Source organism: Platichthys flesus, chromosome 10 (assembly GCF_949316205.1).
Source record: "Platichthys flesus chromosome 10, fPlaFle2.1, whole genome shotgun sequence".
Classification (NCBI taxonomy): Eukaryota; Metazoa; Chordata; class Actinopteri; order Pleuronectiformes; family Pleuronectidae; genus Platichthys; species Platichthys flesus.
Genome location: NC_084954.1, coordinates 25,087,357 through 25,159,445, shown reverse-complemented (window position 1 = coordinate 25,159,445; position 72,089 = coordinate 25,087,357). Strand labels below are relative to the sequence as shown.

Genomic DNA, 72,089 nt, shown 5'->3' with positions numbered 1-72,089 from the left:
AAGAATAAATTAATAGTAAATAGAAAACAACAGAAACCTGGACATAAGGTACATTTCACGATTGGATTTTTGTAAATGATGGGCTAAAAATAGTGCTATGGTCTTTGAACTTCTTAAACACATCTGTGTCTCATGCTAACTGCATTCACCACTTCTCCGAAATACACACACACGCGCAGGCACTCACACTCACACCTCAGGGTAAAATAGAGTGGTCACATCATATTTTACCTCTGGAGGTGAATGTTTGCTATGTTTGTGTGTGTAGAAGTGTGTTACTAAAGCGTGTCCAGAGGTGACACTGATTCATCTTTACAGGTGAGTGTGGAGGATCAGGCTTGTCAAGTTAAACAAAGTGACCAGTCTTGTATCTCTCTCTCTCTCACACACACACGAAGAAACACACACACAAACGGTTTGTCTCTCTCTTACATTGTCTGTGGCTATTGACTTTAATAATTTGACTGCCACTAATGGCATATACACTTTTAAGTGGCGGCAGCAATGTACTGGTTCTTCTCACACCCACCAAGACATGCTCACTTCCCACAACAAATTTAGTTAGATTTGGTCACATCTACAGCCAACATATATAAATTCAAATAAATATCAAGTGTCCAGTTACCTCAATAGACAGACTTAATATAATATTTTCTGAGCGTTTTCAGGCATTGTTTCATTATAGAGCCGTGTATAATGCTTTTTGCCTGCTGTAGCTCTCTCTCTCCCTCCCGCTAACAAATACATTGACTTGTCTGTCACAGTCAGTATGGCCATCTACAGAACTGGGAGAAATCCCACCGTATCACTGGACCATCAAAACATCCAGAAAACGTTTAGTGTCATCGGCAGAGCGAACGCAGCATAACATCAGTATTTTCTGCTATACCTGCCCATGTTACAGCAGGCACAAAAAAGCTTATCATAACACCTACCCTCTCTGGGTACCTGTCATTCAGTTGCACATGTCAGAAAATGAGTAAAACAGTAAAAAATCAGTTCATGGTACATCATATGTAAACTGTTTCGTTCAGTTCATCGTTCACCTAAAAATATGAATGTGTTCAATGAACACCGACTGCATGTGTACTCACTGTCACATGTCTGTCACTATCAGACTGGCAAAATTATTACCGCCACTGTTTCAGGAGCAGGACAGAAGAACATTAAACCCAGTTGGCTGTTACCATGTTGGAGTACCCCTTTAGGAACCTCCATCACCACTGCCCCTTACTGCTGCACCACACCTTACCAGAATCATGCACCTGAATTTGTTTCTGTTATAAATGCATTTGATTGGAGAATCTCCTACTGCATTGTGCATGTGTTAAGGTAAACCTCTGGAGAAAGTCCAGTCCCAACTCTCCTGAGAACATCTGCCAAACCGTTACAGGTATAACAGGCCAAATGAACCCCCGCCCAGATTAAACCCGGGTATACTTTGGCCCGGGCCAGAGTATACCCCGGTGGATTAACTGGCCTAGGCCAAACTATAAGCCGGAGGTGTAAAACAGCTTAAGCCATACTATACCCCTCCAGGCCAGAGTACACCCCAGGAGATAAACTGTCCTAGGCAAAACTATACGTGGTGGATATGTGGTGGATTTGGCTCTTAGGTCAGGTAGGTATAGTAGTTGTACTGAGCTATCAAAGCATTTGAATCTTCAAAATCTAGACTTGATATTCTCTTATATTTTAATGATAATTTACACTGCATTAATTGCATTAATCCGTTAATGAAAACTAGACTTAAACTAAGGATAAAAATTTGTGACTAAAACTAACATGCATTTACGTTAGTATTGGTGTAGCGAGCTAGGCAGTTTAATCAGACCTGATTCAACTAATCAACATCTATCTTGGAATGGAAAAATGACATTTTACCTTACTGGCCATCAAAGAGCATGACAACTCTTTCATACATGCAAAGCAGCTCACAGAAATATATCCAAACTTGTGTGTTGCTCTGCGGATCAGTGCAACGCTACCAGTAACACTAGCTTCAGCCAAGAGTTTTCCTAAATAAAAACTGTTATTATAATTATTATATTAATTATTAGTTTGCTAGCTATGTTGTCAATTGTTTTGATTGTTTAGTGTGCACTTTGCATTTCGTCTTAGCTCTCATTCTTGTGATTAAAGGTGCAGTACTTTACAGTAGAACTGTTAGTTCTCACTAAAAGCCGACTGCCAAATATCCTGAAGGCCTGGCATGACAACCCAATTTCTGGTGGCCATTTTGGTAGAGATAAAACGTTAGCCAAAACCTCAGACCACTATTACTGGAGGGGGATGAAGAACGACGTTCACAAACATGTCAGAGCTTGTCCAAAATGTTTTGTCATGAATTTCAAAATCAGCAAGGAGGCTCCACCACTCAAAAGTATACCAGTGCCTGGAAAAGTATGGAGCTTAGTCGGGATTGATATGATCGGTCCCCTTCAGGAAACATCATAGGGAAACAAATATATAGTTGCTGCCTCAACACTACTGATATCATGGGGGTATAATCTGCCCTTTGGGGGATATTATGGCCTAGGCCAATTTATACCCCCGGAGTATAAAATGGCCTAGGCCAGGGGTAGGCAACCTTTACTATCGAAAGAGCCATTTCGCCCCCTCTTCCCCCAAATTAAATCTGTCTGGAGCCGCACAACATATTTGATAACACAGGTTATAAAGTTATATATATATATACATAGTGATACAATATATATAAAAACTATAGTTTGTTGCATTTATTAAATAATAGAACGACAATAAAAAAAAATGTTGACATTCAACTGCTATTTTTACCTATTACAAAATAGAAATACACCAAACTCGTATGAATTGGAGAACAAAATACACGTGTGGGCCTAGTTTGGATAAATTAAACACAGAACTCAGCTTTTTTTGCTCATCTCCAGCTTGGTACTTTTCAGCAGATGCTGTGTGCTTGCTCTGGAAATATCTTTCAACATTACATTTCTTATTGTTTGCCAATTCCTCGCCACATATCAAGCATACATGTAAGACAGCATCGGTGGCAGTGAAAGCAAATTAATCTGTCCACGCAGAATTAAACTCTATTTTCCTCCCAGACTTTTCTTTTCTGGGATTTATCCATGATTAGTTTACAGAGGCCGGGGGTCGGAACTATAGATTAGCGACCTGCAGGGAAGAGCTCCGGGACATAATAGGATGTGACGCACATTTTAGTTGCTGAAATATTAAAACAAAACGTGAGAGCAGGTCAGACTGGAGGCGGACACAGAAACCAAACCACCTGCAGCTTCTGCTCTGATCAAGAAGCTTAGGAGCTGATTTCTGATCAGCTGAGACCAGAGAAACTCGTTGTTTTCACTGTTTCCACTGTTGAGAAGCAGCCGGTCAGTCACTGAGAGGCTGCTCCACGTGAATGAGGTCCGATCTCACTTTGTCTCTCTGAGCGAGTGAGCGGGGCTCAGGGCGGGGGATGGAGCCCCAGCTCTGTGTGTTTGTCGGCTATCTGGGAGCGCGCACACATTCATCCGCTCCTGGTATTTCATGATGGCCTGATACGATGATTATTTAAAAAATGAGCGTGAACGCTACGTTCACTCACGTTCATCATATGAAAGAACTGATTCGTTAAGTTCACCTTTCGCGAAAAATATGCGCAGCATGCACTGTACAGGGAGCCACTGCAGAGGGGCTGAAGAGCCGCAGGTTGCCGACCGCTGGCCTAGGCCATAATATACCCGGAGTATAATCTAGCCTAGGTCCCTTTAACTCCGAGTATAGTCCGGACTGGGGGTTTACTATGGCCTGTTACACCGGCACAGAGACATACAATTCTAAATGTCAATTAAGTGTGTACAAAGTGAAGGTGTCTGAATACTTTCTTAAGCCACTGTAGATCAATGTGTGAATGATTACTTACACATACAGGAAAGACAGAGGACAAGGAGGAGGTGAGACGGAGAAAAATAGACACAGACACACACACACTAAGAGACAGACATGCAGAGAGAGAGAGAGAGAGAGAGAGAGAGAGAGAGAGAGAGAGAGAGAGAGAGAGAGAGAGAGAGAGAGAGAGAGAGAGAGAGAGAGAGAGAGAGAGAGAGAGAGAGAGAGAGAGAGAGAGAGAGAGAGAGAGAGAGAGAGAGAGAGAGAGAGAGAGAGATTTTGAGGAAGGTACATTCAGGTCAATTCAATTCAAAGCCAATGTGACAAGTTCATTTTCCAGCCCGGTCATCTAAGGAGGAGTAGGGACGCAGGGACAGAGTGAGGGGGCTGTGTAAGTGTGTATGTGTGCGTGCGTGCATGCATGCATGTCCGTACGTTAAGAAGGGAGATGTATCAAAGATGAGGGGACAGGACACACACACCTTGATGAGCCCTCCTCGCTCAGTCCCCATCTCAAGCCAAGTGCACGCACAGCTCTTTGTTTCTGTGTGTGTGTGTGTTATGAGAAAATCTCCTATCCTGACAGACAAAGTCAAACTCTGAGCGTCATTTTTAAATACTGTACCAAACAGAGTGACTGTTATAGTGCTGTCTATGGCATCTTATAATGCCTCAATGCTAATGAAATAATAATGTCATTGTCACTTTTTCTGTTCATTATTTCCCGAATGAACAGATTCATTGTGTGTTCTAGAAAATATCAGAAAACTGTGGCAAACAACCATTCAAACTTCCCAGAAAGCTATATTCATATGTTTTGTTTTTACGCAACAATAGAAAATCCAGAGACAACCACTAAGTCACAAACTGTAAAACAAAAATAAATATTCAACCCTTACAACTGAAAAGCTGCAACATAATTTACCAATATGAATGAAAAGCCTTTTTAAATAGTTGAGAATACATTTTTTTTAGGGAAGCTTATCAATTAAATTATTAATTGTTGCAGCTCTGGTAGTGACTATAAAACCTCATATAATACAGTAACTATATATTACACAGAATATGCTATTTCTATGTTTTCTATCTAGATATACAAGTATTCTGTCATTAGTATTAAATATTCTGTCCCTCTTGTTGAGGGCTAAGGGCAGAGGATGTCACACCTTGTTAAAGTCCTATTAGACAAATTGTGATTTGTGAATATGGGCTATCCAAATAAAAATTGGATTTGATTTGACTTAAATCACACATAAGATCTTGGCAACGTCTGGGCTTACTCCTGATGAGTCGGTGGATGGTGTCCTGAGGGATCTACTCCTAGACCTGGATCAGGGCGTCTACACACTCTGGCCACATGAGGCCGGGCATTGTCCTGCCCCACGATGAACCCAGGGCCCTCTGCAACAGAGTAAGGTCTGACAGTCAATCTTCCATCGTACCTAAAAGCAGTCAGGGTACCGTTGCCTATGACATGGAGGTCTGTGCGACCGTCAAAAGATATGCCTCCCCAGACCATCACTAACCCACTACCAAGCCGGTCATGCAGGACGATGTTACAGGCAACATAACGTTCATGACGGCATCTCCAGTAGCTTTCACGCCTGTCTCATGTGCTCATTGTGAACCTGCTCTCATCTGTGAATAGAACATGGTGCCAATGGGCGGACTTGCGATTTCTGGTGTTCTCTGGTGAATGCCAATCAATCTTCATGGTTCTGGGCTGTGAGCACCGGTCCAACTACATCAGGCTCTTGTGCCACCCTCATGGAGTCTGTTTCTGACAGTTTGGTCAGAAATATGCTCACCAGAAGCCTGCTGGAGGTACTTTTGTAGGGCTCTGGCAGTGCTCTTCCTGTTCCTCCTCACACAAAGGTGCAGATACCGGTCCTGCTGCTGAGTTGATGCCCTTCTAAGGCCCTGTCCAGCTCTCTTCATAAAATGGCTGGTCTCCTGTTATCTCCTTTATGCTCTTGAGACTGTGCTGGGAGACACAGCAAAACTTCTAGCGACAGCACATATAGATGTGTCATACTGGGGGAGTTTGACTATTCCCACCCACTACTAGAGACTGCATTGCATTTCTGACTGTTTTAAGTAATTTATCTTCTGACAAACATGACTTAGTATTAACATATCAACTAAATCTGTCTAAAAATAGCTGGAACTTACTTTTATGAAGCCAGCCACAGTTCCCTTTTTTTTATATCGGCCAAATAGCTGCACAGCACTTAACTGAGGCTATGTTGTCATAACAGATACACTCCCAGGATATAAGCAGGGAACTTCACCTTCAGCTTCTTTGACAGCCTATTAGCTTTATAACCACTTCATGACAACATTTCAGCTCATCATCCACACATATGACTATTCAGGTAAGCCTGGTTACTAATAGATTGCCATTCATACATAAACGGTAAAACTACGAATCACAGTAGCTGACTGATTGGTCAGTAGTGGTTTGAATAAAAGACTTCAGAATCAGAACAGTAAGAAAGCCAAGGGGGTTCCGACCATGAGTCTGAGTATTCATGTTTATCAGAGATGATTATCATCATGAATCAGAAGAGCATGAGTATAATAAAAGTATTTACAAAGGGGGATTTTTGGCAATCTGCACTGAGCTTGTTTCTCTGGCTCACTGACCATTTAAAACACAACACTCCCGCCTAGTGGAGTCTAACAAAACTGTACTGTACAGTAAGAAATAACAAATAACAAAAGCTACAACCAAAGCATTCAGCTATGGTTTGTCTTCTAAATAAATTAAGTATTTATATTTAACACAATGTTATGTAATATTATGGAATTCACTGAAATAGACAAATAATTAACCAAACACACACTCTTGAGCTTTTCAATAAACATTCAGTCTTCTGACTGTTCATCATATTACTGCTATGTAGCTACCAACAGAAGAAGAGGAAGACTGATTCCGTTTGACCATGCTACACTCTTATAATGGTAAATTTGCATATTTTCTGATCAGTATCCTTTTTATCTGTTATCTGGGCCTGTTGACAAGTATTTCATCATTTAGCACAATCTCTAAATCGTATTCCATGTTGGCATACTGAGACTACTGATGAACTCTGATGAAGTTTCAAATTTAATCTTTTCCCAAACTGATCTTATAATATAAATCAATGTCATATTAATATCACACTATGATAAAAGGAAGTTCAATTTTCAATCCTCAGTTCAATTTTGTACATTCTCTACCCTATAATAGCCTTCATTGTTGCTAAAAGGGATAGTTCACCGTAAAATAAAAATGCACTTATGATCTACTAACGACTGTGCTGATGGAGGGGTGGGTGAAATGTTTGAGTCCACAAACCATTTTTGGAGTTTCAGGGGTAAACAGCGTAGCAGCCAAATTCAAAACAATTCAAAAGTAACAGACAACAGAAAAAAAACATAAAATGCCACCATACCACTCCTACGGTGTCATCATACACCATGTTTTTAGCCACGCACGAATGCAGCTTGAGAGGACGACATCAGACAACATTAAGGCTAAAAACATGGTGTAAATGTCAGTGTTAATTTCGTTGACGAAAACGATGACGAAATATATTCGTTAACGACCCTTTTTCCATGACGAAGACGAGACGAAGACTTAACGAAAACGGATCTTTGAAAATAAAAACTATGAATAAATCTATTTTTAACTTTCGTTGACGAGACGAGACGAAAATGTTGGTGGTTGACTAAGTCACAATAAATTTTTTAACATCATCGTATCAGGCCGTCATAAAGTATCAGGAGCGGGCGAGTGAGTCTGTGTGTGTGTTTGTGTGTCTGTGCGCTCCCAGATAGCGCACCGGTCCCGAGGCTCCGCCCCCCGCCACGCTCACTCGCTCAGAGACACAAGATCAGAGCTAGTACACGTGAAGAAGCCTCTCAGTGACTGACTGCTTCTTAACTATGGAAACAGTGAAAACACAGAGTTTCTCTGGTCTCAGCTGATCAGAGATCAGCGCCGCAGCTTCTTGATCAGAGCAGAAGCTGCAGTTGGTTTCTACCGAGCTGCAGTTTCTGTGTTCGCCTCCAATCTGACCTGCTCTCACTTTTTGTTTTCACATTTAAAACTAAATATATATTTTTAAGCTATTAGGCTGCAGCTATATGTTTTTATAGAAAAGGAGTTTAATTTGGCTATTAAATGTGACTAAAACTAGACTAAAATGTAATTTGTTTTAGTCGACTAAAACTAAGAAGGATAAAAATGACTAAATGTAACTAAAACTAAAATGCATTTTCGTCAAAAGACTAAGACTAAATTAAAAATAGCTGCCAAAATTAACACTGGTAAATGTTGATGTTTCCAGTCAAATTTGAATGTCCAGACACTTGGACACATCTTAGCACATCTAATATTCACCTTTAGTTCACCTCGGTGAACTTAAGATGACCGGCGCGCGCCGGCTGAGGTGGGATCCCGGCCCCCCGGGGCTCCGGGCGCACCACCGGCCCGTCTCGCCCGCACCGTATAGTATAACAAAAGTGCTGCAAGTAGATGCACTGTATGAATGTGTTTGTGAATGGGTGAATGTGAAACTGTAGTGTAAAGCACTTTGAGTGGTCATCAAGACTAGAAAAGCGCTATATAAATACAAATACAAATCCATCCAGTTACTCACTGCATATACTGCTGATTAAATCTGAATCTCCCACGCATGTGACTATATAAAACTGGGCAAAACCTTGGCACCAGCTCGCATCTGTTTGTTTCAGGCTGCACAACACAATTTGGTGACAGAATATCTGTTCAGTAAGCATTCTGTAACATCACATTCTACCCCCAAAAGATTTTAAGGATTTATCAATTACAGTTTTTTCAAAGAGCGAGATTCTGCTTCAGATGACTTCTTTATGAGTTGAGTGATACATCAAATCAACACAGAAAATGCATGATGTAGTATATTTTTTTAAGATAGCCATATCACAATTATTCAACCCCTATATAATATTGTTGTTTTTAAAGCTGTCTGACAGTTATTATGGCCTAAAGTGGAGTTGAAACATAATTAAGCCTTTAGGAACTCTATAATGATCCTTAATTTGCTTCAACTGTGATGCATATATAAACCCCACACTTGAAGGTATTCAAGGTGAGTTGCAATAATGGGAAGTACAAAGGAGCTTCCACAAAAGCTGAGAGAGGAGATTATTTCATTAAACCTGAAGGGACTTCATAAGAAGATTTCCCAAAATGTATATTCCAAGAGACACCATCGGGAGCATTATAAGGAACTTTAAAAGTTATGGAGCAGCTTCAAACCTGCCTTGCCGTGGAAGAAAGCCCAACATTTCATCAAGGGTCCTCAGCATCTTTGTCAGAACAACTAAGAGAAACCCCTGTGTGACTGCAAGACACGTACAGGATAACCTGATAAAGCTGGTACAAGTATTTCAGTGGCAACTATAAGACGTGCACTGAATAAACAAGGACTTCATGGCTGGACCCCAAGACGCACTCAGCTCCACAAGGAAAATGAAAGGTCGACTAGAATATGTCAGGAGGAATTTGGATAAGACGACTGAGTTTTGGGTGACAGTTCTATGGACTGATGAAACCAAACTGGAACTATTTGGACATATCGACCAGCGGTATGTCTGGCGTGCAAAAGGCCAGGCTTATGACCATAAGAATACCATCCCCAAGGTCAAGCCTGATGTTGGGTCATTGATGATGTTGGGCGTTTTTTCTCTGGCAGGAACTGGCAATCTTGATCGTGTACCCGGCCTCATGGATTCTCAGAAATACCTGGCCATTTTAAAGAGGAATGTGATGCCTTCTGTTGACAAATTAAACCTTGGTGATCATTGGACTTTCCAGAAAGACAATGATCCAAAGCCCACCTCCAAGTCCACCAAAGCTTGGTTGAGAAAAAGAAAGGAACATCCTGGAGTGGCATTCACAGTCACCAGATATTCTGATTGCAAATGTATGTTCTGGCCCACCATCTACTAGCTGAGAAGAAAATGGACCCCTGCACTCGATCAAAATGGCAGAAAGCCTTAACATCTCCACTAGTCCCCCCTTTGGCAAAGCAGGTCCTGCATAGGTGCCTTATGATGCCACGATAACACTTTGTTTTGTTGAGTAAGATGTGGGCGAACTTGCGGTCAGTCACTTCTCTGACAGAGTCAAATGTCAGAGCATCATCGTTGAGTTCAATATTCTCCTCTAGGGTGAAAGCAAAAGAATGACACTGATGAGAAACCTGAGAGCTCAATCTGCAAATCAGATCAGATCATTCTTGCACAGGTACAGGCGAACCTTAGTCACCATGGCGACATGTTGCGTTCTCAACTGCAAATTATTCGCAAATTTGTATCTATTCTAAATGTCCATTCATTTATTTATTTTTCCATAATTTTTTTTCGTTCTAATGCTCTTATCAACATGGAAAAGTGGATTGGCTTGCATTATGCAAATGTTTTATTTTTATTCACATTTCAGGTAAACAAGGACTCAGCCTATAGTGCAGTTAAACCATGGCTTAATATTTTATTTTTTTCAAGTTTGCTCTGAACATAGCAGTCAGGCCTCTCAAACAGACAAGCAACAAAATAACAAACAAACAAAATACACGGGCAAGTGTCGGCCTACTTTGAAATAAATTAAACACAGAACTTTGAAGGGCTATTTGAGTCCTCCCCATATTTGTGGAAAAATGTATGAAATAAGAAGTACCCTATTTTGAAATGAATAAAAACATATAGCTGCCGCCTAATAGCTTAAAAATATGTTTTTTAGTTGGTGAAATATTAAAACAAAAAGCGAGAGCAGGTCATACTGGAGGCGAACACAGATAATGAAGCTCGGTAGAAACCAACTGCAGCTTCTGCTCTGATCTGATCAAGAAGCTGAGGTGCTGATCTCTGAGCATCTGAGACCAGAGAAACTAGTTATCAGGAACTGATCAGCACATGAAGTAACTAAGTGTTTGTTTGATTCGCTCCAGTGTTTATGAGGCTGCATTTAAACATCATGAAAATGAAATTTTGTGCTCAGTAGCACAAAATGATGAATTCGTTAAAAAGATGAACGGAAATCTTCAATGGATAGCTGTGTCCAAATCATTCCTTGATAGGCCAGTCACACACAGAGCTCTTCCACTACACAGCGCCTATAAAAAGACCACTGCTGCTGCGGCAGCAGCGCCACACGACACAATAATGTCGTTGTCACAGCCACTCTGTCCAATAGGATACTACTGTGTAACATCGTTATCTATGATCATATTTTGTCACCAACCACTGGCCGAGTCAGACTACACCCAGCCCGGCTTGAGTGAGTGCTCCTCTCCACAAAACAAGTGAGTGAGTGAGAGCCAGTAGGCTCACACAAGTTCCACTGGCCGAGTCACTGAAGAACTTGTTCTGAATAGTTCTCTTACTCTTGTGATCAATAACATTGATCTTAAGCTCAATTCAAGGCGGTTCTGAAAATAGATTTCCAATAAATGTAGCAACTTCTAATCCTAAATATCCATGTCAGGCTTAAAATACCAACGTTCTTGCCCACTTACAGCTTAAGTCCCGCCGGCCTCCAAGTACAGATACGGATACAGATATTTAGTTGGTTGAACAAATACAGATAAAGGTGTACTCGCTCATCCCTAATAGTGACTACAATTATGTACCAACTGTGTGTATGTGTGTGTATGTGGGTGTGAGTCTCCACTGACCTGGACCAGTTTATAGAAGTAGGCGTACTGCCGTGCAGTGTTTTTATACTGGCTCAGAATATCCTGCACGGCCTGTGTACCCAGCAGCAGCTCCACTTCGTCCTGCTGGTAGTAAAGTGGCGTGTCGTACTCCTGGGGAAGAGTGTGGATGTATGGCAGCCACTGGGAAGCCGTGTTGGCCCGCTCACAGAGCAGGTGGAGGGCCAGTGTCACATTGCCCATGGCCTGTAGGATGCGATCCTGGCTGTACAGAGGACCTGAGAACCAGAGAGTACAGTCAGATACAGGACAAATGTGGTCTGAGCAGCCTAAACAACCTTGGTGTTGTTGAGTTGTAGTGAGAAGTGAAGAAATGTTCAACTGTGGAGGAACAGAATACAGTAGCCACCCAAGACACTGATTTGCAGAACGACATCTAGATTAAAACCTGCTAGAATATTTTTCAATGTAATGAGAACCTATGTCACAATGGAAGATTTCTTTCAACCATTGTTGTAGTTGTTTGCAAAGATTTCCCAAGGGGGAATTATATATGTAGTTTTCTGAAGTGAAAATAAGTCAATCAAATCTCCTGAAAAATGAAGCTTCGTTCTTGTTTGTTTCATCTACCTAAAAAAAGAGACAAAAACTAGAAGCATTTTGAGAGAATATACTTCCCCCAAGGCTAACGCCCTATCTCTCCACATCAAAGTAGTGTTTACATTGTTAATCTAATCTTTAGCAGCCCTATTCTAATTTGTCCCACCAGTTTCATAATGATTTCATAATTTGTACACTTTTCATAATAACAGATGTCTAACTTGGTGTTGTACTCAGTTGTCTCACTGTATAGCTGTGTGGAGCACCTTTTGCAGCATTTTATTGTCTAAAAAGTTTGTACAACTGCTGTGGCATGCAACATACAAATCATGTCTCTCACTTGAGGTCTTCTCTTTCACTCTTTAATTTATGTATCTATCACTCTGGATCTGTTGCGTGTGAGCCGTTCTTTGTGCATGCTTATGTGCACATGCACGCACTACAGACATAGAAGGAAATAATTCTGTGGAAAAAGCTGCAAGGAAAAGACAAAGCCCATTTATTTGGATCCACTAAAAAAAGGTAACAGGTTCTTCCTTCCATCCCAGCCATCTATAAAATTTCAATCAAGTCTATAAACTGCCTAACAAACAAACAAACACTGATGAAAACATAACCTCCTTGGCAAAGATAAGACTTGTCTTATCTTTGCCAAGATAAGCCATTATTCTGCCATTAATAAAAAGGATGGCCAGACCTTTGCAGAACTGTATATGTAGCCTTCACTGGTATTATGTTATGCAACATTAGAGAAGATACTTAACATGTGGTAGTTTTTCGTTTCTCCTACAGTAAATCGATCACATTTGCTCTCAGAAGGATGCAGGTTCCTAACAAACACTTTTATTAAAAGTAATGAGCTCATCGTAAAAAGTTCTTACCTAGAACAGAGTTCTGGGCTGACTCTACTGTCATCAGCATCTTCCTTGGAATCCACAGGAACAGTTCCTCTGCCTGCACCATGCACATAAACACGAAATTCCAGGATCAGATATTTAGATGTAGGAATGGGAAGTAAATGGAACTCCTTAAACAACTATTTCCTAATACATGATCAGCTTGTGGCATCCGTGGACCAGACTAGAAATACTGATCAGCAGACCCTAGAAGCTCCTTTAAAAAAAAGAAAATTAAATTAAGCTTTCAGGGCTCACCTTGATGTCCATGGTGGCTCGCAGGCCGTAGCCCTCTGTGCCAAAGTTGGTCACAGTGAAGCAGTCACAGGAAGCTCCATTTTGCTCAGCCCAAGACATCAGTTCTGGGATGTAATCCTCTCTACTACCATCAAACACCACTGACATACCTGAAAACACATACAATGTGTAGATAATTCACTTAAACTTAAAAGACATGAAATAGTGAAACCATTTCTGTGTGTGTGTGTACATGTCCTCACCCTTCTGTTTCTTGCGGATCTTATCAACCAAGCCTCTAATTTGGGTGTACTCCTCCCACTCCTTACCAGCAGAGGGTGCTGCACTGCTACATTCTGGGAAAACACAGGGTAACCATAAACATTTTGGCTGAAGCATACACACACACTACGACCATGATACCATGTTAACCTGCAACTACATAAAAGCATAAGTGAACCACAGCAGCACAGAGAGCACATCAACAGGGACTGTGAAACCTAAAAACCGTGAAGTATAAAAGAGTCCTGGTTAAAGAAAACAACTGATGGACACTAAGGACATTAAATTGACTTTAATCCTAATTCAGGATTAAATCAGTAAAGAGTTCTGTTTCAGATAAACAGCAGAGTTGAGAGGTTCTGGAGCAGACTACAATCTTGTGTCTACTTTCTCTGACTAAATTCTCAGGTTTTCTGCATGTTTAGGTTCCATTTAAGACTGATTACACTACATGGAATTAATTGATTACATGTTTAACAACCATAGCACCAAAAGTATGAGAGCACAATAAATGACCAGCTAGGTTATTGGAAATATGAGTCCAGTGTCAGTGCTAATCCCAATGAGAATCTTTGTGCCTATGACATACTGGTCGTGTATGGAAGATTATATTTCTTCTCTTTTCCAGGGAAAGTGTCAGGGCCCAGGTCGGACAGAGGTTTTGTTGTGATACCACCTAAAATGGAGATAACTATGGAAACTATGGGATTATCATTTCTTGTTTGAGTAGGGTTGTGACCCTAAACATGGTTCCAAATTAGAATCGATACCAAAATGCCACGTACCAGGTACCAGTAAAAATCAGTTTATGAGTTCCTAAACTGCTGGGCGGCACTAAAGCACTAAGACTGGTCATCAAGACTAGAATTTATGAGGGCAATTCGGGTTCAGCATCTTGCCCAAGTACAAGCAGCCACCACTTTGTAAGTGAAAAATGCTTCTGCGGAATTATATATGTAGAGATTCTGTTCACTACCACACAGCACTATGGGGAGGAAAGCACTCAAATATTGTAAGCATGATTTTGATTGGAATTTGTGAGTGATGACATGTTTTCTTGTAGCCTAGAAACCTACAGATCTTGTTATTCAAAAAGAAAAATATTATATTTCCAGGAGTGATGTGGAATTAAACTATTCTCAAAAATCCATATGTTGTCCAAATCTCCAGCTCTCTTTAGAGGGAGTTAGTATTTAGACATGAGAAGGTGTGGGGACTGGGAGAGTGTCCGAAATGAAAGAAGGTGAAAACTGGGTGTTGAGGTTTAAAGTGAACGTACTTTGCAGCAGCTCAGAGATGAGATTCATCATCTCTTTCGGTGAAACCACAGCGCTGGCTCCTGAGCCCGACTTTTGAGTCTTCACTCGACTCTTCTTTCCCATGGTGCTGGATGGACAACTGGGTTGAGAAAAAACACCACTATTAATGTTAGCATAGCATCACACACTGACTTATTACCAATCATGTTTACTGTGTGAAGTTAATTCGTTAAAAAGGTCGTTGTTCTTGTGCAGCCAATACATTTCTCCACTTTGCTCTATGACAAAGCAGAGTCACACTTGACCTTTTCATTGCATTTCTGAGAAAGCCATCTTCATTGTTTTGATTTGTAATTTCAAGCACTGACTGCAGTATCTGAGAGGGCCCATTTGATGATGCTGAGAACACATGTAAAAGGACTTACTACTATCTGTTCTGGACAAATTAAAAAGATTTCATATTCATATTTATTATTGCCACATAAAAGTTTTTTTTGTACACGTTATATATATCATGACTGCCTATATTGAGTCTGGTTTTGCTAGAGGTTTTTTTTACAGTAAATAAGGGAGTTTTTTCTCTCCAAAGTGCTTGCTCATTGTGGGGACTGTTGGGTTTCTCTATAAATTTTAAGGTCTCGACATTCTATGTAAAATTGGTAGCCGAACATTGGTAGCGGCCGATATTCGCCTCGTTTACCGACAGCTGCACATCGGTAATAAACTTGACTTTCACCGATATCATTGGTATTTGTGGTTAAACCGCTGGGCACGTGCCGTGGCTGGGGGAGCAGTCGCCCCGTCGCCCTCCTCTCCACGCGTCAGTGGTGCGGGGGCTTTCTTTCTCTTGGACCGCGGGGTGGTGTCCCCCACCGGTGCGGATGGCGGGCCGTTGGAGGGGACCGGGTACGGCGGTCGGCGGCGGCGACTCTGGACGCGTGTCGGCCCTTCTTGCGGATCACCTCAGCAACGGCGCCCGCTGGGGGAACCCTCCGTTCGCGCGGGGGGGAGTCTCCGCCTAGCAGCTGACTTAAGGCCAAATTATACTCGTGTTGCACGGACGCACGCATGCACGCAAGACACGCAACACGCCCCTTTCGAGCCCTCTGGCGGCTTGCGTGCGTCCGCCAATTTTTCTAACTACACGACAAAATGACGCGAGCCTCACGCAGCCCGCAAGGCTTGTGATTGGTCTGCTTACTACATCCCGTCCGGAGTCTAGTTTCCGGTTTCATGCCCCACAATACGCGGAAATCACGGAAGATTTAGAAGAACGAATATGGAACAAATAGAAGAGCACTTGGCCGAAGAGATCCGAAAGTATGACCACTTGTATAACACGTCACTGACTGGCCGATTTGTCTGCCAGAAAGAGGCTACGAGGAGCCGCAGTGGCGATGTAAATAAACATTCGACGAAGAAGAAGACGTCTCTTCTTTGTGTGTTTTGTTTTCGAAAAAAAGTTACTCCGCCTAGTGTTCTGGCGATGAATTGCGTTGCAACACGCGCAACACGTTTAGGAAGCATAAACCAAAACGGATCCGTCGATGCAGCTGCGTGGCCTTCCGCGGTTGCAGTCGCAGGACTGTTGCAGTCGCAGGACTCGAAAGTATGACCACTTGTATAACCAGTCACTATAATTAGGCCTTAAAGGCCTAATGCCTTTAACGCAACACAGCAATTCATCGCCAGAACACTAGGCGGAGTAACTTTATTTTTCGAAAACAAAACACACAAAGAAGAGACGTCTTCTTCTTCGTCGAATTTGTATTTACATCGCCACTCCGGCTCCTCATAGCCTATTTCTGGCGGACCAATCGGCCAGTCAGTGACTGGTTATACAAGTGGTCATACTTTCGGATCTCTTCTGCCAAGTGCTCTTCTATTTGGTCCATATTCGTTCTTCTAAATCTTCCGTGATTTCCGCGTATTGTGGGGCATGAAACCGGAAACTAGACTCCGGACGGGATGTAGTAAGCCGACCAATCACAAGCCTTGCGGGCTGCGTGAGGCTCGCGTCGTTTTGTCGTATAGTTAGAAAAATTGGCGGACGCACGCAAGCCGCCAGAGGGCTCGAAAGGGGCGTGTTGCGTGTCTTGCGTGCATGCGTGTGTCCGTGCAACACGAGTATAATTTGGCCTTTAGAACTGGTGCGGACCAGGGGAATCCGACTGTTTAATTAAAACAAATCATCGCGAAGGCCCACGGTGGGTGTTGACGCGATGTGATTTCTGCCCAGTGCTCTGAATGTCAAAGTGAAGAAATTCAATGAAGCGCGAGTAAACGACGGGAGTAAATATTGGCACTCAAAACAGGTCACTCTGTTTTAGACAGGGTTAAAAGGACATTAAGACCCCAAGGAACCATATCAACTGTGATAAAATGGGTATAATATGTCGCCGTTAAATAAAGTTTAGGTAAAAATCAAAGACTGTTTCATAAATCTGATTCAATTTGTGCTCATTAAAAGATAAGAATAATAAAGGGCTGAAATATTTTTGAAATAGTGCTTTTTAATACATTAAGAAACTATATTACTATATTACTGTGTTAGGCCATAGAGTGTCATTTTGTGTCATTTTGGTTGGTGGTGTGCCCCAGGATTTTGCAAATGTAAAAAATGTGCCGCGGCTCAAAAAAGGTTGAAAATCACTTATATACATAATAACCCTTAGGGAAACAGAAAATTGACAGATGAAGAATTGCACTTCCATCTTTATGTTTTGTGTCAGAAACACTGAGTGTAGGAAAGGAAAGTTCTAGCCACAGCTCAGGATTTCAACTTCTGCTCAGGGAGTGATGTGACAACATGTATTAATATGACACTGTGCGCTGCTGGAGTTTAACTCATATTGTGGGCTCGAACATGATACAGCAGAAAGACAAGAATATATAGAATTCTTCACTGCCTAAAATTATCATCATTGTCTTTGATAACTTTTTATCTTTAGTTTCTTTGATTAATCTGTAAACTTCTTGATGAGAATAACAGATAAAAAAAACATTTAAAAAAGCTGGAGTTACAGCTTCGGTCACATCATGTGGATTGGTGTCCTGGTAGGTAATGTGACACAAGGGCACGCCTCCCAACCCTTAGGATGTTACAACTAACAGACAAGGAAAAGTAGCAAGAGACAGACACCAAAACCGGATTTTGCGATCTGCTAATCCAGATCATTGTCTCACTACCAGTCAGACATTCTGTTGTGACTGGTAAGTTACATCGTGAGTTCAATGATTTCCATACTTTCATATAGACACAAGTACCAACCAATGTGAACCAGTTTCATTTCCAACAGCTAATATGGATTACTCCTCACTGAACTGCTCACCCCATGTGCTCTACCTCCCTCTAACACGTAAACACATACACACGCACGACAGTTAACCAAACTAGAAGAAGTGGCTGAGTCCGTTTTTGGCAGCTAGGGTCTCTATCAATCTAACCTCACTTTACAACCATGTGCGCAAGACAGGTGTGTCTCCATTCCCTCTAACGACACACAGCTGCTCAGTGAAATTCAGTAGCAGTTGTAACTGTGGGCCAAAGCCAGTCATTAACAAGAACAGAACTTCAGACAGCAGCTTCCTCGTTCTGCTGCAACTGCTGATTCACATCACTTTAATCCACCACTCAGGACAAAACACCAAACTTCATGATGAGTGGAAAAATGCTTGATGAATTATATTCCTACCTTTACATAGGTATTTTGAACTGCTTTATGACCAATCACTCATTCATGATCATGACTGTTATCTGAGTCTATTATTCTGTATAACATATCTACTCCAGTGCAACTTTAATGAATAAACAATCTAAATCAAAAATGGAGCACATCAAAACTTGTGTCTCAGATTTCAAGTCAATCGCGACATTTCTAGAGTTGAGCCTTTTCAAATTTGGATTTGTGATCCTTAATTAGAGCGCCAGCATCCGGGTGATGGGTCTCATATTTCTAAGGAGGCACATGCACATCATTTCCTGGGCCAAGTTCCATGTTTCTATTATGGAAATTTGAACTGTGGTAGAACACAAACAATAAAACTAAATGTATAATATAATTATTACAATGACCAGAACAATCGTGTACAAGTTTTAGAACCAGCGTTAACAGGTCCTTTAGTTTTCCTGCAGAACCAGGTTACATTTAATGTGTGCCTGAGTTGAAATCCTTGGTTCTTTAGAGATATTTTGTATGCAAATTACATGGAGAATATCTACACTTAAAAATCCATACTTTCAATTAAATAATGTCTACTTAATCCTACCAAACCGACTCCAGATCAGCCATACACACATCTCAACAGGTTTTCCCACATCATCACCAACAGCTTGCAGTATGCTCTCAGCTCTGGATATTCGAATGGTTTTGCCTAAACTAAACCAGCAGACACTGGAGGGTTTCATCCTTTAGGAGCTACGATCTAAACGTTTCCATCAGAAATGGATGACCTGAGTCCAATAGAGTAAGCTGTGTGCGCTGTCAAACCCTGCAGGAAATAATATAGCTTTTTTATAAAAAGTTGGGCTACCCCACCCACTATGAAGCTCACGACAGTTAGCAGCGTGGCTGCTCTCTGGAGTTCTCTGTCATGTTAGACAGCTGGTGACAGAAATCACAGAACACTTTCTGACCAACCTTTACCAGGTTTGGTGAAGTGCCTAACAGGTATTGCTTTTCTGTTACCGTAGTAAGACATAAACACGGTTCTCCCCTCAACCCACTGCCCAACACCAGTTAGCCCCACGGGATGTGTCAGCCTCTCCCGCTAGGCCGGCAGCTAGCTTCCTTACGCCGAAGACCCGGGCCCATCAAAGCAGAGCCGCGAGCGGACCCAGGCTCGGTAACAACCGGAGCTCAATCATCAGCACCGAGGCACGTTAGCGAGCTAGCCGTTAGCTACTAATCTGTCCTGTAATAGAATCTGAGTTTCAGAAGGAGCTAATCTGCTGGTTAGCTAGTTAGCTATGTTCGCTACTGTAAAGCAGCCTGCACAGTATATACACGCAGTGACACAGAAGAAGAGTCGCTTAGTCAGAACTGAACCATAAACCCCAGTAGACATATTTCTCCAGTTCACTCGTACCTTTCCACTGACAGCAACGGTCCCTCTGTTCCTGCGCACAAACCAACCTTGACAAAGCCCCGCGTCTGATTGGTGGCATCTCCAGACAGAGCCCACCAAAGGCACTGGATTCTGTTTCGTTTTGATTGGTTGTAGTACAGAACGCTCAATGACCCCGACAGCTGATTGGTTAAAGCTGCTGCTAGAAGTACTTCCCCTTTTCATCACGCATTATGATTGGATGTGTACTTTTAGAAAGCGAAACGAGACCATAGATGGTAATAATTAAGATGTGGTGATTGGTTGAAAGACATGTCAGTCATTGATTGGCCCAAATTGACTCATTTAGATTTTATTTTAAAAAAGATGTATGTATACTTTTTTAAGAGTGGTTAACAGTGTTTTCAGATTTATGGAATGATAAAAAGAAATTAACAAATCCCCTATGTAATGCATAAGGCTGTAATGTCTCGTATTTTCTGTGAGAAAGTTTATGTTTATTTGAATAGATATTGCATCATTTGCTGATTCAAATGTCAGAAAAAAAAATGTTAAAATCCCAGGCTGAGTTCTGAAAGATCGATGATGACTGATCAGCATGGAGCTTGAAGAGAGATGAGAGAAAAACAGGGACACTGAACAGGAACATTAAAGCCGTAACAAGGACCTAAAATATTTGTTGTTGTTGTTGATAAATCCCTCTGAACATGATACTCAGGTTTTTCCGGGCCTTTGTCCAGGGGCGGACTGGGGGAAAAAAGTGGCCCGGGAGTTTCTGTCAGACCGGCCCACTCAATACACGGCGCGCGGCCCACTAAGTAGCCGCGTTGCCCACTCAATGGATCGCGCGTATCGAACAGTCAGTGGCCTTCTGGGAAAAATACCCATACACTTAACATTATTTTGGATGATTACAAAGAAATTACATCATATATGTATGTTTGTTTTTTAATAACATTTGGATCCACCAATTTGCCTGGATGGACACATGCCTGGCTCTTATCTTGGCTCTCATGCCCCTGGCTGCTGCTTCCAGCAGCTGAATCATCAATCTAGATAACATATTAACATTTTGTTTAATATGTTGTGAAATGCATGCTATACTTGGCCAAGTCAACGCCTCTACATAACATATTAACAATCTAGATAACATATAAACATTATTTATAATTTTAGATTTTAGCATAACAAACTAGCTGGTTAACTTATTTGTCACAGGTTAATAGAAATTATAAGATTGTCCTATTTACAACTACCACCATGGATAGCTTGCTCATCAATTGTAAGCCAGTGACTACGGCTAACATGTTAAAATAGATAATCTAGATGTTGACAACAACACCAGCTTGCTTATTTTACCAGATCATAACGGTCTATGGGGTTAGGGTTATCTTACCTTTTCACTGTCACCAGTCGGTGGTTTTCCAAAGAAATTTGATATTTTTAAATGTTTTGAGGCACCTTTCTCCAGACATTTTTTCTTTTTATCTCTTAGCTTTTCAGCTCCACCTTTTCGTTTTGGTGCCGACGGCATGCTCTCGCACTCTCCAAAACAACGAAGGCAACGAAGAGCTGGGCCTCATGGGTTGTGCGCATGCGTATAACTGGGTGCCGCGTTGCGTGTATGTATGCAAATCCAAATTCTCTACACTTCGGCTGTGTAAGAACCAATTTAGAGGTGTTTATTAATAAGGTGGAGATCTTTTCTTACTTTGGACTTCCGAAGTCTGTAAAACACATATTAAAAGACACTTAAAAAAAAATCGAAAAATAGTCACCATGAGTGTGAAGACCGATTGCGAGTAGCAGTATAAAAGCAGTCAGTGCGAATAGATAGGTATAGCTTTTGGAGAAAATTACGCTTGTGCTGCTGTTTCAACCATTGTAGGGCTGATGCGATGATGGGCGTGGGCCGGTACATCATAGTGATGGGCCGTTGGATTTATATTTTCGGCCATCGGCCCACCGGGGATGTCCCCGGTATTCCCGATGGCCAGTCCGCCCCTGCCTTTGTCTCATCTGACAAGTGATGACATTACAGTCACATGTCATCTTCTTGTGTTCAGAGAACAATGTAAATTTAGCAGATGATTTTCCAAGTTTTTAGGGAATACCTGGTCAGATAGGCATAGGGAGACGACATTCATTTCTATATCTAGAAATATGACAAGGTTTATTCAACTTTTAAAACTATGATGGGCAGGGTTGAGACCGGGAGGCAGAGAGGTGACATGAAGTGACAACCATCATGTGATTGACAAAGCTGCCACAGGGGGGACTCTATACTCGGATTGCTGTAAAACAAATCTAGTCTAAAGGTCTAAATACACCATTTAGACAAATGTCATATGTAGTTAGGTTAGAGTGCAGTTCATCAGCACAGAGTCTAACATTGTTTTCAATGTGATAGTGAGATATTTAGGTGTCCACAGCTCCAATTTGGCACACCTGTGTGGTCAGTGGCGGTTTTGGCGTTACCTTCTCATGTCACGTGGGGTGCGGCACGAGCACTTTAAAAAAAAAAGGAAAAAAAAGTCATCTGGACCGCGAAGCGGTTTTCTTTTATCTATCATAACACTGTGTGTGGAATTGGCAAATTGGCGCCCCCTGCAACTGCAGCGCCCCTGTTTAATGCTGTGTGAGACAGGGGAAGGGGAGGGGGCGCGGGGGACAGTTCACCTCTGGGTCTCTCAAATGGAACGGACAAGGGGGGGGATCCACTGTATAGAGCAGTGATTATCAAACTGTGTGGCGCGCCCAATGTTTTAACGTCCGCATCTCTTTAACGGCGGAGCAGTATACAAATCGCTCTTTCGCCGTAGACAGGGGTCTGCAACCCGCGGCTCTGAAGAGCCGCCCCTCTGCAGTGGCTTCCTGAACAGTGTTGTGTGCGTCGCGGACAGCACAAACACACAGGCGCCGGGCTCCGCCCCACGCTCCGCTCACCTTCTCATAGACACATACTTATTCACTATTCGTGTGCAAGTCGCTCCCAGCCACACATACAAACACACTCACAAGACCACGACGTTGCAGTTACAACTTTATTAACATCACACACACTGTATCAGCAGACAAACACATCTATTTGCAGTTTGGTTTCACCGTCACTGGCACGACTGAGCAACGTCCTCAATGTGTTTTGTGTGCGGAGATGCTGGCAAATGACAGTACCTCATGAGTCATTGAGTTCAGTCTCTTCATCGATGCAGAGTCCACATCGTGATGCATCTTAGAATCGAGACATTTCCAGACCTCTAGTGTGAAACGTGGTGAAACTGAACCCTTTCAGGACTCTGAAAAAAAAACATAACTTACAAAACTTGCTCATTCAGAGTGTGTCTTTTGGCTCATTTTGCTGGTCCCAAGCCCGGATAAAGGAGGAGGGTTGGACGTAGAGCTAGCAATGACGCCCCACTTAACAGTGTGGCGCACATCATCCTGCGATGCACATCATCCTGCGCTGCACATCATGTTGCGGCGCACATGATCTTGCAGCGCACATCATCCTGGGGCGCACATCGGCATCCTGCGGCACACATCATCCTGCAGGGCACATCATCCTGCAGAGCACATCATCCTGCAGCGCATATCGGTGCACATCGTCCTGTGGCGCACTTCATCGTGCAGCACAGATCAAGTTGCAGCGCACCGTCCTGCAGTGCACATCGTCCTGTGGCACATCATCCTGCTGCATACATCATCCTGCAGTGCACATAATCCTGCCGTGCACATCATACTGCAGCGCACTTCATCCTGTGGCGCACATCATCCTGCAGCCCACATCATCCTGCAGCGCATATCGGCGCACATCATCCTGCCGCGCACATTGTCCTGTGGCACACTTCATCGTGCAGCACACATCATGTCGCGGCACACATCATCCTGCAGCGCACATCATCCTGCCTCGCACATCATCCTAGGGCGCACATCGGCCTGTAGCGCACATCATCCTGCAGCGCACATCATCCTGCAGCGCACATCATCCTGCAGCGCATATAGGCGCACATGTCCTGTGGCGCACATCCTCCTGTGGCGCACTTCATTGTGTGGCACATTATCCTGCTGCATACATCATCCTGCAGTGCACATCATCCTGCAGCGCACATCATCCTGCACCGCATGTAGGCGCACATTGTCCTGCGGCGCACATTGTCCTGTGGCACACTTAATCGTGCAGCACACATCATGTTGCTGCGCACATCATCCTGCAGTGCACATCATCCTGCCGTGCACATCATCCTAGGGCGCACATCGGCATCCTGCGGCGCATATCATCCTGCAGCGCACATCATCCTGCAGCGCATATTGGTGCACATCGTCCTGTGGCGCGCATCCTCCTGTTGCGCACTTCATAGTGCAGCACAGATCAAGTTGCAGCGCACCGTCCTGCAGCGCACATCGTCCTGTGGCGCACATCATCCTGCAGCGCACATCATCCTGGGGCGCACATCGGCCTGCAGCGAACATCATCTCGGGGCGCACATCGGCCTGTAGCGCACATCATCCTGTGGCACATCATCCTGCTGCTTACATCATCCTGTGGTTCCTGTGGTTGTAAATCCTTCCTGAGAATGAACTGATGCACTGACAGACAGGTCCTGAATAATCACCAACACAAACCTGTTTCAACTCATTCATCTGTAACACTGTCAGTCTCACATATTTTCTTTATAATGCCATCTCTGTCTCTTTCATTCTCAAGATGTATTAAAAATCAGTGAGACACGTTGTTAAACTGAGTGACGTGTGTTTATTCAGAGTTGTTCTGACCAAGTTAGGTGATCCAAACATTCTGACCTTTTATCATTAAAACAAGGTATTTCAGTTTACCTCTTTATTACCTGATGATATGGAGAAATGAATGAAAATGTTGCTAATCTATGCCACTTCCTGCTCAATTATAGAAAAACACTTTCATGTGGGTATGATTTAATTTAGAATTGTTAACATGGAGGATTGAAAGGTCTTGCTTCACATGTACAGGCGGATTTTGAGTATTTCAACAGCACACACAGGCTTTTGATGTTACATTTTCATTCGCAGGTTGGAGCAAACAGGTAAAGGCAGCATTGTGACAAAATGTTTTTTTTTCTCCTTAATAATTAACTTTCAAAAGCTACCATCTTTTATTTACAGACCATTATGAATACAGTGTGTTACAGACCATTATGAATACAGTGTGTTGCTAGTATCGTATCATGTAATGCTCTAACACTGGTCTCACACATACTATATTTTATCCTTTGTGCATTTATAGCTAAGTTGTTCACAATTTTGTCCGACTTCTCCCCTGCCCGGCTTCATGACAGCTTTACCTCACTGACACCAACAGACACATACCAAATGTGTGATTATATACTGGATTTTTAAATATCCTCTGTGACCTACTTTCTGCAGAATCAATAAACATAGATAACAAGTTAGCCAAATAATACACCTTTGATATTTAGTCCTTTTTTTTTGCAATATTATTATCAATTAATTAATTAAATTTAATTGAAACAGAGGCGCAAAAATACAAACCTTCAAATAACTTGTGTCATTACCCAAAATAGTTATATTCATATCAACTCATTCATGGCTCTTACTCAAAAAAATTTTGTTATTTTTCAGAGAATAATTAATGCAACTTGATTAAAAAAATCTGGCAATTTCAGTGCACGGATAGTTATGACTGTGTACAATTTGAGGCGGATTCAAAAATCAAAAATCGATATGTTTGTATGCTTGCCCAGCAAATAACCATCAAATCAACATTTAATATCAAGCTTTCAAAATAATCTACCGACACAGTTTTGTAAAGAAAGAATATAATATTTTTATTTCAAAACCATCTTAAACGTTCTCATATCATCATCATATTCTGCTAAAATACATTTCTAGCTACATATACCTTTCTCAAAAATATAAAGAAATGCTACACAATAGTAAACTATAGGAAATATGTTTTGATAAACAGCTTCTTCGGGTCTTTCTCTAAAATATACCATCATGGAGGAACATTTCAGTCAAAGGGCCTTATCTTACACCAGCAATAAGCCGCTGGGAAACATGGTTCACCCACAAGAAGAGAGATTACATTGGAATCACTGTGGCTCAGATACAGCACAGCACACTTATTGACAGTAATTGGTGGTACATCTGTGGCTAGCTCATAGCTAACACCACGTAAATCAGACAGCGTTAGAGCTTTTTATTACGATGGAGAATGACTTTGGTTCTAATGTTTGTACTGTGTTACACTAAACATGTCTCTGAATGAAAGACAGATGTGAAGTTAGTTGATCAGTCTTTTTGTGGGTGACACAGCACAATTACATGTTACAAGTTACAAGTCAGAAAGTAATAGTAAACTGATCATGGAAAAACATGGTAGCAGTTTGAGCTCTGTATGCAAAGTGTATGTCCTTTGTTTTAAAGCTACTGCTAACATCAATAAGGCGCCCACAGCATTGACAGTGAGATCAACAGCAACTCTTCAGAATATATAACAAAAGAAAATATAAGCTTTCTATATAAGAACTGTCTTTTACATTTAGGCTAAGTACAGAAGTTTCAGAAATCAGAGACAGTAGTGTGAGTGCATGCACATGTAACTCTACTGTTAAAGTATCAGCTTCAAAAGAGATTCTGATATTTTTTTTGTTCTAGGATAACTTGAATCCCTAAACAGGCCAATCTACAGAGATCCTTTCTAAATTGTTTTTTTTTAATCCTGTGCACACACAAGGTAATAATCCACATTATTAAGGTTCTGCACAATTTTAGACCTTCAGAACACTGGGCATGTGCTCCCGAATTGTCCCAGACCGCTCGAAAAACAGTTTGTCTCCTACACATATAATCATTTGTATCATTGTAGAATGATGTGGGTGGGCAGAAGTGGCTGAGGGGTAGAGCGGTCGTCACCCAACCTGAAGGTTGGCAGTACAATCCCCAGTATTCCCCATCTGCATGACGAAGGGTCCTTGGGCAAGATGCTGAACCCTGAATTAACCCTCATAGAACAACAACTGTAAAGAGCTTTGAGTGGTCATCATCAAACTAGAAAACCATTATATAAATACAAAGCTATTTACCAAAACCATAGAATGCTGAATCTAACTGCACAACAGTTGTAAGCAAAGACAACAGGGTCAGGAATTGGTCAGCAAGTGCTTATAATTGATAATCCATGTTGTGTTCTACACTGGCAGTGGGGGCTAATACCAGCTGTTTTTGTCCAGAAGAGGGTTATGTGAAAGGAGACTGACGAGTCGAGTAACATTGTGACCAAAAAGATCCAATCAGCCAGAAGTCGTGTGTGTATTCTTCATAGTTTCCAAACATCTTTTTCAGAACATTAGTTCAGACTAAAATGCTGCCCTCGTGGTTTCAAACTAAAACTAAAGCATTTACAAACTCCTCTGTTTAAGCGTCTTGGTGTAACGTGGTGTAGTAGTAATGTGGTGTAGTAGTAGTGTGGATGCCCAGGATATCTGTGTATCCGTAGCCAAGCCCATTCAGCCATGGTGACTGCGTTCTGTGTTGTAGCTCCAATCAGGCTTTGCCCACATATCCCAAGTTCAGACCTTCTGCTTCTAAGATGATGGCAGGTAAACCCAAACCCAGATTTTTAAAATGTTTCCTACAATCTGTGTCAGACATCATCAAGAGTGGCTGTTTTTGTCCTTGTAACAGCCATGGTCTTCCACAGTTGGTACCAAATCCCGGTAGATGTGACACATACATCTACATCTAAGGAGAGTCTCCCTACCCTGTCTAGTGCCCCTGAGCAGGGCACCTTACTCCCCCAACATCTGCTCCCGGGGCGCCGTACATGGTCGCTCACTGCTCTGTGTGTCCTGCACCAGATGGGTCAAAAGCAGAGATTACATTTCCCTACCTGCATGAGTGTGCCTTTGCATGTCTGTGCATGTGTTTGGGATAAATAAATGTATCTTATCTTACTAAAACTCATTTTAGTTCAGACTGAGGTGGCTGTAATTCATCAGCCAACTAAAAAAATTCATGGTTGAAAAGCTTCCAGTCCAAACTAGGATTGTTTGACTGCTGGGATGTCTGTTGGCCTCACTTGGTGTCCGACAACTGTAGCGGCCCTTTGAACTGGTTTCCTGAAAGCTGCTGTCTGACGGATGGCTTGGAGCCGGTGGCATCGCCCAGCTTTCTCCAAACAACCTGAGAGGGACAATCAATACTGTTAGGGACATTGTATATGTTTATCAATCATTTTTTTTTACCAGTCTTGTTATATGTCTTAAAATCATTTTAAGTAATCATCAGTCATGGTACATGATTATTAGTCATAAGTTAAGTCATTTGTATTATGTTACAGGAAATAAAGCATTTCTATTTCATGTGCATGAGCATGCTACATGTGACAGGTGTGTGATGGCCATATGTGAGTATATAAGATTAATATAAGTTTATAAGTTCTGGGGAATGTTGTATCACTGTAGAACCATTTGACATGGTTGTCTGTCTGATTTTGAACACGATGCTCGCCACAATGCTGCTAGAAAGTTCTTGTTGAATCTTACATTACACATCTCTCTGACGATGGCCTTCTCTTTTTCACTGAGATCTTCATCATATTCCTGTTGACACTGTCTGTCAAGCTTTTCATAGACCTGCAACACCACACACACACACATACACACGCACACACACACACACACACACACACACACACACACACACACACACACACACACACATGCAAATGGCATCAAAACTGTTTCTTTTATTTGTAGATTTAATTTAAACTGACTATATAATAAATAATTAAATGTAATTGAAGAAAGAAAAACAGCTCTGAGATGCCACTAGAAGTCAAACACTGCTACAAAACCAAAATTGTAAACACAGAACAACTTTATTACTTAATACCTGCTGTTCATATTAGCAGTCCTCAAATGTTTGATTATATACACTCCAGATTAACACAAGCATAAACAGAACCTGACGGTGCTCAATGATGTACCATATTCAAGAAGAGCATGGAGTGGGAGTGTTTTATTTTTACCCGCCTGATAAATCACAAAAAATAGAAGGACATGGCTTTTTTTTATACTTTCTGGGACATTCGAGTTTGGGCTTTTTGAAAACTCACCGGAACAGTTGGAAACTTGAAACAATGTATCATTCTGACACTGACTCGAACCAGGAACATAACTTAAACCCTAAGTAAAAACACATACTTGAGTGAAGGATCCGAGTAATTGCTTCTTTTATCCATAATCCTCTTAATTATGGCGTAAAATAGAAGACCTCATCAGCTCACACAGGCAGAGTTGTGGTCTACCTTCATTGCGTGGACTATTGCCTCTGGTTTCTGCCCTGGGTGGATGTAGAACTCTGTGGGTGAGGGGGTCCGAGCAGCACCCTGCAGAGGTAGGATTCACAATCATTGTTGTCATCATGTTAACAGAAAGATGAGAGTACGAGTAGTATTCTGAGGCAACAAGCAGTTGGACAAAAATAATATGAAGAGGAAGAAAAGAGGGTGTTAGAGGAAGCAGCAGTGCTGCTGAGCTAGGTAAACATCGTTCCCATGGCGATGTTCCCAAGGATGTGCCATAGACCTGCTGTGTTTGCAGTATAGACGAACAGGATCAATCCACTCCTCAGACAGAGCTTGAGCTGATATAGGATGACCTGTATCTGCTGCAGGAAGATAACGGTTTCCTGATCTGAATCATGTGAGAAGAGCTGCAGAGCAGATACTGATCCTTCACCTTCTGGTAAACATCTCAGATGTAGTTTATATATTTTTTCTTCAATTCAGTAGATTCTGGTGAAACCAAAAAATCTTAGAACACATTTAATACCATCCCAAACACTGCAAAAAGTGGTGTCTGACCCTGACTGAAGAGCTGAACTGACGAATGAAAATAAAAAATTGAAAATTAATGTGATTAGATGTCCCATTTACATCAACAAGAATAAGAGGGTTATAGACATTTTCTGGTTGGAACACTTGGAGGTCGTGATGGGTATCGTTCACTTTGGAAGCCGGTGAATAAATAACTTAGATACAATTCAACAACCTTCCCATTATCTGTTTGTGCGGGTGAAGTCTAGTTCAGCTGGGACATGTACTGACTGTTGTCACTCATAAAGGGAAATGAGAAGCAATATTAAATGTTACCACATCAGACTTAATTGCCATTGTTTTGCAGACAATGTAATGTCTTGAGATTTGATTGAAGCATAACCTGAACATGGCCAGAGTGGATAAAAGGGAAAGATGGAGGGAGTGCTGCTATATAAACAGCAGATATATGAGCCAGAAGGTTTGAGGCTCAGCTCTTAATACTTGTTAATGATTGGTAGGAGTCGAGCTCACACACACACACACAAACACACGCACACATACACACAAAAGCAGATGGATGACAGTGACACCACTTACCTGGGACAGCAGCAGCTTTTTTTCATCCTCCAGCATCCTCACCATGTTTTCCAGCTGTGTGATGTAACCCACGGATGCATCTTTACAAGACAAAGAAAAAAAGGCCCATCTGATGAGGTCTTGGATTGAGTGAATAAAATGAAACTAGGGATCAGAGAATATTTGGTAGCACGGTGGTGCAGTGATTAATACTGTTGCCTGACAGCAAGAATGTTCCCCCCGTGTCTGCATGGCTTTTCTCAGGCTCCCTTCCATGGTCTGAACACATGCAGATTGGGGTTGGATTAATTAGAGACAATGCACTGACTGCAGGTCTAAATGTTTGTTTGTCGATGTTTGTCAGCCCTGCGATATGCTGCTGACCTATCCAGGGATGGGTGGATACAATTATTTGCTCATGCCTCTATTTTCATTCTCTTTCATTGGGCACAGCAACATGATCAACACTGTATAGCTTTATTATAAACCAATGAGCGTGTCTGTGGGCCTCCGTAGTGTCTGATGGCTGCAGTGAACTGATACCTGAGCACTATGTTCAACATCTGAGCATCCACCTCTGCCAGCATCTCTCAAAACAGGTCAATCTGAGGAGGGCTGTTTTAGACAGGGTAAAAAGGTGCTGTTTTAAATTATCCTTGTGGTATTTTGACCAAAATATGTTACAGACATTTCATTAAGACCCCAAGGAACCATATCAACTATGGTAAAATGGGTATACGATGGGTCTTTTAAAGATAGTTTAAGTTTAACATTAAACCAGAGAGCAGTTGATTCTAATTCAAAGATACCTCTGAACATGATCCAGCCAAAAATGACATGTCCACTTTGTATCATATGAAGGTGTATGTGAATGGTTGAATGTGATTTAATGGTCATTAAGAAGAGTTAAGGCTGTATAAATGCAGTTCATTCACTTTCCATTTATCTATATGGTCGTTAAAGTTGAATGAAATGTTAATATTTCATTATGGCAGAGACAAATAAACTGTATTCAAAGAAAATCGTTGCATCAAGCCTATCTCAATTTGTTTGATAAATAATTATAATCATAATGTTACTATCTTTACCAACAGTGCCATCATTGACTTATTAGTGGTACATTAATGTAACTCTTTCGACATGTGATAATACCTCAGCTTGTCAGGGGCAGGTCTGTTTTCTGTCCCTAGAGTTTTCAAATTTTCTATAATTTTGTAAGGTCTCGACCTCAATATGTATGTCATGATTCAGCGCTTTATAAATAAACTGAATTGAATTGCACCAAAACTTTGACTTCTGGTCATTTATTCATTTTGATAACTATTTTTGAATATATTATATATATTAATAAATAAATATAAATCCAAAAAGGACGATTGGTGAAGAGCTTAATTTTATTCCATTCCATTTCCACTAGCCATGAGATAAAGTCATGGCAAAGTGTTCAAAGTCACTTGTACAGATGGTGCTGACCTCAGGGCAAACACAGGAATGCACACACACACACACACACACACATAAACATAAACACACACATAAACACGCACACACACACACACACAGGAACACCAACCCCCCCTCTCAAATGGAGACAGTGCTGACTGAATAATGGCAGAGTTAAGAGGACGTACTTAAATTACAGTCAGTCAGCACTAGGTCAGTACAGTAAAGTTCTGTCTGTCTCTTTAGCTGTCTATCCATCTGTCCTTCAAAGCCCTTCTATCTATAAAGATGGAAGCTTTCCCTAAAATCACTTATGGCTCAAGAATATTTTTAGTTATGTTTACACAGAAAAACTGCTAATGTAAGCGGTAGGTGTCGATGAGGGGTTGCAGCTGAACTCCCCTCTCCTTCCGAACATTTTTCCAGGTTTCATTTACTATAATACTGTTTGTTAGTAATTTTGAATGTTAGGCATGAAAGGTCAGGGTCAAATTTAGTCGTACCTGGCCTCACATTTCCTCTTCCTGAATGTGGATATTGAGGAGTCTCATAAGTCTGTGAGGGGGATATTGAAACATGTGGTTCAATAAAATCCAAGCAGGGGGCAAACAGGTATTAGATGAGGCTCATGAGAGTGGACCTGAAACTAGTTTCACCAGAGCGTTTAAAGGGAAAGCTCACCAAAAAATGAAGGTTCACTCCTCATCTACTCACCACTGTGCCGCAGGAGGGGTGGGTGAAGTGTTTGAGTCCACAAAACACTTCTTGAGTCTCAGGGGTAACAGGCATAAGATACAATTACTGTTTTAGGCCTGAAAGTTTATTGGAAGTGCCACGCTGGCAGACGTAGCCACACGATAGTGTGACTGAGGGTCCGTGAATGCACCTCGTTGGAAATTAAACATAATTTAAAGAACACAATAAAGCTACATGAAAAACAATCCCTTCCTTTCTCACACAATAAAGAATCAGTATTCCAGACTGGGTTCAATCATTATCTTATTAGGATCTGCATGGTGTTCATCGATTGAGTGTCAAGAACATCCCAAGATCTAAAGAGCATCCACAAATACAGGATTAGACACTTCTGCATCTGAATTCCACTTTCAGGAAATGTATCTACACATGGATAGAAATAACTTCCAATTTGTCCAGGAATGGCTAAACTGGAAAATTAAGACCAAAGGCAGACCATTTAATTCAAGACGAATGCTCCATGAAATTTCAACACAGCACCTGCAGGACACTCATGGTGTCAAAGTGCGTGAGTCAAAGAATGTGTTTGCAATCACAATGAGACTGCACGAGTTTGAGTCTTGCCAGAGAAAACACTTTACTGTCCAACAAGAGCATTAGAGCAAGACTTCAGTTTTCCGATGAACAGATAGGGAAAGAGCATATATTTGAGTTGTTTAGCCACAGTATCCATTTGGTGCAGACCAAAGATCTTTAAGGACATCCTCAAGCAACTGTGAAGCATGCTGCTGGAAATGTTATGGATTGTGGACAAAATCCAATTTGACAAATTGTCCTGAAAATATGAGCACAACGTGATTTTTTTTTGCTGCAATACAATGTTTTGTATCGAGCTGAATTACAGTGGGTATATTTTGAAAAGTTGTTAACTTGGGTCTCAACATTGTGTTGAACTCTGTAGAACTCTGAAATAGCCGACATGCAATGTACTAAAAATAAATGCAGTTATATAAATCATTCAAACTTATATGTAAGCCACACACATGAACAGTAATAAAGAAAATTATTTTTCATTTTATGAAAATTGCAAATAAACCAAACAGGATGATGCAGCTATCAAACTTCACCCTGCACCATAGACTGTGTATAAAAAACTTTGAACACAACATCCAGCACACAAACAACAAGGGGTGACAGTATATTTGAGCAAGACTCATTAATGAGTAATAATTATTAACTAGCTCCAAAACATCACCACAGGCCAAGCAAACCACCCATTCCAAACTGGGATGTAATAGTGATCTACATTCTCATATTAACCATTCCCTCGTCAGCTGAATCACTGGCATGCAAGTCGGTTCTTTTCCCCAGCAATGAATCATTTGATTCTTGATATAATTTTTTTTTCTTCTGCAGAGCTGAGGGCGCATGTTCTCCTCACCCTCTAGTATCAACAGTGTCACATTTGACATTTCATATGATGAAAAAAACCTGAACAGGCTCAGCTCTGGTTAGAATACAGAGTCTGTCATTTGAGATCCTCGAACATGCTGTGAGAAATACAGGCAGAGAGAGCACTGAGAGGGCAGAACACAAAGCACAGCTGGCAGCAGAAACACTGGCTCAGCACTGTCTATGGTAACACACACACACACACACACACAATTTATTTGGTCCATATTTATATTCAGTAAATCTGCTGTGTAGCCTATTTAACTCCTTCCTTCTTGGACCCACCCAGCAGGTGTCTGAGGCTCTTCAGTAACACTGGACAAAACAAAGCTCTATTATTGTTTCCTCAGCACGGCTTTTTTTTCCCACACTCCTCTCAGGCCATTATGTGCACTGTACTGGAATGTGGGAATTCCTGAGCAGGCCGCTTTTGTCCTGTGATTCCAAGCCAGGGCTCAGATTGAACATGTGTCTTTTCTGCTTGGTAATGTTATCACATTCAAATTAATAACTATGTCAATGGGGTAAACTGAGTAAGCATAACATCATGCTGTATTTCTGATACATGAAAGTCATTCATTTAGCCAGACATTACTTATTCTGTATGTGTTTATTGACGGTTAATAGAAGATTATCCCTCTCCATCGAGACTCTTAATCAATGAGACTCTTATTCTGTAACAAATGAACCCATTGCTCATCTGTGCATTATAACCTGTAATTACATTTTATTGTTAGACGACCTCTAGTTATTATCACATGAGTAAAGAAGAACATCAGGCGATGTAGTGTGAAGAAAAACTAAGTCCAGGTTAGGAGCAGGTCAGGGTGGATACTGCGCTTTATTTCACATGGGAAATAAATAGTCATCATGATATTCTCCCCCAAAACTTTCACTTCATGTTTATTATTGTAGACATGAAGACAAAGGTCCCCCAATCTGAAGGAAGAGCTCAATTGAATCCAAACCACAATCTTTTCCTACACTTAAGTAAAACGTGACCCTTCCAGAACCTAAAATTTTTTTACTGTTAGGTTAGGGTTAGGGCTGTTGAGTGTGCATGATTCTATGGGTCGTATGAGGGACCTGGTACATAGTTCAATATGTTAGAGGATTTTTGGGAAGTGACATGTAAGAAATAGGAAACAAACACGCAGAAGTCCAACGTACCAAGTTCTAGGTAAATTGTTAATAACAACAATTTCTTTACACTAATCAAGAGAAAGAGCCAGGAAATACAAAAGCCACAGTTGAGTCCCCGCGGAGCAGTTACAAGCCTCGACTTTGTGAGGAAATACAGTATTAGTCCTGTATGCGCACTATAAAAGAGTCACTAATATGGATTCACTCAGTCGGTCACATATAAACTTACACACAGCAGTGTGCTCCGCTTCTCCAACAGTAGACAGTGGATGGTGTATAGAATTAACCTTATTCTCCCATGGTGAATTCAAAGCTTTTCTTAGCTGCAGATACACACACACACACACACACGCACACACACAGAAAAAGACCTTCCCTTTCAACCCCATTAACATAACAACACAGCCGCTCTCCATCACACGCTGTAAATCTGTCACACACACAAACACACACACACACACAAACATTGAGAAGAGGCCAAGCCAGATACAAGCTTTTTATTCGGCTCGACTCAAAGACTTAAAACAAACACACACATCTTCAGTATGTGATTACCAACAAATCTTGGCAGATACATAGTGAACACAATTCGGATAGGCTGAGAACAAAACCTGCAACAATGAACCATGAGTTTAAAATTGTCAAAAAAACTAAATAAAAAGTGAATTGCTTGAGACCCTAGAAAGTATTTGAAGGAAATAGAACCAGCAGGCCCCCCCACCACCCCTCTCTCCACAACAGATGTTATGGGTCTCCAGAGGACCACTGAGAAGCTCTCAATGAGCAATTTATGGATCACCCAAATTACAGGGTCCTTCAGAGGGTAACAGCAGCAATGATTGTCTTGTTATGGCTGCAGGATCAGGGAAAGACAATTAAAAAATGCGGATAAACTCACAAACAAATATTTTGCTGTACTGATGGATTCTATTGCAATTTCTAATGAGGAGGAGGTCAGAAGGTAATAATGGGGTGTCAGTGGGTGAACAGGGAGGGAAACAATAAAAGGGGTTACATTTGCCATAAGTGTTTGTACACCCCTGTCCACATACTCTAATGGAATACTGCCAGGATTTTATCAACATAATGTAGATAAATTGTCAACTAACAACCGGCGAGTTGCAAAAATCTTCAGCATGCTTGTATCAGCTGAAGCAAGATGAAAAGTTTTCATCGTTATGTTTGTGCTCCCAGCATTTGGTAAAGGTTAAGGAAACATGGTGGTTTTTATTAAAGGCAGAAAAGCCTTTGTGATTTGAAGCACAAGGTGAAATGTTTACTTTAATAACATCTTTCCCGACGCTTACCCAGGACTAAACCTGTAACCATATGCAGGAATAAGGATGAATCAAACCTCCTCCCCACAACTTTTTTCAACCTTCTACAACTTTCTATGGCCATAATCCAGGCAGGGACTACACTTTGCATATTGGGCAGTGGATAAGCATATTAGCATTAAGTTAAAGTACTTAGTAAGAACAAACAGACGCTTCCAAAATGTAATGTTATTAATAATGGATGGAGACACTGATGTTGATATGGACCGAAGTAATAAATCTGCTTCCAGGTTACATTACACACCGTGCTGACCTGTGTGAATGGTTAATGTTACTGACCACCCAAACATGCATGACTAAATTAACAAGAGCATGGCAGATTGATGATATGATATGATAGTCACTGCTCTGCTCTCCATTTTGCTTATCACACACACACACACACACACACACACACATAGCTGTAGACCTTAACTGGTATCAGACAGAGACATTGTATCTCAGTATTGGGCTGACACTGGTTTAAAACAACAAGGCCACTTTGACCATGTCAAATCATAAATCAGTCTAACCCTGAAGTGATCAGTCCTAATCCACACTATGGAACAAAGACAACCAGATGTGTTCCAGACACTGTCTGTCAAAGATGTCTGACCCAAGGAGGCTACCACTGTTGTGTCTCTCTTTGATGTGTGTGTGTGTGTGTGTGTGTGTTGCTAACATGCTGAGTTGAGCGCAGCCACCATGGAGGTACGACTCAGATAGTGATCTACTGACCACAGTCTTTTCTTGTTTCTCAGAGATGACATTTCACTCCTGCTTCCCACACACAGCTGCCTATTTGCACCTTAACATGTAAACAGACATTTTTATTGACAGACTTTTTTGTAACACTTTTCAAGATCTCTTTACTTAGACAGCTTCAGACCATAATTTAATAACCTTTGATTTTTCAATAACTGAATATATGCCACTAATAAAAAATTCATTTTCTAGATGTCTACCTGATAGTGCTGTAGCTAAATTTAAGGAAATAATCCCAATTACATTTAAACCCGTATTAGCAGTAGATATAAACAACAAATTCTTTAAAACCCTGAGCTCCATTGAGATCGACCACCTCGTCGATAGCTCTGCAGACTCATTACGAATAACATTAGACTCAATAGCGCCTCTAAAAAAGAAAAATGTCAAACATAGTAAATCAGCTCCATGGTATAATTCCCAGACAAATGAGTTAAAACAATTATCAAGAAAACTAGAAAGGAAGTGGCGCTCCAGCAACAATGTTGAAAATCTAATAGACTGGAAGAATAGTGTTAAAGAATATAAAAAGGCTCTCCACAAAGCAAGAGCCGCCTACTATTCAAAACTTATAGAAGAGAATAAAAACAACCCCAGGTTTCTCTTCAGCACTGTAGCCAGGCTGACAGAGAGTCACACCTCCACCGAACCCAGTATTCCTCGATCCCTAAATAGCAATATCTTTATGACCTTTTTTAATGATAAAATTCAAACTATTAGAAATAAAATCAACCATCTCCTGCCCTCAATTGGCACTAATACCCTCCCAACAACAGAGATCTCAGAAACGGCTGAGAATCCTACCCATTACTTAGACAGCTTCTCTCTGATCACCCGTGATCAGTTTACCAAATTAATCTCAGGTTCTAAACCAACAACCTGTATCTTAGATCCCATTCCTACCAAATTACTTAAAGAAATTCTGCCCCTAATTGATAGTTTGTTACTTAACATTATCAATCTGTCATTATCATCAGGTTATGTACCACAGTCTTTTAAAATAGCTGTCATCAAACCCCTACTCAAAAAACCCACCCTAGACCCAGAGGTTTTAGCCAATTACAGGCCAATATCTAATCTCCCCTTCATTTCTAAAATCTTAGAAAAAGTTGTTGCCAATCAGCTGTGTGAGTTTCTCCAGGAAAATAATATATATGAAGACTTTCAATCGGGGTTTAGAGCCAATCACAGTACAGAGACAGCCTTGGCAAAAGTCACTAATGACCTTTTAATAGCCTCAGATCAGGGACTTGTGTCTGTCCTCGTTCTGTTAGATCTCAGTGCAGCATTAGACACAATTGACCATCAAATTTTATTACAAAGACTGAAACAGTTAATTAACATTAATGGAACCGCCCTTAACTGGTTTAAATCGTATTTTTCTGATCGCTCCCAATTTGTGCAAATTAATGATGAGTCATCTGTGCGCACCAAAGTTAACCATGGTGTTCCACAGGGCTCTGTGCTCGGCCCAATTTTATTCTTATTATATATGCTTCCACTAGGAAACATTATCAGGACACACTCGGTAAATTTCCACTGCTATGCGGATGACACCCAGTTATACTTATCAATAAAACCTGAACAAAGTAATCAATTAACTAAACTTCGAACATGTCTCAAGGACATAAGAACCTGGATGACCCGCAATTTTCTCTTATTAAACTCAGACAAAACAGATGTTACAATATTTGGCCCCAAACACCTTAGAGATGCATTATCTAATGATATAGCTGCGCTAGACGACATTGCCCTTGCTTCAAATGAAACAGTCAGGAACTTGGGAGTGATCTTCGATCCTGATTTATCCTTTAATAGTCACTTAAAACAAATTTCTAGGACCGCTTTTTTCCACTTGCGTAATATTTCAAAAATTAGACATGTCCTTTCACAAAAAGATGCAGAAAAACTAGTCCACGTCTTTGTTACATCGAGACTGGACTATTGTAATTCATTATTATCAGGCTCCAGCAGTAAGTCGTTAAAGACTCTACAGCTTGTCCAAAATGCCGCATCACGTGTCCTGACGAGAACAAAGAGAAGAGAGCACATTTCTCCAATATTAGCATCGCTACACTGGCTTCCAGTTTAATCTAGAATAGAATTTAAAATTCTCCTCCTCACCTTCAAGGCCCTTAATAATATAGCGCCTTTTTACCTTAAAGAGCTTTTAGTACCTTATAAACCCACTAGAGCACTCCGCTCCCAGAATTCAAGCCTACTTGTCGTCCCAAAATTCTCTAAAAGTAGAGTAGGAGCCAGAGCTTTTAGCCATCAAGCCCCTCGGCTGTGGAATAATCTACCACTTTCAGTTCGGGAGGCAGTCACCATCTGTTCGTTTAAAAGTAGGCTCAAAACCTTCCTTTTTGATAAAGCTTATAGTTAGAGCTAATTAGTGCGCCAGAACGTTACCTTGTTCTATTTTATGACACATGACACACGGAGCTTCTCTTTCCAGCTTCTCCTTCCTCTTATCCATCCCTATCCCCCTTCCCCGGAATCCCTTTGCTTTATCACCCGCAGATCCAGGGCCTCTGTGGCCGCACCATGGATTGCGGTTTGTGGATCGCGCACCGGGGGTGTGTTACATTACATTACATGTCATTTAGCTGACGCTTTTATCCAAAGCGACTTACATTTTTAGAACACTCATCATTTTTTATGAGGGGCCATCTAGGGGTTCAGTATCTTGCCAAGGACACTTAGGCATGCAGATGGGATAGAGTGGGATTCGAACTGGCGACCTTCTTGTTGCAAAGCACCCACTCTATCCCCTAGGCCACGCTCTCCCCTGTGTTGGATCCAGTGTGGCGGATTCTGAGTCATGTGGGCTGATCGTGGTGCTGGTGGCGGAGCCTGTGTCGCGTTGGCATTGGGCACGGGTGGTGGACCAGGACCGGGGTTGTGGCTTGTGATGGGTCCTCCTGGTGGGCGGCGGTGGACGGTGACTGAGGACTGGAGTGGCGTCTGGTCTGGATGGTGGATCGTGGTCTAGGTGGTTGCTGAGCATGGACTGTGCTTGCAGCGGGACTGCTTGGCATGTCATGTTGGGGTTGTCCTTCGGGATGTCTACCCTCATCAATGCTGCTAGAGACTTTGATTATTGATGATGTTCTCCTGCACGTGGCATCTATTGCACTTCTGTCCGTCCTGGGAGAGGGATCCCTCACATGTGGCTCTCTCTGAGGTTTCTACATATTTTTACCCTGTTAAAAGGGTTTTTTGTAGTTTTTCCTTACTCTTGCGAGGGTTAAGGACAGAGGATGTCACACCCTGTTAAAGCCCTATGAGATGAATTGTAATTTGTGAATATGGGCTATACAAATAAAATTTGATTGATTGATTGATTGATTTAAATATAGTGTATACTGCTCATAATGAAGTGTTACCATCTTTACAAAATGTACACCTTAGAAACTGTGTTTAATTGTAATGTGTCATTCAAAGTTTCCAAATACGAATGTGAAGAGAAAATTTCAGGTAATGTCAAATCAGCTGGTTTTGACAAAAATGTAGCAGGTCAGCTGATTGCTTTCTTTAGGGTGTGAAGTAAAAATCATTATTACTACATTACATGTCATTTGGCTGACACTTTTGTCCAAAGCGACTTACAATTAGTTCATTCAACATTCATGAACTTGTTCTTCGGATACATTTGATTCGTGCAGTAAAGTGCACTGTGTCTTTCATTGCACTCCTCAGATAAATTATTAAATACAATCCGAAGTGTTGCTCTGGAGGTAGAGCGCTATATTTGGAACCAATTTTCTTTCCCATATCTTCAGGAATCAATGACACCAATAACTGAGGCTGTTTGAGGAACTACCCTATATTACAGTATTTTTTTCCGATTACATAAACACTAAAATCAAAAGTATTCCACAATTATCAAAACCTTACACTCAAGGAGCAAAACATAGGCCCAGATCAGCACCACTATAAGCACAATGTCAGCCTCACACTTTTTGCAAAACAATACACACACTTGTATACATTAGACACAGAAGTATATCAAGATGTAACATCCTTGCAATTCAGCACTGACTGTCAAATGACCACCCCTAGGGGCAATTGGTATATATACTATTATATTGTATTGTATACTTCTCCGTCTAATGTATACAAGTGTGTTTAGTGTATTGCAAATCACTGTGTGTATTGTTTTGAAAAAGTGTGAGTCTGACATTGTGCTTATAGAGGTGCAAATCTGGGTCCATGTTTTGCTCCTTGAGTGTAATGTTTTGATAATTGTGTAATACTTTTGATTTTAGTGTTTATGCAATTGAAAAAAATTGTAATTGTAGACACACCAATCAGGTTTAAGGACTATACAAATGCAGCAGATGAGTTCACCTGTCTTCAACCAAAAGTTGAAGGAGTCAGAAGAGGAAGGAGAGTGAGGGTGAGAGGTGGAATCCACGAAGGAGGAGGATGAGGAAGAGGAAGAGGAAGACCTGAAGCAGGAGGAGAACGTGCTCAAAGAAGAAGAGGACCAAATTTATCAAATGAAATTCACGCAACACTAGTTGACCATGTCCTGAACCACGGATTGAGGCTGAGGGAGGCTGGACTAAGAGTTCAGCCAAATGTTGGCAGATATACAGTGAAATCTGTCATCGAAACCTGTCCAGGATACAGAATTTTCTGTTTGTCTGGTATTTGCTGAGCTCACAGTGTTATGCCGATACTGTAGTAGCATGGTAACTGGGACATGTTTTGTTGTATTGGTATTGTGTAGAGTTTGGTGAATTTATTGAATATTTGCACTTTGTCCGTGTACTTCACTTACAGTACTCTAATCAGTGAGAAGTAGAATTGCTAAAAGTGTTTTAGGTTGGCAACAGCAGTGTGTAACCGGCTCAAACTGAATTGAGTCATATGAAACGTTTGTGTTTCATATGGTAACAAAATATGGTTTTGATAAATTAGTGTATAGTTTTTACAAGACTGTTTCATTTTGCAAAGTATCTGAAGTGTTCTGCTGATTGGGTGTGTGGTTGTGTTAATTGTATGTAGTGTTTTGAAACACCGGACCCTTTTTTTTAAATGGTGCTTAAGCAATTGAGAAAAACTGACGGCAACAGCTGAGAACCAATCTTCTCTCTCAGATTGAATTTTGAGACCAGATTAGACCACACTTGACAAATAATAATATAACTATATTGCACAACTTCCAGAGCATTGGCATTCTGCATCCGTGATGTTTCTTTTAAGGTGTATTTTAAATGTTAACAACAAAACGGCGGTCCTCAGTGTTTTGTAGTCAGGCACCAATCATCAGGCTGCTTCCATTGTCATTCTGCTATAGCAGAAACAAACACTCTGTCCTGTTTGCTTACCTTTAACCAACTTGCATCTTATAACTCCAAGTCAAAACTTCTTATTTTCACTGTGTAGGCTCAAGGCTATTGTTTTCTGTAGAGAAGGGGATTTTGAAAACGGTGACAGACGCCAGGAAAGCAGAATGGGAGGAAAATGCAGCGCGGGACACATGGTCAGTGACAGGTTTATACCCAAAGTCTACATCCAGTGTATCCACCCTGACCTTTTTCAATTGTGGACTTTGGCCCGCTGTATACGGCATCAGCTGACTTCCTACTTTGCTCCTGTCATGTTGCTAATGGTAATTCGCTCTGGGCCATCTGTGCTGAGCCAAGCCGGGCCAGACACTGTCATTTAGTCAGAGAGTGAGCAAACAGCAAGGTGACTATAAAACACTGCCTGAATCAGTGAGAAGAGGATATGTGTGTTGACTCAAGCAGAATTGGTTTTGATATTGATTTCAAAGCTCATCCTGGTTTTACTATGAGGTTAGTGGACCATGTGCAGTCATGCACTGGAAATGTGCTGAGCAGAAAGGCCTTATAATCTGTGAGTAAAGACTGATCTGAAGTTGTATATTAACCATCATGTAAATATGATTTATTATGACACATGGAGGATCTCTTCTTCAACAAAGAAGTGGGTTTTTTGTTCACTGTAAAACAGGCATTCAGTCTCAAGCTACTATTCCAGTATCCTTCATCACACTGGTGTGCTGGGTAGAGTAGAAAAGCCACTTATAAATAGTAGAAGGCAACACATACACACAGATAGACGACGTACATAATACTCACATCAACCTTAAATAATCCAACAACAATTTGAGAGAACAATTTGTCTGTAAAGTTGAACATGTTATATATTATATTATATATCACAGATCAAGGCTGCAGCTTGAGAACTACAGAACTGTAGAATCAATCCAGCTGAGAGTTGCACCTTTCCCTCTGACTACTGATGCTTGCCTCTTTGTTTTTTATGAGCTATATTTGATGATATTTAACTGGTTCAGAATTATTGTGCTCTACTGAGTGCCATTAATATATGGTCATGTGAGTTCATTTTGTAATAACCTACAACCAATAACCCTAAGCCTTAACATTTACAATGAAAACCGAAACCGTCAGTCACAGTTCAGTTCCAGCTTGAAAAGATAAGTGTTAACAATACTGGTCCCTTTCTAATCACAACCACTGAGATGTCCTAGACCAACTTGTGTAAATCCAGCCAGGGCCTTCCGGCCGAGGAGTGGACTCTCAGAGAAACTTCCGTTAACACATAAATATTTCAACAGAAGAAAAAAGAATGAGCTGGCACATGTGACTTAGCAAGCCTTTGTTCAAAAATGTGCAGTTTATATTTTATCATCACGCATTATCAGTGCACATCGAAATACAGTATGTTGTTATAGGTTTATTTTAATCCTGTCTTTCCCCCTTTTATTATTGTTTATGTGTGGTTGAGTTTAGACTAAATCTCATTGAGTTCATATTGTTAACCAACTAGAGGTTAGATATGAAGTTTGCTTTGCTTTGAAATGTAACCATGTCATTTATTCCTGGAGACAAGGACCTTTGGTTTGAACATTGTAGGGGATGAGGTCAAATGTCAAGGCTAAATACTTTTAATTTCTTAAATATCATTTTTTACTAAAGAATAATCACTTGATAGACCTCAGAAATAATGGCTATAATGGCTCCGAGATGAGTTTTCTCAGAAGGGTGGCTGGCGTCTCCCTTAGGGATAGGGTGAGAAGCTCAGCCATCCGTGAGGAACTCGGATTAGAGCCGCTGCTCCTTTACTTAGAAAGGAGTCAGCTGAGGTGGTTCGGGCATCTGGTAAGGATGCCCACTGGGCGCCTTCCTTGGGAGGTGTTTCAGGCACGTCCAGTGGGGAGGAGACCTCGGGGAAGACCCAGGACTAGGTGGAGAGATTATATCTCAACACTGGCCTGGGAACGCCTCGGGATCCCCCTGTCAGAGTTGGTCAATGTGGCCCGGGAAAGGGAAGTCTGGGGCCCCCTGCTTGAGCTGCTCCCCCCGCGACCCGACCCCGGATAAGCGGATGAAAATGAGATGAGAGATGAGACTTTCCAGATGTTATCAACTAGCTGGTAGTAAAGTGACTACAGTGAAATGAGTTATTCTGATTCTTGTTTGTGCTGAAAATCTAATAGAGAAATCAACCACTTTATCATGTTTTAAAATAGTCACTATTTATAATTCAGTGTGATAATATAATGATTGGGGCTTATAACCCCCGTACCCTTCAAAATGTGGCTCTAGTAAGGAGAGGACTCTGAATTAGCCTTTTGGGCCTGCACTGTAGTCTCTGTTATTCTGAATATACTGTTTCCTCATTACTCTAAACTAACGATCACACATAGGGAAGTCATAATTTTAAGGTATCAACTTTTTAACCACTCAAGTCATGTTAAAGAACAATGACATATTTATGAGTCAGCCTCATAGCAGTAATTTATGTGATGCTGGTGCAGAATACACAGAAGCCCATTTTGCAATTTCCATACAGGCATGTGGAACACTTACCAAAATAAATTCTGAAAACACAGAGAGTATTGTCCAGTACTTGTCTGTGATGTGTGCATATGACAAATTATTCCAAAAACCACGTTCTACACATGAGAAGATAAGCACTTCTTGCATTTTAATTATTTCTGAAATTAAAAAAGATGTTTAGCCTCAGCCTTTTTGCCAGGTGCTGTATGAGGTGAGGGATACCCAGATATGTACCAGAATTGACCATTGCTATTTCCACTGTGGGGACAGTCTATTCCTATAGAGCCAATTACCAGCATACATTAATAGAGTGTGAGTATCTGAACTGAAAAGGCAACACCAAGGCAATTTCCTGTATGTGCAAACGTACTTGGCAGGAATGTTTTGCAGGAATACATCAAAGCATGTATTTAACTCTTAGCAACATATGGTTTCTCCTGAGTTTAACAGTGTTGACTTTCTGAGAATGACAGCAAATGAGAACTGTTATTAACATCATGAGCAACACCACCTTCCCTATTAAAGGATATACGCATTAATCAAAAAGCATGAACATCTTTGGCAACTTGATTAAATATTAAAAGAAACTAAACCTCTGTTAATGTAACACCTGTTTTAACAGCAGCAACTTGTTTTCCATTTGCCAGCCGAGTGGTTTTATATGGACTCTTTAAAGCTAATAGCAACAAGAACCAACGAGAAGTCCCTCAAGTATAACAACTCCTGAGATTATATTTCCCATCTGTTTCAGAAGACCTGACAGCAGAAAGTCAGGATCAAACTTTATTGGCGTTTGAGTTTGTCAAGAACTGACTTATAACAGTAACATGTTGTATTATGATCATTGTCGTGTGATGTTTCTGTGATTTTCATGTTTTAAAGATGAGATATAAAACACTTTGTAACTTGAAGTTTGCCACATTTGCTTTCTCTTAGTTCCCCTGTGTTTTGCAGCATGTTTAACACGAAGCCCAACGAAAATAAGAATGATTCAGCCCAAGTTGCCAAACTTGTCCATCTTGCACTTCATGCAGCTAACCTGATGAGTGACAGACAACAGCCTCGGACCATGATCTGATAATCACTCACCATTGAGCCCGGTGCCTCTTTTAATGTAAGCGACAGACAGGTCGTCCATAGACCTTCTCAGAGACGCTGTCTTCGCTTCGGGGGCTTTATGCAGGTGGTTGTGGGGGTGGTGGTCCGGACTACCGATGCTCCCAGTACTGGACGTGCTACTACCATCCCCGTTGTCCCGAACCGACACCGAACCATTCAGGTTGCTGAGGCTGGAATGGCTGTCGATGGAGCTCCGTGAGCCGGCTCCCCTCCTCTCCTCATCCAGCATGAGGACGATCTCTTTCAGCTCCATGTTCTCCATCCTCAGCGCCTCCTGACAGGCCTCCAGCTCCTGAAGCTTTTGCTGGTACAGTCCGACGTCTTTCCACAAGACGCTGGCCGTGTAGCGGCCGAACCTCTGCCACTCCCGGGATACCTTCTTCCCTTTCTGCCGGTCGTCGTCCAGGAAGCAGCACAGCTCCCGGAGCTCCAGGTTATCGTGCTGAAGTTTCTGGTTGACTTCTTTCAGACTCCGGATCTCATGGAGATGGACTTGCAGGCTTCGGTTCACGTCCTTCATCATGTCCGCGTGTTCCAGCATCAGGTCCATGTTGCGGCTCTCCAGCCTCCTCATCCTCCGGATCACATCCTCCTTCCCTAGCAGCAGCAGACCCTCGTCGGACAGCTTGCTCACGTCCGTCCCGTGACCGTCCATGTCCCAACTGTTTATATTTTTTCGCCCGAATGAATTGCGAGTCTTCTACGGTATGATGAAAAGCAGATCCATGGAAGACAACGCACCGGGCTGCAATGAGATCCGTGTTCATCTGAACTGCTCTGGATTCTTCCGCAGAGAAAACTTCAGATGACACACTGCAAGAATCTCCTCACCGTGTTTAACATGAACAGTGGAGGATCAGCATGGAGACATTGTCTGAAACCGGAGAGAGAGAGAGAGAGAGAGAGAGAGAGAGAGAGAGAGAGAGAGAGAGAGAGAGAGAGAGAGAGAGAGAGACTGTGCACTCTCTAGACCGCTACACAAACTTGTATATTGTATAATATACTCCTAACAGTTGATTTGATGTAACTTCATCACAAACAGGAGCAAGTAACGTCTGGAATATAGATCAATATTAAAGGTGGATATATTATTCATGTGCATTCTTGCTCACAATATGTAGAGTCTACATATTGTACAGTTGTACATTGTGGACTATAGATGTATTTTCTGCATGAATAAAACTCATTTCACACTTGTGAAGTGGAACACACACAGAACACAATCATTCAGAAGGATGCATTTGCAAAGTGAACACACTGTCGTCCTTTAAAAAATACAAAGACAACTATAGGTTACTACAATAAGTGCACTGCAGCAGTTAGAGATGAGGTTCACTTGGCTCTCTAAACATGGCCTAAAAAGTACCAGAATCATGCTTCATTTAGTCAGTTGTTATTTAAATATTCATCTCCCCCATCTCATGACCTAAAAATGAACAAAGCCCCCACTGTTCAAGAATGTGTGGAAAAAACTATCAGGACCCTCACTCTTTCAATGAAAATCTTCCTTGCTTATAATGATGATGATGATTGTTGTCATTACAGTTATTTTCGATCGCATAAACACTCAAATCAAAATTATTACACAATTATCAAAACCCTCTCAAGGAGTAAAACATGGGACCAGATCTGCACCACTATAAGCACAATGTCAGCTTCACACTTTTTGCAAAAAAATACACACAGTGATCTGCAAAACATTAAACGCACTTGTATACATTAGACGAAGAAGTATATCAAGATGTCACTTCCTTGCAATTCTAAAGCACTGCCTGTCAAATGACTACCCCTATGGGCCAATTGGTTCAACACAGCCATCAGGTGATTTAATACAAGATTGCTTAATTGTAGACACACCAATCAGGTTTAAGCACTATACAAATGGATCAGCTGAGTTCACCTGTTTTCAACCAAAATGGAGCTTGTGCTCAAGAAGAAGAAGAGTGAGGGTGAGAGGGGGAATCCACGGAGGAGGAGGAGGCTGCGGCTGCAGCATGAGTATGTGGAGGTATGTATTGTTCAATTTAGCACTGTGATGCGGCATACTGCACATGTAACCTTTATAATGTAAACGTACTGTATACCAGACCTATGCTGAACTACACTCTTGTATTTCACTCGATTTCAGAGAGTTTTACAGATGGATGCTGAGGAAATCCTGCTTTATTACATTTACATAGATGAGGCAGGGTTCAACCTGATAAAAGCAAGAAGGAGAGGCAGAAATATCATTGGCTATGGGGCTATAATCAATATCCCAAAGGCAACTTGGGGGTAACGTCACCCTTTTGCTGCACAGAATGAGGTCCTTCTTCGTCACGACAACATGGGCCCTTACAACACACCTCATATTCTCACAGTTTTGGACCGATTGCACAACAATGTCACAGCAGTTAACCACATGCACCAGATGCAATACATAGAACTGGTTTCAGCACCAATCCACAGTTTACAGTACTATACCTTCCACCATACTCTCCATCTCTAAACCCAATCAAAGAGTTTTTCTCTGCATGGCATTGGAGGGTTTACGATCTCTGGCCCCAGGCTCAGGTACCCCTCATTGAAACCTGTACTGGGTACAGAATTTTCTGTTTGTCTGATATTTGCTGAGCTTACAGTGTTATGCACACTCCTGTAGTAGCATGACAACTGGGACATGTTTTGTTGTGATTCTCCATGTTGACATGTTGACTGATTTGGGTATACGGAGAGAAATAGATTATATTGTCATCATTCTGCAGCATCGGTCTTGTGTAATGTTTGGTGAATTCATTATATATTTGCCCTTTCTCTGTGTACTTCACTTACAGTTCTCTAATCACTGAGAAGTTTGTGTAACTGGCTCACACAGATCTGAGTCATATGAAACGTGTGTGTTTCATATGGTGATGAATTAATGTATAGTTTGTACAAGAGTGTTTCATTTCGCAAAGGATCTGAGGTGTTCTGCTGATTGAGTGTGTGGTTGGGCTAATAGTGTGTAGTGTTTTGAAACACCGGGCCCTGTTTTGAAAATCGTGCTTAAGCAATCGAGAAAAACTGTATTAATAAAACGATTGCCTTTCAGTTAAGCTGTGAACTTGCAAGAACTCTCCATGAGCTGCCTGTTGCGTGATGTTGTGTGTGGAGGGGTGTCAGCAGTATTATTATTGCTGTATAATGATGTGGCTGATCCATAGACAGTAGCAACCTTGCTCTGCAGCTGGTTGGCTTTCCGTCACAGTGCATGAGCGTGTGCGTGTGTGTTTGTTTGTGTGTGTCTGTGTGTTTGTGTGTTTGTGTTTGTGTGTGTGCGTGAGTTTGTGCCTTCGTGTAACGGTACTGCCAGTGCACACAGAGGTTCACTACGTCAGAGCGCCAAACTCAGCGGATGACCGGTTGGATCAAAGTGCACACAGGAAGCCGCTAGTGCACAACTCGCTCCTCCGTGGTCACCACCGCCCGCCAAAATGCGGCTGTGTAACGGGAAAGCCTTGCGTCCTCTTTGGCTCTCTCCAATCGGCGTCTTATGTTTTTCGATGCTGTGGGTCGCCCCTGTGATGTTACACCCGCAGTGTTTGGATTTTAAGCCTCCCTTCCGACCGCTGAGGGAGCTCGAGTTTTGCGTCATGTATAAGGAGTTTGGTTGCTGTGATTATCAGAAGGACCAGGAGCTGATGGCCAGGTTCTATCAAGTTATGGACCATTTTGATTATTACGGATACGCAAACTGTGCGGGCTTCGTCCTGGAGCTGCTGTGCCAGGTAGGCATGCATGGGCAAAGGTCGCTCTGCTTAGTGCACAACTTCTCCATCGTGCGCCGAAAGCAAAGACAGTGGCCGTTAAATGAGCAAGAGAAAAACACTTTCACACACAAACAGATGAATGCAGTCAGGTGCTCTTGCAGGGAAATGTCACGAGGTTGGCTCTTATTTTCATTGAGAAGCCAAAAGTGAGCTGAATGAAGGTAAAGTTCAGACCCTACTGATTTCCCTTTAACCCAGTCACACACCAATACACACACCCCACAGTGCTACCCACTTATTCTGCAGTTAGATGTCGATCACGTACATTGTAGATAACCGCTGACCAGCACTGTCTAATTAAATTAGATAAAAAAGGTCAAGAGTATCTCATTAAGTAAATTTGTTTTTATTTAGTTTAAAGTTGTCTAGTTGACAACTTGAAATACAGATGTTTGCAGTCTAATGTCGATTATGTGTTTGTGTTTGCCCAAACTTAAATAGAAGAAAAGAAAAATGGACAAAGAAAGCAAAATGCATATTGTTTTGTTTTTGAAAACTAAATAAAAAATAAGTAAAAAAATAGGAGAAAAAACGGAATGACATAGAATGACCTGTATTTAAACATGTACTGCATCCATACCGTTTGTCTGTTTCGTTAGTTTTACAATGACAGAAATCCAATAGAGTTAAATAAATAGTAATAATAAATAATGATTTTAAGAACTTACTAGTGTATTATTATCATGAAGTTATTATGAATGATTAACTGGTTTAACCATCATGCTTCAGGGCATGATGTAGAGTTACTCTACCATTACTGACAATAATCCATAATTCATAATGCTACAAAGTGTTTATTCTATTCAATGCTGCAAATACCCTTATCTTTCTGATGTTGTCCTCTACACTTGACATCTATTGCACTTCTGTCTGTCCTGGGAGAGGGATCCCTCACATGTGGCTCTCTCTGAGGTTTCTACGTTCTTTTTAACCTGTTAAACCTGTTTTTTTTAGTTTTGTCTTGTTGAGGGTTAAAGCCAGAGGGTGTCCTTGTTAAAGCCTTATGAGACAAATTCTGATATGTGAATATGGCCAATACAAATTAAATTTGATTGATTGATTGATAGATGGGGAATAAGGTGTCCCAGAAGCCGCTTTTACAAATATGCCTTGACTACAACTGGACAGTCTGACAATGATTATCCAAAACATGTAGCTAGAGTAGGACTAGGAGCTTTTAGTGGGAGTACTGGCAAGATGGTTTGGATAATTGTGTGTCTAACTTTATGCTACAAAAGCTCAGACACAGCCAAACAATGGGGATCTTTATGAATATAGTGTTATTATGTCCTTATTATGGTGTCATTAACGCTGATATTGGTGAGTGAACTGACAGCAGAGCTTACAGGCTTTAATCAAGTGTTCCCATTTTACATTATTTTACACTGCTGCCAACAGTGTGTGGCCAGGGTCTCTTGTGTTGATAGTTATTTCATTAATATTACATCCCTACAGTTAATAAATATTATAAAAATAATAATTATAATAACTAGGGCAATAAGCAGCACTGTGTGTTCATGTAAATCGAATTAAAATGTAAAACAAGGCTTACTTCCTGTTCCCAGTAGGTGGCGCTATCACTATCACTAGATACAGACTAATAGTCTGTTCAGGTCGGGGCTCTGATCAAGTGTGAGTAATTTGGGGCTGGTTGGACAATGCACAGTGGAGTTATGATAACTTTGTCTCCTTCCTGGGCACCGTCCATGGCTGCCCACTGCGGGTCAAAAGCAGAGCACAATTTCCCATGTGCAGCACACTTGAGCATGTGGGCATGTGTGTGGGACCAATAAAGGATATCCAATAAAGGAATCTGGAATCTGGAATATTGATCTTTGGCTAAGGATCAAACTTTGACGCCACACCACGGTCCCTCCGTGTGACATACACTAAAACTTTAAATATCTTTTAATCTCAATGGAGTTAACATTACACTTCCTGAATAAATTGGTCAAAAACGAATCCATTATGGCCGATTTCCAGATGGTCTAACATATCATCCAGAAGATGGTTTTTTCGTAATGATATGTAACATGTCCCTATTGATTTTTGTACATGTCGGTCAATCGTGGGGCTAGGGCTGCTCTTTAGGGGGGGCTATTCAGCTTTTTTGCCATGCCGATTCCTCAACAAATTATACTGAAGTTACAGCAATTCCATGGGTGACTGTGAGTTGTGAAAATGGAACGCCACGCCACTAACATGGTATTTGACGAAAACTCAGTTTTTGAGGCGAAAAGCCACTAATGTGCTAAGCAAAGCTCTATTGTGCAGAGTCCTTCTCCTCATTGGTTCTAACCCTTCTCTTCCCATATCACTCCTCCACCTCTTCAGGAATGTTCTCCCTATGCAGCTCACCTCTTTGATGCAGAGGACCCGAGCACCCCGGTCCACACCATCCCTGGCCTCTGTCAGGACCACTGCTTCCAGTTTTGGAAAAAGTGCAGCTCTGCCATCCCCTTCCTGTCAGATGACCCACACATAGCCAAAGTCAAAGAAGATCAGGCACTTTTCTGCCAGTATGTTGGGCTAGGCGACGTGGACTACTGCTACCCACACCTCCTCAGCAACCAAAAGCTCACTCAGAATCTGGGTCGAGTTCAGTCAGACTCAGATGGCTGTCTGCAGCTGTGTCTGGAAGAAGTGGCCAATGGTCTGCGGAACCCACTAGCCATGGTCCATGCTAACGACGGCACACATCGTTTTTTTGTGGCAGAACAGGTGGGCTTGGTATGGACTTACCTTCCAGACCGGTCCAAATTGCTGAGGCCATTTTTGAACATTACCAAGGCAGTGTTAACATCATCATGGGAAGGAGACGAGAGAGGCTTTCTAGGACTCACTTTTGACCCCAAGTACAAGTACAATGGAAAGCTGTATGTGTATTACTCAGTGGAGGTGGGTTTTGATGAAAGGATCAGGATCAGTGAGTTCCGTGTATCTGCCAATGACATGAATTTAGTGGATCACACCTCTGAGCGGTGAGTATGTACAGTAGATCCAAGTAAGATAACGGCAATAGGTTTTGAGTCATCTGAAACATTAACAACAATACATGCACCATACAAATTAACTCAAATAGGGAGTCATACCTGGTCATATCTGTCTTGTCCGATGTCCTTTCAGGGTTATTCTGGAGATCGATGAGCCTGCATCCAACCACAATGGAGGGCAACTGCTCTTTGCAGATGATGGTTACTTGTACATTTTCACAGGTGACGGTGGAATGGCAGGAGACCCATTTGGGAAATATGGGAATGCTCAGAACAAGTAAGAAAATATTTGATATTAAGATGAATCTGAAGCTTAATCAATCTAATTATAGCAAATAGACCAAATTATCATGATAAGAGATGATTTTGATGTTTCTGTCATAATAAATACATTTATGTTAATTAATGTTAATTTAGCTCTGCAGGAGCATATTCACATGACATAATTGGTCAGTCATATGTTTTCTATATTTCCACATCTGTTTTAGGTCAGCTCTCTTGGGTAAAGCTCTTCGCATTGATGTGGATGACAATGAGAGAGGCCCATTGTACAGAATCCCTCCAGATAACCCCTTCATACACAAAAGAGGAGCTCGACCTGAGATTTATGCTTATGGTGTCCGGAATATGTGGAGGTGCTCGGTGGACCGGGGTGATCCTCGAACGAAAGAAGGAAAGGGAAGAATCTTCTGTGGGGACGTAGGCCAGAACAAGTTTGAAGAGATTGACATCATAGAGAAAGGGCGGAACTATGGATGGAGAGCTAAAGAGGGCTTCTCCTGCTATGATAAGAAACTGTGTGCCAACAGCTCACTAGGTAAGCATTTCAGTCTTTAATTCTGTTTCGATGGTGGGCTAAGATCACATTCAGACCAAAACCAGGCTCAGATGCCTGAGCTTTTCACTACATACAAGGACCATGCAAGCTCCCTCCACAAATACTGATCAAATAGTCTGCCTTCTCTAGAATTCATTCAATGAACCTATAGGAATTAGCACTTATTATTTATTATAATTATTATTATAAGAGGATATCATCCAATACTATAAAGAGGTACATTTTTACAATAATATTTGTTCATATATCAGTCCTTATCTGCAAGTGCACCGAACCCCTCCCTAAGCTGGACATATCTAGAAACCACAATGCTAATAATACATCACTGCTATTCAGACTAAATCTTGTCAAAGAAATACTCTTCAGTGAGAAATACTCTTCAGATTCAGCTGTAAGGTGTAAAAGCTTGGCATTAAAGCAGGAGGGCAAATCTATTTCAAAACCTAAATTAGACGTCTTTTGTTCTGATACGTCAACTTTAAAAGAAAAGTAGATGAACTGATTTATCTTGACTTAAAAACAACCGGAATGGGACCATTGACCTTTTGGTCACTGGACAACCCGATTAAACAGCATTCCTTTTAAGCCTACCTAGCTGATGAACAACCACAGTGATACCAATAATGACCTTTAGATTTTGTTTAACAGATGATGTCCTGCCTATTTATGCATATTCGCACAAGATGGGAAAATCAGTGACTGGAGGTTACGTATACCGTGGCTGTGAAAACCCCAACCTGAATGGCATGTATATATTTGGAGACTTCATGAGCGGGTAAGATTAATGTGGTAAATATCATATTTTGTTGGCAAAATAATACCAGACTTAATCCTGAAGAGAACTTGTTGTTTGTTAGACACCTCCCTGATCTGCATTTAATGATTTCAGAAATGGCACAAGTCTGTGCAGCAAAGCTTCTATAATCAAAGATTTTGGTAGACATGCCACAGTGAATTCATCCGACAATTATACTGCATGATTACCTTGATCTTTATCAAGTAAAAAGTGCTGGCCAGAGCCAGATGTAGTCTTAAATTTACTGTGAAATACAGCATAAGGAAACTAACACTGTAGGGGCTGTAACATACATGTTGGTTCAATTAATAATTCATATAAAAAAAAAAAAAGATAAATTGTTTCATCTCTTTTTTGTCAATTCCACAAGTGCATTTACTCAGGTTCTGTACCAACAGTAAGTACTGCTGTGACACACCTGCGCTATACTTAATTTTATGCCAATTTATACTTTTACATTTACACAATTCATATACAAATATTTAATTAATACTTTCTTCCATCTGATTACTGGAGTTTGTTTGTAGATTAATATTTCAAATGCCGTACACAAACAAAGTTAGGATGGTGAAAATAGTGAAGCCTATTTCAGGTAGAATTTCAATTTCAGGAGCAGAAATCCCTTATTTTTCTTACCTCTTAGACTCCCACCTCTGCTTATATAAACTAATATAGTTGTAGAAATGCAGGGAGTATTTTTAAATGAATGTGTTCCTGTCCTAGACGTTTGATGAGTCTGCAGGAGGACAGAAACACAGGGCAGTGGAAATACAACGAGATCTGTATGGGGATGGGCCGGACTTGCGCCTTCCCTGGACTCATAAACAACTACCACCAGTACATCATCTCCTTTGCTGAAGATGAAGCAGGTAATGCATGGCACATGCACACAAGTCCAAACCTCTGATACTGAATCTACATTGTTTTTTCTTCACCAGTTGTGACTTGTGTAATGTCCTCTTGATATAATGATGTGTTTTTCTTTCCATTAGGCGAGCTGTACTTCATGTCCACTGGAATACCAAGTGCTACGTCACCTTCAGGAGTCGTTTATAAAGTGGTGGATCCCTCAAGGTGATCAACATAACCATTATATAGTTTCATATTTCACCATCATTAGACAAAGAAATCCTCTGTAATGTGTCATGACCAGTAACTGCTCATTGTGAATTGAGAATGTGCAGTTTTGTCCCTGCTTGTAGGTCATGGATATGTAAGACACGCATCTGTTCATAATTAAACACACTGGCATCTCATTCCACTCAGCAGGCTCAAGGGATATGCAGTATCATGATCACACTTGGCTTGGATGTGATAGTTCTGTCTTTTCTCAGCAGTGGTGAAATAACGTTCTCAAACTTTGTGCTAAATGTTGAGGTCATACTGCCTGTCTCTGGGTTTAGAGAAGGGGGGAAATGAAGCAGTGTTGGCAGCTGTGTGAAAGGTCGGCCGTACTTATTCTCTCCTTCCTAATGTTGCTTCAGACAGCTTTGTTTTTTTTCTGTATTTCTCTCAGCAGCAGATGGTTCATTTACTATAGCTCATTTCAACTGTTCCTCATTTCTGTCTACATAAAGGAAGGCTACTCAAAGTAACAGGGTAAAAAACATTGTATTAGTCCTGCAGCTTGTATCTAAAAGCAACAATACTTCATAAATCTGTTTTTTCTAGACGTGCTCCACCGAGACAGTGTCACTATGACCCTCTACCTGTCAGAGTAAAAAGTCCTCTCATCAAATTTGTTCCGCAGGAATGTGAGTCCATCAACAAAACACCTGACACTGAATTAAAATTTGTTTTTGTTTTGACATTGTTTGTATTCATATTGGGTCTTGTGCATTTCTGTTGTCTCAACATTAGCATTGATTCGAGTTGAGCCATCAAGCGAAAAAATCCAAGAGCCACAACCCACAGAATCACATGACTGGCTCCAAGAGCTCATTGACCATCTAGGTGTACCAGGACCACACCTGGCCACACCTCTACCAACGACCACCAAACCACCCAGACAGTCAAGACGGAAAGGTCGGCGCAGGAAGGACAAATCCAGAGTAGAAACTGCACCAGAGCTCCAGAGTGGAATGGTAAGGCTGGTTGGAGACGAACAAGGTCGCGATGACCGTGGAAGGGTGGAGATCTACATTAACAGGGAGTGGGGCACTGTGTGTGACGACCTATGGACCACCAAGAATGCTGCTGTGGTTTGCCGGCAGCTGGGCTTCCAATACGCTCTGAAAGCAGCCAAGAACTCAGAGTTTGGTGAGGGGACTGATCTGCGGATTCTTCTGGATGATGTTCAGTGTGAAGGGACAGAGTCTAGCCTGCTGGACTGCAAACACGCCGGCGTTGGGACAAATAACTGTGCCCACTATGAAGATGCCGGGGTGATCTGTGGCAACTCAGACTATGTTGTTGAAGTCTAAAAGTATGACTACTAAAAAGTCAGAGCTTATAATGATTAACACTAAACCTATTTTCTTAAAAATCAAGCATCAATTTAACACTGTCATAAAAAACTATTAAGAGGACTTTTCAACTTCCCATAAATGAGCTGTTATTCTTTGATGACACCCAACGCTGTTTATCCAAGCTCTTCCATCACTAATATCGTCTACTTGTTTGCAGAGGCACTTTGCAAATTATACCCAACCGTAAATAAATATAATCAAAAGTTTCTATTAGATTTGAATTTTATATTTTCATGACAGACGTTTATGTTGAATTTGAATCTATGTTTAGCATTGATTTATTACAGTTACATATTAGACAGAGTATGTCGTAATGTGTTGAATGTTCACCACCTATTGAATGCAGTGGCGGTTCTACATGGAATTGTGCCCCGGGCGAGACCCCTTCCGAGCAGCCCCCCCCCCCCCCCCCCCCCCGCCCCCGAAAAACAAAACAATGCACAACACAGTATAAGTTACAAATGCCCCAAAAAATAAAAAAATGAAAGTGAATGCAATATGCTTCCGTATTCTTCTGTTGACTTTTTTTTATTTATCTTGCCTTGAAATAGGCCTTCACTTCTCAAAACATAGTCATGACTTTAATGCGGTATCTAGACCCACATACATAAATCGATTTTGTCCTGTACTGTTAAATGTGAGAATATCAAATTTAATCAAAAGGCTGTTATGTGGGGTGGAACTTCTAGCCCTAGGTCCAACCCTACTCCTTTGATGTGTGGTGCAGGATGATGTGCGCCGCAGGATGATGTGCGGCAAGATGAAGTGCGCTGCACGATGATGTGAGCAGCAGGATGATGTGCGTTGCAGCAGAAGAAGTGAAGCCTGAAACATGCTTCTGCGTTTTCACGGGCCCGTAAGCGCAAGAGCCCTTCCGGGTCCCTTACGTGCTTATGTATCCCTCCTTACGTGCCGACGGGTGTCGACCCCCTTTTCTAAAATTTACGGCAAAGCTCCGCAAGCTCACTCAGCCCGCAAGGCTGTGATTGGTCTGCTCTACATCCCTTCTGGAGCTGCATTTCCGGTTTCATGCCCCATAATACCGGCAGAAATCACGGAAGATTTAGAAGAACGAATATGGACCAAATAGAAGAGCACTTGGCAGAAGATATCCGATAGTATGATCACTTGTATAACCTGTCACTGACTGGCGGATTTGTCCGCCAGAAAAAGGCTACGAGGAGCCGCAGTGGCTATGTAAATAAACAATCGACGAAGAAGAAAGAAGGCGTCTCTAAGGTCGTCTCGACAAAAAGCATTACTCCGCCTAGTGTTCTGGCGCGGAATTGCTTTGTAAGACGCGCAACGGTTGGGGAAGCATGAATGAAAACGAGTCTTGCGCCACAGCGGCGTGAAAAGACGCAGACGCAGTCGCAGAAGCATGTTTCAGGCTTAAGTCGCTCCCAGCCACACATACAAACACACTCACAAGACCACGACGTTGCAATTACAACTTGATTAACATCACAGTCACTGTATCAGCAAACAAACACAACCATGGACAAGTTTCTGATTCGTATAAGTCAGGTACCGATGCGCCAGTTGCGAAAAAGCCAAAGCTTTGCAAATATGACGAGAGCTATTTGCAGTTTGGCTTCACCGTCACTGGCACGACTGAGCAACGTCGTGTGTTTTGTGTTCGGAGTTGCTGGCAAATGACAGCACCTCATGAGTCATTGAGTTCAGTCTCTTCATCGATGCAGAGTCCACATCGTGATGCATCTTAGAATCGAGACATTTCCAGACCTCTAGTGTGGAACGTGGTGAAACTGAACCCTTTCAGGACCCTGAAAAAAAAAGATAAATTATGATAAAGTTGCCAGAGTGTCTCTTTTGGCTCATTTTGCTGGTCCCAAGCCCGGATAAAGGAGGAGTGTTGGACGTAGAGCTAGCAATGCCGCCCCACTTAACAGTGTGGCGCACATGATGTGCGTCAAATGATCCTGCCGCACACATCATCGTGCATCGCACATGATCCTGCAGCGCACATCATCCTGTAAGCGGAGTGGGGGGCGGAGCTCCGGCGCCTGTGCGTATGTGGTGTCCGCGACACACACAACACTGTTCAGGAATACCCTGCAGATAGCGCGGGTTGCAGACCCTGTCTACGGCGATAGAACGATTTGTTTGCTCCCTCGTTAAAGAGATGCGTACGTTAAAACATTGGGCGCGCCACACGGTTTGATAATCACTGCACTACACAGTGGACCCCCCTTGTCTGTTCCATTAGGGAGACCTAGAGGTGAACTGCCCCCCTCGCCCCCTCCCCTTTCTCCCACAGCATCAGGCAGGGGCGCTGCAGTTGCAGGGGGTGCCAATTTGCCAATTCCACACATAGTGATATGAGAGATATTAGAAAACCGCTTCGCGGTCCAGATTACTTTTTTTTTTCTTTTTTTTTTTTAAGTGCTCGTGCCGCCCCTCACTTGACATGAGAAGGTAACGCCCCCGGCGGCTGCCATGCTAGTATGTGATTTTAATAAAAGCTTCAATTCTAGTCTTTACAGATGTTCTCAACTATCACTTTACAGAAGAGAAGTATTGACCATTAAGTCTCATAATAATTCATTAACCGGGGTTAAATATGTTTTTTATGTGGACGAGTTTCAGACGGGCTCCATAGCTCAGTGGTAGAGCACTGGTCTTGTAAACCAGGGGTCGCGAGTTCGATCCTCGCTGGGGCCTTCAGGTTGATCACTATTTATGTTTTCTCTCCGTGTGTTTGTTTGCTTTTGAAAGCCGGCACTCATGTAATACTGAAGGTCAGTACACACGATCATAGTACACCCAGCAAAAAGCTCACCACTGACACCCTGTGGTGCCACACACAACAGTGTCTTTCACAGTGGATCGATGAATGTTGTATACATTTATTTTGTTGAACTGTTTAAATGTTGCACGTTAATTCAAGTCAAAGTATATAGTCAAAAAAATCACCTCAAAGAAACCACAAGTCCCAGATCGTCCATGGATAGAGAATGTGGTGTAAACACCAAGGCAAACACAAAGTCACACATGCCTTTTATCCCATCCACTCAGTGTTTGTTTGAGAAAACTTTCCTCTGTGCACTGAAGGTCATTGATATGCACAGCATCACCTCTCAGGCGCTGGAGCCAGGCTTGAGCCCTTGAGCACCTTGCACCCTGCCAAAAAAGTGGCTTAACCTCTCACCCTGGTTCTCTGTATCCAGCCTGTCAGTCCTGACTCTCCTGATACTGCCACATCTCAAAGGCTTGCTGTTAAATAGCCGGTAGTATTAGTATATATTATCCATTAAATACTTTTCATGGGTTAGGGTTAATTTCTTAAAAACTCAACCTCAACTCAAACACAAATCCAAATAAAATCCTGTCATGTTCCTGACAAAACATCGACTCTCTTGATCACCCTTTACTCTTTTCTGGTCTTTTATTGAATACTGTTACAGATTCAGGCAATTAACTTATTTGTACAGCAGAGGGAGTCCTCAGTATCTTTATTTTGACTGCAAACAAGCAGTGCAGGTGTTTTCAAAGCTCTGCTTACATATTAACCATACAGACACTTTAATGTACGCACTGATGTTGGCAGCTCCGGCTTGGTGTTTTATGCAACATTTAAATTGAAGGAACTTCAAATTACTCTCAATCTAGACTTTTATATTTCTTTGGTGATATTTAAAATGTCCTCGTATTGTGTTTTGCTGATTGTTGATACTTGTGAGTGTTTCTTGACTCATGTGTCTGTTGGAAAATAGATTATTGAAAATAGACATAAGTCTGAAAACTCATGTCAATGAAATATTTCCATTTTATTATTTAAAACATTGGAGAAATTTCTTACAAAACACAGCCTTTTTTTTTCAGGAAATACTTTCGGTTAAAGACCTTTGGTTCAAGCGGCAGATGACAACAGAAAAAGACCAAGTGCACAGGCAATGGATCAGATCTGATAGTAACCACTAGGTGGTAGTGTTTCTTCATCCATTGCTTCGGCTTTGTAATTTGGGTTTTGGACAAACTTCATGAGAAGACAAAAGAGGAATCAGGTGCTTGAGAAAATCTTTTATGAATGATTTATGTGCAGCCTCAGTGGCAGTCTGTCAACCAGATGATCCAACGCATGAAGGAAAAACGAATGAAGCCTTTATGAAATTGAATCCTTTGCAACTTGCTTTAAAACTAAAATAACATCTCTTGAAGGAGACAGAGGCAGTGATGAATGTGTCCAACTGTTTCTTCCACTGCACCTGTGCGATCTGCAGGATGTCAGAAATATCCTCATGTTTTCAGGAGGTCAAGGATCTATTTCCAGTTAAAACCCTCTAATCCTTTAATTTAACTGAAAATGCAAAGATCACCAAAAGTTTATTTAAGAGGTTCTTAATACACATGTTACCAACCATGTAAGAGTTTGTGGTTTGTGGTGTTAAAAACTCAGAGCTGCTGCTTGTTTCTGTATCCGAGGCCCTGACAGCATCCAGTCAGCTTTACATGATTCCGATTCACTTCCATCATCATTCAGGTCTCATGTCTGCTTTAAAATGATAATTTCTATCTCCATCTGGACTACCTGCTACTGACCTTACCTTCAATATATTTACATACACTTTGCAGGTTGGAACACAGATGCTGCTCTCGGTAATGTCCAGTTCACATTGCAGGGGCCAATTCTCCTGCATATGTCCTTCTCTCTCCTCCCAATTGATTTCACACCCCACCTCTCTCTCTGCCTGAGGCCAGTGGTGTGGCATCCCAGCTCCACAGGGGAATTCTGGGAATTTTTTCCTCCTCCTGTCAAAACTGATTATCATTGGAGCCATCGAAGTGTGTGTATGTACTGTATGTTTATACAGGAGAAGAGTGTGTTTCAATGTAGCATGTGTTCAAAACAAAACATACTTTGACTGTTGGTATTAACATTCCTTTCTATATGCAAATAATCAATCAGAATGATATCGATGTTGTTAAATGTATTTTGTGTATACTTTGTTCTTTATAGAAACATAGTGTTTGTCTCATCTGATAATGGAACTTTTCGTACAGATTTCATATAACGTTACACCTAACCTGTGGAAAATATATGTTGAATTGCAGTTCGTTGCTGCTTTTAGCATATGCATGTATTGAGCCTAGCGAGGCACATTTGCCATCTGCAACTTTGTTAAGCCAATCATGATTTTCACTATTACACCGCTACTATAACATTAAGGTTCTGCTTTGTCAACTCTCCTCATCAGAAATGCAGCAATGAGCAGAAGAGGGCAGCTGATGAAAGAGGAGCAGAGCAGCACAGACTAGAGAGAAACAGTGTGGGAACAGCAAGTGAGGACTAAAGCCTGAAACATGCTTCTGCGACTGCGTCTGCGTCTTTTCACGCCGCTGTGGCGCAAGACTCGTTTTCATTCATGCTTCCCCAACCGTTGCGCGTCTTACAAAGCCATTCCGCGCCAGAACACTAGGCGGAGTAATGCTTTTTGTCGAAGACGACCTTAGAGACGCCTTCTTTCTTGATCGTCGATTGTTTATTTACATAGCCACTGCGGCTCCTCGTAGCCTTTTTCTGGCGGACAAATTCGCCAGTCAGTGACAGGTTATACAAGTGATCATACTATCGGATATCTTCTGCCAAGTGCTCTTCTATTTGGTCCATATTCGTTCTTCTAAATCTTCCGTGATTTCTGCCGGTATTATGGGGCATGAAACCGGAAATGCAGCTCCAGAAGGGATGTAGAGCAGACCAATCACAGCCTTGCGGGCTGAGTGAGCTTGCAGAGCTTTGCCGTAAATTTTAGAAAAGGGGGTCGACACCCGTCAGCACGTAAGGAGGGATACATGAGCACGTAAGGGACCCGGAAGGGCTCTTGCGCTTACGGGCCCGTGAAAACGCAGAAGCATGTTTCAGGCTTAACAATACTGCTGTAAAAATCTATTTGAATACTATATCTAGACATTACTAATTTCTAATACACTGCTCAAAAAAATTAAAGGAACACTTTTTTATCAGGGTATGGCATGAATTCAATTGCACTTTTTTGATAATTATCTGGTCAGTTAAGTAGCAGAGGGGGTTGTTAATCAGTTTCAGCTGCATTAGTGTTGATGGAATTAACAACAGGTGCACTAGAGGGGCAACAATGAGACGACCCCCAAAACAGGAGTGGTTTTGCATGTGTAGGCCAGTGGTTCTCAACCTTTTTTCAGTGACATACCCCCTTCGAAGAAAAAATTCTGCCGAGTACCCCCTAACCAGCGCAAAGCATTTTTAAACTCCATCAATGTCCATAACATTGCTCATTTTTAGTGGTCTCTCTTGAACTATTTCGAAATAAAAAGATATAAAAAATAACTATTATTATCTCAATGTAAATAAAGATTTGTGCACATCAAAATAATTATCAACTTAAAGTGACCTCTTTTGGGATCATAATAAAGATATGTTCTCAAACTGAACTCATGAACTTAATTATAGCTAAACACTTCTTCCCAAAAAATAAATCATTAACTTAGTTTTAAATAGAAGATTAGCTCAAAACATATTTTTTCAATATTTATCATCTTAAAATATCTTCTTTAAGGATCGAAAAGAATACTTACAGGTAGCTTGTTTCCCTCTGCTTTGGGGAGGCTTTTCGCATCGTGTCTTGAGATGACCTGAATTCAGAAAGTTTCCTCTTAAAAAACTCAGGTGGCTTACCAACATGACTTTCATGTTTTGTCTGGAGATACCGCTGAAGATGTGATGGCTTAATGCCACTGTTGGCTAATCTCTCCCCACAGAAAAAACAAAAAGTGTAAATAACCCAATCTATGTTATCGTTAATATTGTTGAAGTGTCTTTCTGTTATTTTATTGTGAAATATTTGCTCGCTTTAAGGTCATACAATTTCATTTCCGCTTTTGTATTACATGCTTTTATTTTGAAAGGGTACCGGTAGAGACGCGGACTTGTTATGAATCATTAACTTCACAACGGAAAACGTTTACGTTTTAGCGAGGCTCCGAATAGGCACAAGCTCTCACGGTGTTGTTTAGGGAAGGCTCTCTGCTCTGGTTTCGCCTTCTTTGGTACTTGTCCCTCCGTGTTTCAGCAGCATTGCTGCTGCACTTCAACACAACTCCATTGTTGAAGTTTTCAAGGCAGGTGATGACAGGTGATGACAGGTGGCGTGTGCCAGGTTGGGTCAAACCATCGGTATGGGGGAGACTCTGTTTTTTTAGGATAATTAAATTGAAAAGCCTACTGAATATAAAATTTAGTTCATGAACTTACACTTATATTTTATTGAATGTTTGTTAAATAACAATTTTTCAAGGACTTTTGAATGGATGCTAATTTTAAATATATAAAAACAAAATCTCATGTACCCCCTGGAGTACCTTCAAGTACCCCCAGGGGTACGCGTACCCCCATTTGAGAATCACTGGTGAAGGCCATTTCAAGTTTCTCCCTCTTGATCACTTCGACTGGTTTTCCATTAGTGTTGGCTTTAGCTAGAGTCATTATCTCTACTGGGAGCATGAGGCGATTTCTTAACCCTACAGAAGTTGCACAGATTGTCCAACTCCTCCAGGATGGCACATCCATGCGTGCCGTTGCAAGGAGATTTGATGTGTCTCCCAGCATAATCTCCAGAACATGGAGGAGATTCCAGGAGACAGGCAGTTACTCTAGGAGAGCTGGACAGGGCCGTAGAAGGTCCTCAACCCATCAGCAGGACCGATATCTGCTGCTTTGTGCAAGGAGGAACAGGTTGAGCACTGCCCGAGCCCTACAGAATGACCTCCAGCAGGCCACTGGTGTGAATGTCTCTGCCCAAACAGTCAGAAACAGACTTCATGAGGGTGGCCTCAGGGCACGACGTCCTGTAGTTTGCCCTGTGCTCACTGCCCAGCACCGTGGAGCTCGATTGGCATTTGCTATAGAACACCAGAATTGGCATGTCAGCCACTGGCGCCCTGTGCTTTTCACAGATGAGAGCAGGTTCACCCTGAGCACCTGTGATAGACGTGAAAGGGTCTGGAGAAGCCGAGGAGAACGCTATGCTGCCTGCAACATCGTTCAGCATGACCGGTTTGGTGGTGGGTCAGTGATGGTCTGGGGAGGCATAGCCATGGAGGGACGCACAGACCTCTACAGGCTAGAGAACGGCAGTCTTACTGCCATTAGGTATCGGGATGAAATCCTTGAACCCATGGTCAGACCCTACGCTGGTGCAGTAGGTCCTGGGTTCCTCCTGATGCACGATAATGCCCGGCCTCATGTTGCAAGGGAATGCATGGAGGATGAAGAAATTGATGCAATTGAATGGCCATCACGATCGCCTGACCTAAACCCGATAGAACACCTATGGGACATTATGTTTTGGTCCATCAGACGCCGCCAGGTTGCTGCTCAGACTTTACAGGAGCTCACTGATGCCCTTAGACAGATCTAGGAGGACATCCCACAAGACACCATCCGTTGTCTCATTAGGAGCATGCCGAGACGTTGTCAAGCATGCATACAAGCACGTGGGGGCCACACAAGATATTGAGAAGCATTTTGAGTTGCAGAAATTTAATTTTGGCAAAATGGACAAGCCTGCCACATCACTTTTTCACTATGATTTTCGGGGTGTCTATAAAATGTAGCCCTCTGTAGGCTGAAAACTTTTATTTCCATCAAAGATGTGGCATCCTTTTGTTCCTAAGACATTAAACTGTCCATATCAGTATAAATATCCAACATACTTTTTTTTCACAATGAGATCTGATGTGTTTTCAAAGTGTTCCTTTAATTTTTTTGAGCAGTGTAGTTAAAAATGATGCAAGTCATGTAGGGAAGCAGTGTGACTTTGGGCACAGAGAATTTGGACAATGAAATTCTCTAACGAATGGAAGAACCGTGGGTAGACCTAAAGAGCAAGGTAAACCTACGCAAAAAAAGCAACTTTAACAGGGAAAAATACATGTGACTCTCTCTTAGAGAGCATCAACAAAAGAAGAATATTCACAACATTCATGAGAAATGAGAGTATCTACCTCTTAGAGAGAGTCACATGTGAGGGATCCCCAGGACGAACAAAAGTGCAATACATGCCGTGTGTAACAGAGAACATCAACAAAAGAACAATATTCACAACATTCATGAGAAAAGAGAGTATCTACCATAATGGAGAGGTGTATCAATGTTTTACGTAAGAAAGGACAGAGATAAAGGGAGTAGTACTGACAATTGTAATGATAGAGATATTGCCAGTAATGATAGTATATGTGAGTAGACATATTGTATATCCAAGCAATCTCTACGATCACTTCCCATCATCATCCATGATCACTATCTACAGTCCACAATCTAGCCGCAGTTGTGATCCTGAATCTGCAACGATGTACAATGCTAATAGTCTCCTAACTAACCGCTAGGTTTCTCCAGCAAACTAGTACTCAACTGTTGTTCAGTGCTCTTACAATCTTTTGGTATTCCTCAGTATGACAACTTCCTCAAAGAACCCACTTGAATGAATTTTCATTAAGGAATTATAGGGTTGGATTTCCATCTTTGAGTACTTCTTAAGCTTATCTCTCCTCCAACCTGAAGGTCGGCAGTTCGAGTCCCCATCTGCATGCCGAAGTGTCCTTGGGCAAGATGCTGAACCCTGAATGGCCCCCCATAGAATAACAAAGTGCTGCAAATAGTTGCACTGTATGAATGTGTGTGTGAATGGGTGAACGTAAAACTGTTCTTTGAGTGGTCATCAAGACTAGAAAAAGCGCTATATAAGCACAAAACCTAAACCATTTAATGTTTTGATGTTGAGTTAAATCTGGGACATGATGTTAAGAGCTGGCTTGGGAGAAAATACAGTTTTACAATTAGTGTGCCATAAAATCATGTCACCTTGTCAATGGCCATATACAGATTATCAGCCTTTGAAAAAGGACCGAAATGCAGTCCACCCATTAGAGAATATAACATTTTTACGAAATTTTAAGCCAAACTTTTCCAGTGTTGGCTTCACTCTGCATTTGGAATTTGTTGACAGGAATAAAAAAAATACTTGAAGCCTATGCTGCCATAGGGCTGTATATTTTAAAACATGTATGATTAACATTACGCCTGTGTAGATTCTAAACAAGGCTTTTATAACTTTTCATGATAGTTGAAAAAAAATGAAGGACTGTAAGAAATAATATAAAAATGTCTCTCTTTATAGGAAGGACCTCAGAGCGAAGAGACTAGCTCATGTTAACAAAAGCTGCAGTCACATGCAGCCGTATGTTCTCACACTTCACTTCTAGTTTACAATTGGCCTGTACACACATTTTCACCATTGTCTGTTTTCCATGCAAAGATCCCTCCATATAAACAGGAGCTGTCTATTAATAGGTGGAGAGGTTACGTGGTGACTGACATCATTGGCTCATTGAGCAGAGATGGTGGCTCCAGCTGGGAGGTACCTTATTCTCACAGGTTTGAGTCTCTGTCTTGAACCAACAGCCAACAGAACTACTGAGGCACGAACATAGTCACATCTGAAGTTTAAACTACTCCTTTTCTCAGAAGAAGCTTGGATAAAAGTCCAATAAATATCATTCATCTAATAACTTCTTTCTCATTATGTTTCAAATGTGATCCACGTCCTTCAGAGGGCCTATCCTAAAATAAGAGTTGCAATTTCCTGTGTGAAGGCCTCCAGGTGTAAAGGGAAACCACATAATGCTCAACACCAGCTACGTTTCCTCAACCCAAGCAACTTCTGTCCCTCTAAGTGTGCCGGTGAATGGTGTGAACAACACTGCATAATTTTAAACCACAGATGTAACGGGAATGGCAAAAACCCCCAACCAGAAATCACCTTCTCATATAATTCAAGGGTTATTATTAGAGTGGAACATTTTTTAAGCAGGATTTGGAAAAGAATTTCTGTAAATTTAAACCCTTTAACTCCTTTAGTTACTTACAGCTCTTCCTGGCACTGAGAGTCTGATGTGCTTTCTTCTTTGGTGATCGACAATGTGTAACTGAGGCAAAATTCTTGCCTTCAGATTCAGCTGATGCATTTATTTTTGTGGATAAAAGTTGTCATACAAGGAACAGCATAAAGATAAAAGCCATAAAGTGTGCTGGTAGTTTCCAGTTCTCTTTGATGAGCTCCCTTCAAACGTATGTGTAAACTCTCTAATTTGTTCTCAGTTCACATTTTCCAGGACAATTACAAACTCACCTGCACTGAAAAGCTTTGTTTCTCTATTCATCCAGGCACTTTGTCCTCCACTGACCCTTGACCGCTGTAAAGGCTAGATAAATAAGAACTCAAAGCAAAGATAATTAAGATAAACAGCAAAAGCACTATGTGTGTGTGTGTGTGTGTGAGAGAGCGAAAGAGAGAGAGAGAGAGCGAGAGAGAAAGAGGGAGAGAGAGAGAGAGAAAGAGAGAGAGAGAGGGAGAGAGGGAGAGTGGGAGAGAGAGAGATGAGCTCCTGAACTTTTTGTTTTAAAACTGGAAAAAAAATACCAGTGGATATAGTGGGATAAACCTGGATATGTTTAAAAGTATGGAGGACCATACATGACTTAAGTATAAATAAATAAATAAATGTATAAATAAATAAATGTATAAATAAATAAATAAATAAAAAAGGAAATAAATACAGAAATAAATAAAGAAATGTATAAAGAAATGTCTTAAATATTTTTCCACATTTATTTATTTCCACATTTAAGTGTCCCTATGTAAATGAGGTAGGAGGTCCCAACCTCAGTCTCGAGCAGGATTGGTCCACTGAGCTACACGTACGACACACAGGCCCCGGGGCGCCGCCCCCCACATCGCCAGCGCCACACACTCGCTAGGAGACACAAGCAGTGACTGAGATCTGAGCTCGTCACCGTGAATCAGCTGCTCAGTGACTTTGTAGAACAGTGGAAACAGTGGAAACACAGAGCTTCTCTGTTCACATCTGCTCAGAGATCAGCGGCTTCATGATCAGAGCAGAAGCTGCAGGTGGTTTGTTCCGAGCTGGAGTTTCTGTTTCCTCCTCCTCCTCTCGGCTCGCTCAATGTGCTCAGTACAACACGAGACGTGACGCTCACAGTCAGGACAACTGACACCTAAATCATCCCAATAAAAAATAACCTTAACTAACCCTCTGAACTTGAACTGGCTCAACGCTGCAAACAGCTACTGGACACCAGTCAGCATTGAGAGGCAAAAGTAGAAGGGCTGGATCATTACACTCCTGTGACCAATCCTGCATGAGACTGCGATTAGGCCCGCCTTTCTCATTAGCCGAAGGACACAGAAATGTGGAAATAAATAGATGTGGAAATATATTTAAGACATTTATTTATACATTTCTGAATTTATTTCTGCATTTATTTATTTCTGTATTTATTTATTTATTTCCTTTTTTATTTATTCATTTATTTATTTATACTTAAGTCATGTATGGTTAAAAACATGTTTTCGCACACAATTACCTGAAAAGATACTCTGAACCACGGAATTAACAAAGGAACCCACTCAAGAACTCACTGGTGAAGCTGAACTGACACCTGGGATTTAAGCCTGAACCTGAATTAAGCCTGAAACATGCTTCTGCGTTTTCACGGGCCCGTAAGCGCAAGAGCCCTTCCGGGTCCCTTACGTGCTTATGTATCCCTTCTTACGTGCTTATGGGCGTCGCCCCACTTTCCTTTAAAATTTACGGCAAAGCTCTGCAAGCTCACTCAGCCCGCAAGGCTGTGATGGGTCTGCTCTACATCCCTTCTGGAGCTGCATTTCCGGTTTCATGCCCCATAATACAGGCAGAAACAACGGAAGATTTTAAAAAGAAGAATGGACAACCGCGAAGAACTCCTGTCGGAAGAGGTCCGAAAATATGAGCACCTTTATAACCCGTCGATGTCCGAGTACAAGGACCTCGGCCTCGGTTGATTTAATTGCCGTACAGACCACCTACGTCTCCGTCTCCTCTCCAGTCGCTTTTCCTGATGACTAATTTTAAGAAGTTACTCTTCAATGTCAAGCAGCTCCATCTCAATCAATTGTCATGGTTCACTGTGTGTTTGTAATGGAGAACACGACTGGTAGAAGGTAAATAAACAGTCAACAACGATTGCCAGACCCACAAAGAAGGCGTCTCTCAGGTCGTCTTCGACAAAAAGCATTACTCCGCCTAGTGTTCTGGCGCGGAATTGCTTTGTGAGACGATTGTCGGTTGGGGAAGCATGAATGAAAACGAGTCTTGCGCCACAGCGGCGTGAAAAGACGCAGACGCAGTCGCAGAAGCATGTTTCAGGCTTTAGTACTGCTAGTCTGTGGTACCCTGTAACCCCCCCAAAAAATGACAAAAAGTCAACAATACCATTGTTATACTTCAATATCGACATCTTTGGAGCGTGGACACTAAAGTAGGACTTGGATACCAATAGATTTGGCTGCAACTTCAAGCAACCCTTTGATGTGAAGAGATGAGGCAAAAAAGGCTGTGAACCTGAACAATGGAAGCAGAGTTCAGCTGTACTGTTTATATAGCCCTCACTTACAAGCCACATTTTTCTATTTTATTTTAACTTATTTTTTCCTTTTATGTTTATATTTCCAACAGCACAGTCAGAAATTTTAATTTTTGTTGTTTTTACACTTGCTTTGGAAATGTAAACGACTGTTTCCCATGCCAATTAAGCTCCTTTGAATTTGAGAGAAAGATGGTAATTGGTCCAAAACTTAAATGGCTTGTTCACTGAAAATGAACCTTCACTCATCATCTACTCACCAGTATGCCGATAGAGGGGTGGGGGAAGTGATTGAGTCCACAAAACCCTTCTGGAGTCGCAGAAGTAATCTTTGTAGCAGCCGAATCCGATATAATTGAAGTAACCAAGACTTCAGACGCAACAGAACAACAGCAAAAACATAACATGCCTCCATAGTGCTCGTGTGGTGTCATCCAAGCGATGGCTAGTTTAACAACTTCTGGTGGACTTTTAGGATTGAAACTCTGTGTAAATGATCTTGTTTTGTGTAGAATATATATGTCAGGGCTTGCAGGGCTAAATATAAAAATAATTATGATAAGTTACCTCAATGAACACTAAAAGATAAAAAGCTAAATCAAGAGTATTTACAGCACAGACTGCAGAGGAGAAGACACATTTTGTATTTTAAAAACAAGAAAAAAAAAAGCACTTTTTCAGTCCTTTGGTGTGATAGTGTTTCACCTGTATGTCCTGTCAAAGGGGGAGGTTTTGAAAGGGAGATGCCCAGAGTAACCTGGTTCACAAATGATGTTTGAGGCCCTGCCCTAAAATTGGGCCTGATAGATGTTGTCCACAGCTGGAGCAGAATCCCAGTGATGCTCGGGGTCATTTCGATAACACTGCTGAGCCCTTTCCTGGCTCCTGGTGCAGCTTGCTCTCTGTGAGATAGGATTCAAATGAACAAATTACTTTGATTTTCATATTGGAGAGAACAGATAGCAGGATGCTGTGGTTCACTGTATCACAGGCTGCTGACAGAAAAAACCTGCACCCTCTATAGCCATTGATGCAAATGGATGTAACAAGACCAGTCAAAAGTTCAAAAGTTTTGCATGTTAAGTAAGGGGTGTTTTAAGAAGTTACCTTAAGTAGTTTGACCATTTATTTCTTACCTTATCCAGTTTGAAAAGGCCCCAAAGCCACAATAGTGGGAGATATGAATTAAAGGAGATGGGTGAGAAAAATGTCCATTCCATATGTGATAGGACAACTACAGTCATTAGTTCTGATACCTCATTCTTATTGCGAGGGGTAAAAAGGAAAAGTGATGGGCCATTCCCATTGGCAAACAGAAAGATACACGTTGTAGGACTGCTACATATTATACTTTCAGGAGTCATGCAATAACATAAAGAGCAGAGTGAAAGAGTTGGAAACATGGCATGGCATGCAGACATGTTTTTGTTTTACAGCTCATCAACACCCCCATCGGCCCACATCACCACTTGAATCTTATTGTCTTTCTAAGTTTACATCTTGGTTGGTCTCACTTATTGTTATATGGCTCCTCTTTTTCAATCAGATTTTTGTATTCTTGTTGGGATTCTTTCAGTTCTGGGTCAATCAGCAACATCCCAAACATGCCCACTCACTCACAATTTATGTCCATCTTTATTCTCACTTGGGCTCACTTGGACA

The 72,089-nt window shown here is 41.5% G+C and overlaps 3 protein-coding genes and 1 non-coding gene across 4 annotated transcripts in view; 2 read left to right on the top strand and 2 right to left on the bottom strand.

Moving 5' to 3' along the window:
- Positions 1–20,002, bottom strand: part of setd3 (SET domain containing 3, actin histidine methyltransferase) — a 33,037-nt gene extending 13,035 nt beyond the window's left edge. Inside the window, exons 1-6 of the mRNA XM_062396781.1 lie at positions 19,915–20,002; positions 14,847–14,965; positions 13,549–13,641; positions 13,307–13,455; positions 13,034–13,106; positions 11,574–11,830 (exon numbers count right to left, since the gene is read on the bottom strand). Of these exons, the coding sequence (XP_062252765.1) occupies positions 11,574–11,830; positions 13,034–13,106; positions 13,307–13,455; positions 13,549–13,641; positions 14,847–14,949 (675 nt within the window). The 5' untranslated portion in view covers positions 14,950–14,965; positions 19,915–20,002. The remainder of the gene's footprint in view (positions 1–11,573; positions 11,831–13,033; positions 13,107–13,306; positions 13,456–13,548; positions 13,642–14,846; positions 14,966–19,914) is intronic.
- A 5,730-nt stretch (positions 20,003–25,732) lies between these two features.
- ccdc85ca (coiled-coil domain containing 85C, a) lies at positions 25,733–46,910 on the bottom strand. Its single transcript, XM_062398142.1, has 5 exons — positions 46,035–46,910; positions 30,311–30,390; positions 29,201–29,281; positions 28,437–28,526; positions 25,733–28,074 (listed from the first exon to the last, which is right to left on the bottom strand). Exons 1-5 carry the CDS (start codon positions 46,717–46,719, stop codon positions 27,967–27,969), a joined length of 1,044 nt encoding a protein of 347 aa, XP_062254126.1. The 5' UTR covers positions 46,720–46,910; the 3' UTR covers positions 25,733–27,966.
- Positions 46,911–49,443: 2,533 nt separating this feature from the next.
- hhipl1 (HHIP-like 1) lies at positions 49,444–57,444 on the top strand. Its single transcript, XM_062397061.1, has 9 exons — positions 49,444–49,810; positions 52,187–52,833; positions 52,979–53,122; positions 53,334–53,662; positions 54,332–54,458; positions 55,203–55,348; positions 55,472–55,553; positions 56,151–56,233; positions 56,340–57,444. Exons 1-9 carry the CDS (start codon positions 49,517–49,519, stop codon positions 56,900–56,902), a joined length of 2,415 nt encoding a protein of 804 aa, XP_062253045.1. The 5' UTR covers positions 49,444–49,516; the 3' UTR covers positions 56,903–57,444.
- A 2,116-nt stretch (positions 57,445–59,560) lies between these two features.
- Positions 59,561–59,632, top strand: trnat-ugu (transfer RNA threonine (anticodon UGU)). Its single transcript has one exon. It is a non-coding gene; the product is annotated as a tRNA-Thr (tRNA).
- The last annotated feature ends 12,457 nt before the right edge of the window (positions 59,633–72,089 follow it).

Coding starts and splice junctions, on each gene's coding strand:
- ccdc85ca (XM_062398142.1), bottom strand. CDS start 46,719: ATGGACGGTCACGGGACGGACGTGAGCAAGCTGTCCGACGAGGGTCTG. Junction 30,391..46,034: donor AAGAGGCACCGGGCTCAATG/GTGAGTGATTAT, acceptor TGTCTTGTAAAG/ATGCATCCGTGGGTTACATC. Junction 29,282..30,310: donor AAAAGCTGCTGCTGTCCCAG/GTAAGTGGTGTC, acceptor CTACCTCTGCAG/GGTGCTGCTCGGACCCCCTC.
- hhipl1 (XM_062397061.1), top strand. CDS start 49,517: ATGCGGCTGTGTAACGGGAAAGCCTTGCGTCCTCTTTGGCTCTCTCCA. Junction 53,663..54,331: donor GTGTGCCAACAGCTCACTAG/GTAAGCATTTCA, acceptor TTTGTTTAACAG/ATGATGTCCTGCCTATTTAT. Junction 56,234..56,339: donor CAAATTTGTTCCGCAGGAAT/GTGAGTCCATCA, acceptor TCTCAACATTAG/CATTGATTCGAGTTGAGCCA.